Source organism: Cimex lectularius, unplaced genomic scaffold (genome assembly GCF_000648675.2).
Source record: "Cimex lectularius strain Harlan isolate CLEC.00 unplaced genomic scaffold, Clec_2.1 scaffold109, whole genome shotgun sequence".
Taxonomy (NCBI): domain Eukaryota; kingdom Metazoa; phylum Arthropoda; class Insecta; order Hemiptera; family Cimicidae; genus Cimex; species Cimex lectularius.
In genome coordinates this window covers 66,595-138,683 of record NW_019392781.1, presented here as the reverse complement: position 1 = coordinate 138,683, position 72,089 = coordinate 66,595, and the positions used below count along the sequence as shown (strand labels likewise).

At 37.0% G+C, this 72,089-nt stretch overlaps 1 protein-coding gene across 1 annotated transcript; it reads right to left on the bottom strand.

Annotated features, from left to right (window-relative positions):
- Window positions 1-39,063: 39,063 nt before the first annotated feature.
- On the bottom strand, window positions 39,064-45,384 carry LOC106666044. The gene is made up of 5 exons (XM_014392921.1): window positions 44,869-45,384; window positions 43,421-43,524; window positions 43,234-43,362; window positions 39,260-39,371; window positions 39,064-39,194 (listed from the first exon to the last, which is right to left on the bottom strand). The coding sequence occupies exons 1-5, from the start codon at window positions 45,202-45,204 to the stop codon at window positions 39,189-39,191; spliced, it is 687 nt and encodes a 228-aa protein (XP_014248407.1). The 5' UTR covers window positions 45,205-45,384; the 3' UTR covers window positions 39,064-39,188.
- Window positions 45,385-72,089: the final 26,705 nt, after the last annotated feature.

Sequence of the window (72,089 nt, the reverse complement as noted above, 5' to 3'; positions counted from 1 at the left end):
GCCATCTCTCATTTGGCCTGTAATGACATTAAATAAGAATCTTGTAGGAAGGTTAGGACGGTATTTTTTTTCCGTAGGGCTAGACTTACTGGAGTTAAACAGCGAGACCATGCGGACACAGGTCTTATGAGAATTTAGAGAGCACGATTAGAAATTTTTCTACGCTTTGGCCATCTCTGATTTGGCCTGTAATGAAAATAAACGAGTTTTATATGGGTTTAGGAAGATATTTACTCGCAGGCCTAGACTTAATGCAATTAAACAGCGAGACCAAGCGGACCCATATATCATAAGAATTTAGATACACGATGAGAAATTTTATACTGATTGGCCACTAATCAGACTTGGACTTCGGGCATATATCGACTTAATAAACTGAAATAGCGAGAACATGCGGACCCCCGGATAATTTATTTGAAATAAATTTAATGTAATGTAACTGTTATCTCAATTTTGCTGATTAGTCCTGTTCTTACGATAAACAGGTTTTCTTTCTGGCATTTGTACCGGATTTTGCAGCAGGCGTAGACTTAATCGTTTTGAAAGGCGAAATCATGCGGACCCATTCGCCATTCGAATTTAGATAGGACGATTAGAAATTTTTCTGCTGTTTGGACATCGCTGATTCGCCTTTTATTCGCCTTTTAATTGCAATACATGAGAGTTTTGCGGGTTTTAGGCTGGGCTCCTTTCGTAGACATCGATTTAATGAAACTTCAACAGCGAGACCGTGCGGACCCATAAATCTTTCTAGTTTAGATAAGACGATTAGAAATTTTTCTGCAGTTTAGAAATTGCTGATTTGACAAGAATTCGCAATAAATGATAATTTTCAGGTGCAGTTAGGCCGAAATCTACCGGCAGACATCAAATTAATGAAACTTCAACAGCGAGACCTTGCGGACCCACATATCTTTCTCGATTTGGTAGAACGATTAAAAATTTGTCTGCACTTTGGACATCGCTGATTTGACTGATGATCAGTTTTGTGGGGTGTTAGGCTTTGTTCAGTGGCTGACATGTAATCATCTTCATCAGCGAGATCTTTCGGACCCCCCTGCGAAACCGGCCAAAATAATAAACAATTCGAAATATGTCTGCAGTTTCGGTTCTGCTAATTCGCCAGTTATCGCGGTAAAAAAGTTTTAAGGAGTTTTGTAAGCACTGTAATATCTTAATTATACTAAACAGCGAGACCACGATGTCCCAGATTTGATACGAATTAATTTTAGATAAAGAGAAGCTATGAAAATTTGTCTGTTATTTAAATGCTTAGTTTTAAATGAGAATTTTCATGGGATTTGAGTTTAAATCGATGTGATCATCCTGAATAGCGAAACTATGCGGACCCATAAACCAGATCATTCAGATACTTCAAAAGTGAGATAATGATCTCTGGCTTGGAGATGCCAGATCTCTGGCTTCCTAAAGTATAATTGATGGACCAACTTGTTTCAGATTTTTTAACCATCGGAAATTCGAGTGGTTGTACAAGGATAGAGCGAAACTTTGCGAGCCCACCAATTTCTTTACCCCTAGCCACCGAGGCGGTCCTGAGATTTTTTTAGCTCTAAAATTAGATCCGACCGAAAAGATCGACGGCACCAGTTGCTATTCCTGTCCCAATCGGGATCATTGTCTCTGCTGTGGCCGCCAGCCAAAGGTTACCAACGGCGAGATTTGACACAGCGGAACCTCGAGGCCCATTGATCGATTTTTATAATAAAACCTTTTTTTTCCACACCTTCTAAAACCGTCCCGAGTCAATGAAACTCGAACCGAGAACATCCACGGTTTATTTATTTACACCATCGCGTAAATTTTTAAGTTATGTTCATTCAGTGGAGTCAATATTGATGTCGGGTTTATTTAACACCTAGAATATACACCAACTCCTAAAAATTCTATAAACATATTCCCTATTCTCTCCACAGTTTCCCTGACATACCCTTGCCGTGCTCAGAACAAAGCTCATGTACAATTTTTTTGAAATTTTCCGACATCCGGTTCACAAACCCAGAATACCAACTCCCTACTTGTTTCTCAGCCTTGGTGAAGCGCACGAGAAAATTGCCCCGTTCAAACTGCAGACCCGCAATCCTTCACTAAAGTTCTACAATACACCAAGCTCTTGCAGACACTAGAACACCTAGCACTCGTTATACCAACGAATTGACATGACTAAAATAATAGTAGGACTGCTGACAGTAGAATCGTGAACATATATGGTCATGAAGAAGAAGAAACAGCTGCACATGACACCTATCGATTCGAAGGCATATGAGAAAGAAGACTTCTGGGCCTGATGAAATCACAAGGGCCTTTAAAAACTTTGGGATCTGATAAAAAAGCTTCAAACTTAATAGTCGAATATACGTCGTAGTGCATGAGGTATAAAACCATTCCATCTTTTACCTCTTCCTTAGATTTTCCTTATTCGATCGTCTCTTAAATGCCAAGATTCTTCTACATCTGCTGTCATAGTATCTACGAACGCGTTCCTCGAGGATTCGAACCCGGAACCTTTACGTTATAATGATGAGTTGCCGTGTCACCTCTGTTCACATGTCACAAGTCGAGGTGACGCGCGACAAATTGCCAGGCTGACGTCTAACCCGAGTGAGACCCGGTTCGCATGGGAGTCTAGAGGCGACGCGAGAAAAATCCAGGATGTTGCCTGAACCTTGTGACACCTTGTTCACTCAGGAGTCTAGGGGAGACAAGAAAAAATACCATGCTGTTGTCTCAACCGAGTGAGACCCTGTTCACTCGGGAGACTAGAGGCGACGCGACAAAAATCCAGGTTGTCGCCTCAACCCAGTGAGACCTTGTTCACTAGGGAGTCTAGAGGCGACGCGACAAAACTGCAGGTTGTCGGCTCAACCGAGTGAGACCCTGTTCACTCGGGAGTCTAGAGGCGACGCGACAAACTCCTGCTTATCGCCTGAAATGTGTAAGACCCTGTTCGCTCGGGAGTCTAGAGGCGACGGGACAAAACTCAAGGTTGTCGCCTGAGGTGTCTTGAGGCGACTTGTCATAACTCCACGTTGTCGTCTCAACCTGGTAAGACCCTGTTCACTCGGGAGTTTAGAAGCAGTGAGATATACTCGAGGCTGTCGCCTCATCCGTCAGTCTTGATACCGGCTGCCTGAGGGTGAGTCATATCATATTCACCATTTTCACTTTGGAGTTTTTCAATGTCAAAATTCTTAATTTTGTATATGTTATTTTTATTGTTCTCGCTTCTTATATTATAAATTATTTTATTTATTAATCGAGGTGTACGGTATACTGCGTCCTTCAACAACAAATAGACCTGCCAATTCAAAGTCCTCCGTTCAGTATGCTTTTTTAAATGCCCGGTCCCATACCTTCCATACCTAAAGATTCCAAATCTTGTCATTTCCCTGATACTAAAACCCATTCCAGATTATTTCCTCGCAATGCATTGATACATAATCCTATATTATTCTTCCTAAGAATCCTCAGAAGACTGAAACTCCAGTGGCCCCGTGATTAGTTAATAAATAGTAGTCTTTAGAAAGCGCGGTGTACTTATGACATTTGACTTGATACTTAATAAGCACGATGGTATCGGCCTTAGTCGCTAATAGGTGTTATCATCCACTACCCTCGATAAGGGCGAGTGTGAAAGAGTTCCTGAGGTCAATATATACGCTAATTTCTCCCGATAAGGGCACCGGATCCCGGAGGCTCGTAATTCCCGCCTGTATCGCTCCTTGCCCCCGGACCTTTCAAGGTCCCACCGTCTAAAACTATCGAGAGGAAGTTGATATTGCCAAATTATACAAAAGACTTGTCACCTGGATCATAGGTCGGCCGGAAATGGTATCAACTATTCTTCGAGTTACGCTCTCACGGCCTTAACCGACGGCTGCCAATTAGAGCTGTAGTTTCCACCCGGACGATGTCCCCTTATCAAAAAACAGCTGTAAATTCGACAACTGCGATCCCCTAACTAACAACCGCTATCTAAAAAGCCTTTTAATGTTCCTATTCGAAAACATATAAAGAAATAAAAAAAGAAAACAATGGCTAAAGACCCAGGAAGAGGGAATTTCAAATTAGCCCTTTTAATTTCATATTAACCCATCATTCTAAAGCATAAAAAACTTAAGAGGTGGTATCAAATATGTAATGCAAATTTCCTCTGCATTTAAGTTTTTTAAAAATATAAAATAATTAGACTATAAAAAAATAAAATTTGATCATCGATCTTTATCCCGTTTTAAACCTAATTTATTTTACTTCTCCAGCCACGTTATGGAGTTTTTTGATATAACGGTGACGTCCTCTCTGTTTTCTTTATCCTATTCCCAGCCACCCCCTCAGGGGCTAGTCATTTTTTGGATAACATAACACAAATCCACAGAAACAAGACTTGATAGTCTGGTTGGCATTCATACTACCCCAGGTTTCTCGGTATTCCCTGGGGGTTGTTGGTGATATGCCTCTCCATTCTCGCTAATAAATTACATTCGCACATTCATTCACCGCTACCCCAGAGTACGCGATATACCTCGGAGTTATTGGTGATACGCCCCTCCATTCTCGCTAAGAAATTACCTTCACTACTACCCCAGAGTACTCGATATTCCTCGGGGTTATTGGTGTTATGCCCCTCCATTTTCGCTAATAAATTACATTCCCACATTCATTCAACATTACCACAGAGTACTCGATATTCCTCCGGGTAATTGGGTATAAACCCTGCCTTTCACGCTTGTCAATTACATTAACACGCTTTTTTTAACGCTTTAAGAAAGGGTTGAAATAAAAAAAGTTAATGAGAAGTTAAACAGGGTCAACCTGATGAAAAAAAAGCTAAAGATCAAACGTCTTTTGATGAAGTTCGAAAAGTCGAATTTGCTCCTATTATCAGATACGATTCTCCTGCTGATCTAGGAGATGTGAAGGAATGTAATTCCTTCATATACGCGGGATTAACTTCCACGGACGAGGAATCCCTTTAAAATATATTTTTAATACAATTATCAATTATTAAAATTCCATGGGATGTGCCGACATTTGAACCCCGAACATCAGGCACATACGAGTCGGATATCCTAACCTCCGCGGTCTCTCCTGGATGATGTTATTGGAGGAATTAATTTAAGAACCGAGATTAATAAATTCGTAGATACTTCTTGATCGGGTTTCTAGATTATGATTAGAATATATAGGAGCCGGCCTCTTTACGAACTGCGCACCGCGACCAGTCTATTGTGCATATCCATTTTTTTAAACAAGAGCTCCTCGCTAGGCTTACAGCTTTTTACCAGATCCCAAAGATTTTTCAAGGGCTCCCCCATGTATCCTTCAGGCCCTGGAGTCATCTTTCTCACAGGCCTTAGAACCGATAGATGCGGCTTTTTTTTCTTCCTCTTTAGACTTGTTCAGGATTCTGCAGTATGCTGTCAGCAGTCCTCTCCCAGGATTAGCCAGGGTTACATAGCCCTTCGCACCAACAGAGGACGTGTACTGCCGCTTCTTCTTCCTGGCAATATCTGCACAGGCTTGTTTCTTCCTACAGACGGAGTCTGCAGTGACCATTTAGTATGACAACTATTATTCTAGTCCTAGTACGTCCTAGATTTGGTAGATGTACAGTTGAATTCCTTTGATAAACTTTTTCGCATCCTCTGGTACTCCCATTGAATGGAGGATTTATTATTAATCCAGTATCTAATGTATCCGCGTTTTTGGCAATTTGGTAAACCACAAAAGGGTTCAGTGCCAGTAGTTCCTCATTGAACTTTCCTTGGCCAATTTATCGGCCTCTTCGTTACCCCTCTGCCCTGTGAGCCCTGGTACTCAGAGAAGGGTAATTGTGTTATTTCCCCCGATGTATGACAAGGCTCTAATGCTGTTCTAAACGAATCTGGACTTTACCCCCGATGCGGCAATTGCTTTCAGTGCCACCTAGCTGATCTGGCTATCTAACAATCTGTTTAGCTAAACAGAGACTATTTATATATTGTCTACCTTTCTAGCTGTAGGGTACTGGAGTAATTTTTCATGAATGGGGTTTCTGGAAGAGGTCATCCTGGCCTTTTGTTTGGGTTGTCACGTTTCAACATTTCACCATCTTCAGTTTGTGCCGGTGTTTGCTATATTATTCGTACAGACTGATATTTCCATTTGAGCCTTCTAAACCTGAATGGTAAAGCTATTGACAAAGAGTACAGTGGTGTTGGGTGTTTCTTAGCATTATAAAAGAAATTGGCTGAAATCAACAACAAACAGTTTTGAGAAAGTTGTTTCCTCTCGTACCATCCTGGGCATGAATGGTCTGAAACGAGTCGCCATTGACAAACGGCCTCTTTATTTAATTTACAACATTAGATATGCAGATCGTTACAAAAGAAGGTGTAAGCCTTTTTTGCATGTCGAACTGGGTTAATAACAGGTTATCCGACTAACTATACGCTTCCCCCGTGTCTCCGTGTACAATGTAATTCAAGCCGTGAGGGCGTGCGTATGTTTAATTCTGTTAATCATACGGCAAAACGTGTTGATACGGATGCAATCGGAGACCCGTCGTGCTCAAAGGCGTAATTTCCCTGAGGGCCGTCTTCCGCTCCCCTTTTCCCTTCTTTGTGCCCTCTTTGACAAGTCCGAGGCCCTTTTGTTGCCCCGGGAAGAGCAAGAAGGGCAGACAGATGTCTCACCGCGGCAATAGAGCACACCTGCCCTAGACCAGCTCACAACAAAAAACTGGAAATTCTAACGCCACTACTATTACCTTGAACTCTTCCAAAAACACTCTCAACAACATGGACACAGAATAAAAACACATCACACACTTTAACTTACATTTTCTTGCACTCCACTCAAAAAATAAGAAGCAATGTTTTTAACTTGTCCACCTATCTACATATGCTATTTTTATCTATTCCTTTTCCGTGAGAAACTATTTGTTCTATCTCTACGTCTATTTAACGTTTAAAAAATTAACTTAAACACTCACAACCAAACACAATAAACCATACCACAATTTAACTTAAAATTCTATCTTTATATTTTATAACTGTATTATTTTTGCTCTCTTTCTTCTCTATCTCTTTCTCTACCTCTCATTTTTCTTTCTCTCTCCCTCTCTCTCTCTCACTCCCTTTCTCTTTCTATTACTCTCTTCATTTATTTCTCTCTCCCTCTTTCTATCTCTCTCTCTCTCTTCCCCTATCTCTCTCTCTCCCTCTCTACCTCTCCCTCACTACCTTTCTCTTTATATTACTCTCTTAATTTCTTTCTCTCTCCCTCTCTCTCTCTCACTCCCTTTCTCTTTCTATTACTCTCTTCATTTATTTCTCTCTCCCTCTTTCTATCTCTCTCTCTCTCTTCCCCTATCTCTCTCTCTCCCTCTCTACCTCTCCCTCACTACCTTTCTCTTTATATTACTCTCTTAATTTCTTTCTCTCTCCCTCTCTGTATCTTTCTCCCTTTCTCTTTCTCTCTCTCCACTGTCTCACTTAATTTCTATTCCTCTTCTCTCTTTTCCTCTTTTTCTTTGTCTTTGTTTATTGATTTCTGTTTTATAATTACTTATTCAGAAAAGTATTCTTAATGATTATAGCAATAAGTTTTTGCATTTTAGTAATATAGTCCAAATTGTAATTGGTTTCGAGGTCCGATTGACCAAATAATATCTTTCAATTAATTAATCTTTATGTAAGGTATTGCTTGAGATAAAAAAGTCTGTTTCACGAGCGGGATTCGAACCCACGATCTTCGGCTAGATACGCCGCTACTCTACCGCTTGAACTATCGTAACCTCGATCCACTCGGACACCAACTTCCCATCTCAACCAACCTTTTGAATTTTCCCTCCTTTTTGCAATTTTTCAAATGTCGTTTAATCAGGATTCGATTCTCGGGGACAAATGAAATGGCCACAGAGAGCATTAGTGAAGTATACTTCATTTTGCTTACTAAATCCATTAGGTTTCGTCACGATAGCTCAACTGGTACAGCAGCGGCGCATTGAGCCGAAGGTCGTCGGTTCGAATACCGCTCGTGACACTGACCTTTTTATCTCAACCAAGACCTTATATAAAAAGAATAATTAATTGAAAGAAGTAACTTGGTCAATTGACCTGAATAAATAATGCATTGTAGTGCATTTCTACCATACTTTTGATAAGTATAATTTAATATTTGAAATCGTCTGTAGATCGTGAGAAATGAGAGAAGAAAATAAAGCCACTACGTGTACGCTTCTATGTACTATATTATAGTAATTTGTTTCTAATTAAATATTGTAGAATTTTAGGTCATTTCTTTTTGTGTTAAATCCTTTCGGAAAGCAATATCGTCGTTGGACAATTGTTTTCGTCGTTTCTACCGAGTTGAACCAAGATGGTAAAATGTCCAGTTATTTTGCGGGTCATCTCTTCAGGATCGGGCGCCCGGCGGATTGGGCCGTCAGTATTTCGCTCATCTTCAAAGGGTTTTTAGGGCTTTTCGAAAAGGGGGCGAGTCATTTACGGTACAGGTAAAAATAGCGGCTCTCCGGGTTGACTACCCCTATTATATTACTGGACCGGGGGCTTTCTTAGTGATTTAATGCTGACCGGCTTTGACAAAAAGTATTCCTTCATATATAAAAATAATAATAATAAAAATCTAACAGGCTTTTTTGTAATTGAATGTACTACTCGCTGATTTGTTGTTTACAACGATACGGATTTTGAGCGATTTCGAGCATTAAACGCTCATCATCAGTTTGAAGTTACTTTTTCTCTGTAGCCTTAATATCCCGGATTCTTCCAACTTCAAAAAAGGACTTTTTTCTTTAAAAAAAAACGCACTAGCACAGTTAACACATTTTTGATTTTCGCTTGTACACGTTTTAGTGGAGTGTTCCCAAGCACATTTAGCACATGTTTCTTTATCTGCTGGACATAGGCGTGATGTGTCCCCATATCGTTTTCTTTCCATCTTCAGGACTTTGCAGCTTTATAGCTACACCACCATTACGTGTGGCTCTAACGCCTTCTATTTTTATTCCTGTGTTTTTAGGTCTTATTATATCTTTGACTGTATGAAGTAGGGGTTCGCCCGAAAGGGTAGGAGTCGGGCCAATTAGAACCAACCTACCTCTCATGTCACTAACATTCCGTTCATCCTTTGTATGCTTCTTCTTTCATACAATTTTCCACTGTTCCTTGCGGTGATTTACTTGTTCTGTCTGTTGTTTAGCTGGTTGGGCAGTGGTTTTTGGGGTGTCTTAGCATTCTGTTCCATTGTTCTTTTTTTTATGCAATTCTTTTGGCTTGAAGTAGTTTTATTGGAAGGTAAATTTTTCTTGTTCGATTTCTTTTTAACTACAACATTCCAGGCAAGAGGATTGCACCTGGTTAGTGTCATTCTTCTGTTCCGTGGTAGGTTGAACTTGCAGCCTGTTGCAGTTGCGTAGTTCGGCATTTGCGACCTCAAGTTAAGCTGCTTCACCGATTGTTCAGCATTCTCTTGATGGTTCTTCGTCTTTGCTTGCTCAATCCGCCCCCATAGGAAGGCATTTTCTTGAGCAATTTTTGAAGGATGAAAAGAAAATGCTTGATATTGATGATGATACTAGGTCATGATTGAGGATATTTCTTCCCCAAGCATTGTAGCTTTATTGCACTTTCCTAGTTGCACTTAATTCAGTCAACAGACTTGATTTTTTCTCTTAAGAAGAAACGGTCATTGACTGCCGTTGCTATCATTTGCTTTGCGTTGCTTCACCTTCGAAGAAATTTTTTTAAACATTTTTTGCAAAGGTAAAATTTTTGTTTCAGTATCTATGAGATCAATTACCAGGTTTGCTTGGCGAATGCCATATCAGGGATTGAAGGCACTGACGCGTATACAACTTTGACGAGGGGACTCACCAAAGTTGATCTCGCCAGAGGACTGGCCAGTAAAAACTTTGAAGTTCAGTAATTTATTCCAGAATATACAAGACATCCTAGACTTAAATGGGTATTCAACATAGGGTAATCTAGGCTATGTGTCATCCTAGAGAAGGGTACATAGACTAACGGTGCATTCTAGAATAGTCATAGTCTAGATATATGGCTTCCTAGAATAAGTAGGTCATATTAGGTAACATTGAGTATTCTTGAGCATATAGCATATTCGAAACAATACAGGGCATTAAAGCTATTGTCGAGTATAGTATGCAGAACGTCAGTTATGATGGATTATCCTGTACCCTCGTGAATCCCATGGCAAGTCTATGGTGTCATGTGTGTGCCCAGTACCGACTAGGATGTTCTGCATGCGATAGATTATCCTATGCGAGAAACCCTTGGAAACCCATATATGCCTCCTATAGGATATTCTGCGTACCAGCGTTGACTATGATCGAGAGCCTTCTCAGAAGTATTAGGTCATTGACTGTCGCTGCTACTCTTTCATTCCCTAGGTTTTTTCGGTATGCTTAGCTTAAGTCTCTATTGAGCCGTAGCTTCGAAGATGATATGGGTGGCTGTTTCTTCCTCCTTACATAGTCTACAACTGGGTTCATATTCAATATGTCCATGTTGTGTAGATGTTTTCTCAGATGCCAATGACCGGTTAATAGTCTTATCATTCGTCTGAGCCCTCTGTAATTGTAGCAGTGAGTTGGTCAATCCTGATGAGGATTTAGCGTAAGTTTACTGTGACTAGTGCCCTTAGAGTTTATCCATTTTTTATTTTGTCTTTTTTGGATCTATTCTGTGATGGAGAATTTTGTGTACGTTTTGTCATCCTAATAGGTTCAGGGCATGTGATCTTGCAGATCCTGGCCGGTTTTCGTTGCCCAATATTCCTTTGTGTTCTGATAGCCAATATATCATCATGTTATTGTTTCCCCCCAGGTTTTTAAGACTTTGGTTGTATTCACCGACTAGTTTTGATGCTTTAATCTTGGATCGGATAGCTTGGTTATCCGATCATATGAGGATTTTTTTGCCAGTTCTCTTTGAAAATTTTCTAGGGCACATGCATTGATGGCAAAGACCGAAGTGTACTTGGGTACTTCCCTGAGTTCGATGGTTCATGTTTTGTACTTGTACAAAAAACGCTGAACCGGTTCCTTTATGTGTTTTGGACCCATCTGTATACCATATCATTGTATCTTCTTTTCTCCTGAATTCATTTTCTCGTTTATAACCTGTTGAGAGTTTGTAGGACGTTGTGAATATGAAGTTTCGGGATCATATAGGCAGTCGCTATTTCTAACGTTGGGTGGATGGTTTCGTCCCATCCCTAAACAGTAGGTGTCTGTTTTTATTTATTATTGTTGTGTGCCCGAATTATCCCATTCTGTTTGTTTCTGAAGCCTAAAGCTTTTTCTAGCTTCCCCTTGTATAAATATTTCTAATGAAGGTAGGTTTAGCAGAGTTTCTAGTGCAATTGAGGGGGCTGTTTTCATTTCCCCTGTGATTCGTAAGTTTGTCAATCTTGGCTGCCTAATCTTTGGGTTGTTTTGGTTAAGCTTTGGTCCACCATATTAACCGGATATAGCCAATGGGCCGTTTTCGGTTTTAGTCCTCAAGATTTGCCTAGGGTTCTTCTTGTGGTCATTAGCGATATTTTACTTTTTGCTATGCTTTGCTGCAGGTGAGGGTTCCAGGTTAACTTCTTATCAAAGAGCAAATTATGGTAGTTTTTGAGGTGTTTGCTTTAGGCCCCCGTTTTTAACACCACTGTTCCAACATGTTTAGTGCTTTTTGGGTGATCTCTTTTAATGTTGAGCCGAATTTTCTCCTGACCAGGGTAATAATGACATCTGCATAGCTTGAGGTATAGATTCCGTTTTGATTTAGTTTGCTTATGAGGTCGTCCACTACCACATTCCACAGCAGTGTAGAGAGTATTCCTCCTTACGGACCTCTCGCCACCACTGCTTCTTCTTTTTCGTGGAAACTTGTACTTTTCTGCTTTTTTGCATTCCTTCCATATACAGCAGGATTTTTGCTTGATATTAGAAATTTCTGACTTGGAAGGAACATCTCAGATGTGTTATCAATAGTCGTCACAGTTAATTTTTTTATTTTTCATAATAATTCTTAATTTTTGTTATATTTTTGCGAATTCAAATATTTACTATTGTTTACCGTTATGAAACGAAACTCTCACACAAATTTTAACTCAAATGTGAATCGTGGTGACCTGTTGAAGGCTGGTGGGAAGTGAAAACGTTTTCATAGAAAATTTGCAAACTCGCAGGTGGATTTAAGCATCTGCTTTTCAGAAAATCATCACGCGTGACGGACACGGATAGGAAGAGCTGTTTTCAGTCGCTTTCTGGACCAGGAGGATAGGGTTCTCACGGCCGTCCGCAGTCTACCTGCCCAGTCCTCCGCAAACAACTGCAGTCAACGTTTGCAGATCCACGCTTCCGCTCTGTTTTGACACCCTCCAGGCACAAAAAAACCCCTGAGACGGTCGTTTCTGGCCCGACCTCAATTACGGAATATCTAGTTATTATTACGCCGGAAAAACGTCAAAACCCGCCTAAGAAAGGCAATTACGCCGAAAATAATCAGGGGCGGATTGCTGTGCCGAAGGTGGTTTCCATTTCCACCTCGGCAAACCACGCAAGGTATGTGAACGCGTCAAAAACTTGACGTTGCATAACAATCTCGTGTGTCAACTGGCAGAGGGGCGTTTGAATAGAGTCTTGATTTAGTTTGAGCCAAAGGGTTAAAACAGTGGTAGCACCCCCTTTTCAAAGCCTTGTCGGCGGCTCCGCCTTTTGTTTCGACGCGCAGATCTGGTTCCTATCGTAATGATAACAATTTCACTCTAATTCAATAATATCACCCTTGCATCGCATTGAAAACCTTTGTCGAGGGGTTCGTAGCAAAATATAACACCGATTTGTACCGATTTAAACACGATACGCTGGGTAATCTGTTGACAGTAGCGACCGAAGTCTACCTCCATCATAAAGGTCAGGTTGACTCGTCCGATTTTCCGAATTGCTGTAAACCTATACAAAAGCGCTCAATTAAGCTAAATTATTTACCTGAAAATGCAAAATTATTTATATGGTCACAGACAGTTATAATTTTCCTCTGACTGATCATCTGTTTAGTTCTATTGTTTATCTATGTAAGTTATTAAAAGCATCTTACTCTGCCTACTTATTTATTATTACCTTTTGAACCTAGGATCTTTACATTATAAAAGTATTTGAAACATCAGTATTTTTCTCTTGATAACGTTTTCTCTCTCTCTCTCTCTTGTCTCTTCCTTCCTTTTTCTATATTTTTCCTTTCTATCTCTTTCTCATCCTTTTTTCGGTGAATTCGTCACCCTAAGTGTGTATATTGTCAATTCGTGTTTTTTTTCTCGTACAATCTCTCATCCCTCTCTTTTCTTTCTTTTTTTTCTCTCTCTATCTCATTCTCCTTTTTTCTCGATAAATTCGTGTCCGTAAGAGTGTGTATTATGTATTCGTTGTTTTTTGTCTCTTTCTTTCCTATAATCTCTCTTTTGGTTTTCCTTTTTTGTACTCTCTATCTCTCCCTATCTTTTTCCTTCTTATAATATCTCTCTTTTCTTTTCCTTTATTTATACTAGTACTTTCTTATAAACTCTCTCGTTCTCTCTCTCTCTCTCTCTCTCTCTGTTTTCCTTTATTATCTTCTCTTTTTCTTTCTTTTCCTTTTTTATACATACTCTCTGTTTTTCTCTCACTTTTTCCTTCTCCTTCTCTCTCTCACTCTCTCTCTCTCTCTCTCTCTCCCCCTCTCACCTTCTCCTTTTTCTCAAAAAATTCATGCCTGCAACAGTGTATATTATCTATTCGTTGTTTTTTCTCATTCTCTCTTTCCAAGTTTCTCTCATATATACTCTCTGTTTTCTTTCACTTTTTCCTTCTCCTACTCTCCCTCTCTCTCTCTGTCTAACTATTCATCTCTCTTCCTCTCTTTTCTTCTTTCTCCTATCTTTTCCTTTTTTATACAGACTCCGTATTTCTCTCTCACTTTTTCCTTCTTGTAGTCACTACTTTCCTTTCCACTTTTTATACATAATCTTTATTTCTTCCCCTCTTTTACCTTTTTACAATCTCTATTCTTTCTTTTCCTTTTTATAAATACTTTCTTCCTCACTCTCACTCTCTTTTTTCTTGTTATAGTCTCTCTCCTTTATTTTCCTCTTTTTATACGTACTCTCTATTTATACTCGTTCTCTCTCATAATCTCTTTTTCTCTGTCTCTGCATCACTCTCTCTCTGTCTATCTATCTATCTCTCTTCTTATTTTCTCTCTCTCTATTCTTCTTTCTCCTATATTTTCCTTTTTTTTAAGGAAATACTCCGTATTTCTCTCTCACTTTTTCCTTCGTGTAGTCTCTACTTTCCTTCCCACTTTTTATACATAATCTTTATTTCTCACCCCCTTTTCCCTTTTTACAATCTATATTCTTTCTTTTCCTTTTTTATAAATACCCTCTTCCTCTCTCTCACTTTCTTTTTTCTTGTTAGTCTCTCTCCTTTATTTTCCTCTTTTTATACGTACTCTCTATTTATACTCGTTCTCTCTCATAATCTCTCTTTCTCTTTCTCTCTCTCTCTCTCTCTCTCTCTCTCTCTCCCTGTCTATCTATCTATCTATGTCTCTTTGTCCTTTTTCTCTCTCTATTTTTCTTTCTCCTATCTTTTCCTTTTTTATACATACTCCGTATTTCTCTCTCACTTTTTCCTTCTTGTAGTCTCTACTTTCTTTTCCACTTTTTATACATAATCTTTATTTCTCCCCCTCTTTTTCCTTCTTACAATCTCTCGTCTTTCTTTTTCTTTTTTTATAAATACTACCTTTCTCTCTCTCGTGGTGTATATTTCCTATTCGCTGTTGCTTCTAGTACTCTTTCTTTCTCCTTCTCTTTCCTCTTATGTTCTCTCTATCTCTCTCCCTCTCTTTTCTTCTTATAGTAGTATAATCGCCAACTAAAGGCGTTCTATTTTCTTTAATCATTGATTTATCAAACTGCATGGTCTGTCAGAGTCCTGCCGTATGGATTAACCTTACAGAATATATGCATCTTATAAGCATGGCATGACTATAATTTTTTTTTAAATTATTGGCTGATCCAACTCCTGACGTACTTAGCTGGGTCTTCAGTCTACGAGTTCATAAAATGGAGGCTTTAATTTAATTGTGAAGGTCGTGTTTAGTAAAATTATGACCATGCAAATCTCCCTATATTTCCTTTTATTATTGTTGTTCTCATTTACTTGTCGCTCGATTCATTTTATTTTTTACACTTTCTATTTCTCATTTCTCTCTCTATTTTTCTTTCTTATAGTCTCTTTCTTTTTCCTTTTTTATACTTATTCTTTTGCTTGCTCCTGTTGCTTTGTGAGGCATGGAATTACATTAATGGCTTATAATAAGCATTCATGAATCATCATGTATGAAATTTTTGATAAGCTTGTATTATTGAATACGTAGGAATTTAAGAAGTGGTAATTTTTTTAAAATTCTTTCTTGAGTTAGGTGTCCGTCTTGATTGTTCATACCCTTCACTCCAACTAGCAACATTTCTGTGTATAAACAACGTATATTGTCCCAAAGCGAGCAATATCGCCCCACATTTATCTCTCAGACGTATAATAATCTTCATTAAAGGCGATTTGTCAAGGCAGGGCTTTGGGAAAACACTGTCCTTCCGTAGCTCCCCGCCGTGGACATATGTGCCTCTTTGTATATATATTGTATATCGAGGAAACTTTGTTAATTTACGGTGAAGACGGGGGTGGCTTCGCCCTCCCCGGCAGTTATAAAGGTCGTTCGGGTGCTTATGTCGTATAAAAGTGTAATTGAGCGATTTCGGTCTGCGACTTGAAAAAAAAAAGGCCCCGGTGGTAGGCAGTAATATATGGTTTAAAGTCTGTTGACTTTTACGGCCAAAATACCTAAACCTCTAAACCCTTTTAATAATTTAACCGTTAATCTTAACATTTCATTCCCTTGGGAGGTTGCTTAAGAAATAAATGCTGGATTTTAAAAGTTAATAATTTATTGTCGGACGAGGCTGCTAAGGCCGTCGTTCCAACCTCCGGACCACCGCGATCCGTCACTTTGACGCTAAAAAGGCAATGAAAACACGATTTAAAAAAGTGGCAGCTTAGGTGGGCCGGATCGGCAGAGAAGACCACTTTCGATAGGTCGAGAACCTGACTCGTAGATCATCATCCGATTAAGTATAGGCCATGCGAGGATGTCACAAGGACACTTACTTTAGGGCCAAAAACCCCGTGGTCTCAGGCATGCAGAGAAAGATTGCTGGAAGTGTCCCACCCAATTGAAGGGTGCAATTCGTTGGCTGTGTCCCTAGAGCGCATTGAGAGTGACTGTATTTATTAGCGTGAATGCTACAGGGGTAGATGCCGGAATGTTGAGTGCCCATTGACCCCCATGTTAGTTATGTAAAAGTGCAACGGGTGATGGAACAATATGGAGTACTCCACGACCTTAGCTGAGTGAATATTATGTAAAAAGATGTATTTAAGAGTGGGTTCTGTGAAAGGCTTTGAATTTAGTAACTTTAGTAGTAAGCTAAAAAATAAATACATAATTTTCCAAAGAAGGCTAAAGAGAATGTTTCCATCTACTGCGCTGAATTACAGATTAAATTAATAAAACGCTGGAAATGCTTCGAATTTTGAAGAAGTTTATTTCTTTTACCAACCTTTTTTTTTGAAAACTAAGTTTATATGATTTTAAATATTAAAAAGAATTTTTCTTTCCAAAACCAAGGTTAAGGACTACTTTTTAATCTATTATTTAAACGTTAATCTTAACGGTTCATCCCCTTGGGAGGTTCCTTAAGAAATAAATGCTGGAAAAATAGATATATGAGAATTTCTCTCTTTTTGTCTCTGTCTATCTCTCTCGCCCTCTTTTTCCTCCTTATAGTCTTTCTTTTTGGTCGCCCTTTTTTAAACTTTCTTTCTCTCTCCCTCTCGTTTCTATTTATTATCTTTTTCCGTTCTTTTCCTCTTGTTATTCTCTCTCTTTCTTTCTTTCTGTATATCTTCTTTTTTGTCCTTTCTATACTCTTTATCTCCCTTCTTTTTTTCTTTTTATCGTCTCTCTCCTTTATCTCACATTTTTATTGCATACTCTCTATTTTTCTCTCTCTTTTTCCTTCTTACAGTCTCTCTTCTACCCTAACCTATTTTTTACTCTCTATCTCTCTTGTTTTCTTTTTGTAGTCTCTCTCTTTATATCAATTTTTTAATTCATACACTCTATATCTACCTCTTTTTTTCCTTCGTATAGTCTACCTCTTTTTCCGTTCTTACTCATAAGCTTTCTCTCTCTGTATATGTATGTCTTCTTGTCTCCTCCTCTTATTTCTTGTCCTTTTTTATACTCTCTATGTTCTTCACTTTTCTTCTTATAGTTTCTCTCGTTTACTTATTACATACTCTCTATTTCTCCCTCTCTTTTTCCTTCTTATATTTTCGTTCTTTTTCATAGTTTTCTCTCTATCTTTCTCTCTGTTTGTCTGTCTCTCTCTCTGTCTGCCTGCCTGCCTTTCTCTTTTTTCTTCTTACAGTCTCTCTTCTTTCCTGACTTTTTTATAATCTCTTCCTCTCTTTTCTTTTTATAATTTCTCTCTATCTCACTTTTTATTACATACTCTCTATTTCTCCCTCTCTTTTTCCTCCTGATAGTTTCCCTCCTTAGTCGCCCTTTTTCATAATTTTCTCCCTATCTTTCTCTCTGTTTGTCTGTCAGTCTCTCTCTCTCTCTCTCTCTCTCTCTCTCTCTCTCTCTCTGACTATCTCTCAGTCTCTTTCTCACTCTTTCTCTCTCTCTTCCTCCCTTCCTTCCTACATTTCTCTCTCCCCTCTCAATCTCTCCTCTATCTTCGTATTAGTGCCTTCGTCTAATATAGTGCTTCCATCTTGTGCGGAATTAATCTCAACCGTGGGTCTCAAACCAAATCGAAATCTTAAGAAAAAAAACCGCTACAGGCAAATCGTCATGTTAGAAGGATTAAGTTTGTTTTTATAGGACAGGATGTGGGCCGAAAAAAAATTACTTGACACGTTTTTCCCTCGGCGCCGATTCATCATTCGGCTACGTAGTTCTTTCAATGATTTTTTTATCCATCCCTCCTGCAGTTCCCAGGGAGGACCGGAAGGTGTCTAGGACATGTGTCGGCTAGGTTTACCGATTCCGCAAGTATTATCGTGTTACAGAAAGGGGGCAGGTGAGTCTGTTAAAAAGTGAATCTTTTGTGAAACTCCGTGGGAAGAGATTTGTGCAGGTAATTTGCCTTTTGTCTAATTTGAGAAAAAGGCCGACGCACTCATCTATGGGATACTTCGGGATCCGGTTTAAAATATCGTATGCGATTCCGTTTGAACGAGCAATCCTCGAATGGGCGTGGATTTTTTTAACATTTGAATGAAATATGTTTCCTTTTAACCTTTTAATCTCAAGTATCGTGTATTCACCCAATACAGACAACATATTGCTTTTCAACGGTGGATTTTAACCGAAAGCAGACTGTAAACCGTCTGGGAAAAGGTTTATTTAATCTATTAGTCTATATAACTCGAAAAAATCACTAAATACAAACTAATCCATGGATAAATTACGTTTTTTGAGCCGTTTAAGTAATTTTTCTCCAACACCTTCCCAAAATGGCCATCATACTCATTACATACCTATTTAATTATGTTCTTCGTACAACCTACTTCCCTATAGCTTGGAAGCACCCTAAGCCAAAAAAGCTTCTTCTAAGCACTTCATACAGGCCAAAAAGTCTACTACCCACTTTGGGTAAAATTTTAGAAAAACTCCTATTGAAAAGAATTCTTCCGATTCTAAATTCTCAAAACATAATCCCAGACCATCAATTTGGTTTTCGCAACCGACATTCAACTGTCCAGCTGTGTCACCGCGTGGTAGTTTTCCTCCTTCCTTGTGATGGGACTGTTCTTGGGTCTTTCTTGACGTAAGCAAAGCTTTTGGTAGAGTTTGGCAACCGGGCCTACTGTTCATGCTCAATGGCATCCTTCCATCCACGAGCTATCTCATACTGCACAGTTACTTCACTGACTGATTCTTCCAAATCATCGAAGGTCATTCCCTCTCCTCATATTTTCCCATCCATGCTGGTGTTCCTCAGGGTAGCGTTCTGGCCCCTACACTATACCAGGTGTTCCCAGCTGACTCATCCCGAAACCATCACAATTGCAGACGATACAGCAATTCTCTCTAGCAACTAGTCATTTCCAGTCGAAACCAACAACACCTCATATTACTAGAGTCTTGGTGTACAAAGAAAAGGTTAAAATTTAACACAGACAAATCCACCCACATTTCACAAAAACATCTCCCTGTTTTCTTAAATAATATTCCCCTCCCAACTGCGGATAAGGTCCCAACTCGTCAGGAGGTTATGACACGATAGAGAGGTCTTGCACGACTTCTTCACAAACGTTCAACTTTACCTCTCAAAAATAAAAGGCTGCTTTACAACACCATATGGGCTTACGGAATGGAAGTGCGGGGTTCAGCCAAACATTCCAACATCCACCGCATTCGAACTGGCCAGTCTTTAATACTACGAAAAATACTAGATTCTCCATTTTATGCATCGAACCTAACTACACATACAGACTTACATATCCCTCCCCCCGTAACCTTAAATTTCATAAAAACCTCCTAATTACCGTAAATCAGCACATCAGAAACCTCGCATCCCGACGAATCCCCCAAACCCTCCTCACCGACTGAAGAGACAATGGAGGTCTCTTAGAAAGTGATGGTGATGATAGTGAAAGTGATAATGACACCCGTATCAATTAAAAAAATATAGTAACATTGGAGTATTACCAATGGGCGTTTTCTCCCCTCTTGGTTTTAATTTTGTATATATTGCCTTGCTCTCTGTTACATGTTACCTACTTGAAGGTAGTTTGCTCAGTTTTACGTTTGTTGCCAAACTGACACGATTCCTCTTTAATCCTTATTGAAATTATTCCACTTTCCCTCCTCCCCTGATCCTAGGTAAATAAATTCAAATTCGATTCGGGTAGACAAGGTCATTCAAGGCACCACGGCACGACCCTGCGCAACCGCTCGAAACAGTCATTGTTCCGGGCAAACATAACGGTTGTAGACTAAGTTAAGATCCCCCAAATCCCCCCAACTCTATTCCCCTCGGAATACGATTATTTCTCTTTTTTTTCTCTCTCTCTCTCTCTCGCTCTTTTCTTTTTTACTTTCCCGCTCCCGTACACAATGTTCACCTCCTCTTGTTCTTTCCTCCGGTCTAGGGCGTAGGGACTCGGATGTCGACTCGGTAGCAGGTGGACGGTCGTCCTGTTGAAACGGGTTTCGCGGATGCCAGTCAAAAACTCTCTACTCTGAGGTGAACGGCTAAAAAAATGTATAATTGTAACGAATTTTAGCCGAAGGACCTAACGGACCCCCAACAAAGGTAAATATTGCCTGATAAACTGGACAATTTAAACTTTTAAATAACTGATTTACTTTGTACCAACGAAGATCTATCGAAAAACCTCATATTAATTTACATAACTGCATACTCAATTCAGCATTCCACTCGTATGAAATCCTTTATAATATCCTCAAATTCTACATAGTGTAATATGGAGTTTGCTCTTCCAGATGTCATATAATATATACGAGATTAGTAGTTATTAACAAGGTAACAGCAACATAATTAGTCATTCTTACACCATATGAATACGACAATAAGTCGTTATAATTGTGCTGAACAGCACAATGATACTTATAATGGGGTATGAGAGCCATAATGAGTCGTTATCATTTGTTTTGAGCACCAAAATTATTAATTTATCGTGGAGTTTTAGTACTGCATATTATGCTCACTATTATGCAGCACTTTAGTAATGTCATTATGGGAATTTTTAAAATAAGTCATTATTATGGGATATGAGTAATTATGGAATAAGAGCACAATAAGGGATCATATCGTCATACATAAGCACCGAAATAAGTCATCATTATTGGGTGTAAGCACCAAAATTATTCATTATTATGGAGTTTGAGACAATAATAAGTCATTATTATGGGATATGAGCACCAAATACCATAATTATGGAATATTATCACCATAAGGAATCATATCATCATTCATAAGCACCATAAGGAATCATATCATCATTCACAAGCACCAAAATAAGTCATTATTGTGAGATATGATCACCAAATAACATCATTATGGAATAAGAGCACCATAAGGAATCATATCGTCATTCATAAGCACCAAAATAAGTCATTATTATTTGGTTTCTGCACCAAATTATTCATTATTGTGGGGTTTGATTACTAAAAAATCATTATTATGGGATATGATCACCAAATAACATTATTATGTAATAATAGCACGATAAGGAATCATATCATCATTCATAAGCAATAAGTCATTATTATTGGGTTTGAGCACCAAAATTATTCATTATTATGGAATTTGAGTACTATAATAAGTCATTACTATGGGATATAAGCAGCAAATATCATCATTATCGAATAAGAGCATCCTAATGAGTCATATTATTATACACGAATACCGTAATGGGTTTGCATGCAATATGAGTACGACATTAAGTGATTATTATGAAGTTTGAGCCCCCTTATGTCATTTTTATGGAATAAGAGCTTAATGAGTAGCACCATAATAGAAACTTATATGAAATTTGAACACCATATGGTGTTATTATTACGATATATGAGAATATTAGCACCATTATCAGCCATTATTTTGGGATGAGAGCATTCTAATTATTATGAAATATGATCACTAAACTTATCCGTCATTATAGGGTGTGAGCGCAATAATGTCATTAATATGGGATACGATAAGTAATATAATAGGTCAATATTATGTTGGTGGGGGGGTTCGAACACCATAATTAGTCATTAATACGGAATAAGAGGACCGAAATGTCATTATTGTGGAATAAGAGCACTGAGTAATATTATTGTATAGGAGTAATATAACTAGCCATTTTTATGAAATATGAGCACCCGTAATAAGTCATCATTAAGGGATAAAGACAACCATGTTAAGGCATTATTGTGAAGTACGGATTTGGAGTATTATGTTATGTTGTTATTACAATTATGACAGTTGGTCATGTTGTGGGATATAAACATCCTAATTATTCGTTATTATGGAATATGATTTCCATAGTTACCATACCAAATGACACTGTACATAATTTTTGGGAACATTTTCACTTTCGTTAGTTGTAAGGATTAATAGGGGGTGCGACACCATACTGGGTGGCGTCAAGCAAATCATACAAGCATGAACACCTTAATGAGTAAATATTATGGGATATTTGATCCAATATGACATGGATTTTTGTAATTTAATTTAATACTACCATTGTATATAATTATTACGATTAAGTCCCATTAACAACAGACACTTCAAACATCAGCTCCGCTATGATTCCAGTCAGGGTTTGATTTTTTTTTTTTTTTACTGGACAGAATGTTTGTATTTTACTTTAATTAATCCTAATTTTATTTCGTCTGGCCTTCACGGTTATGCGTATTTCGTTTTTTAATTGAAGCCTATAAACGCGTGCTGTACTGCCAAACCTCGGCAGAGTTCATTGACTTTATGGCGTGCAATCTTTGATTTATAGTAAGTAATAAAGCCAGTTTAATGGATTATTATGGCAATTAACACTTCCTTTAAGTATCCTAGAAAATATTTCTTCCTAATTGTTTTCTACCATTAAATTATACATACTATGAGTTAAGTTATTTGCGTAAAACCTTGTCAGCACTCCTATGATAATAATCGATATAAGGTAAAAGAATTTTAAATATCTGATTTAAAAAAACAAAAACATGTTTTGTTCACATTATAAAAAACCGGACAGTAGGTGGATGAAGGCAATTAACCTGTCCAATAAGAAATACAAATGTAGAGGGTTTGATAGCCAGAAAGTAATGATTTTTATTGAGTTGTGCTTAAAGTTGATCATAGTCTTCTGAAAAATTCAACAAACCGGAGTTAATGTGTTAATGATGGCCTACGGAGATAGGACAATTTGAACTGGTACATTAACTGCTTCGACTTGGCATGAGGAAAAAACAAACATTTCAACATAGAAGACCAAAATTTTTTAAGTGTACATAAATTAATATATCTATACCTAAGTTCTGTCTACTTAAATATCATTTATGCATTTTTCTATCAATCGTTTTGGTACACATCCGTTTGTAGAATGAAAATTATTTTGTAAATAATGCAAATATGAATGAATTATTGGAATTTCTTATTAGAAAAATTAAGCAATGTCAACACTACCTGAAAACCCAAGCAAGAGCTAGAGCTAGAACGAAAGGAAGAAGGATATTTATTTTCGTTTGGTCTTTTCCGATCATTTTAATTTAATTTAATTTAAATATAATAAATTAGTTTAAATCTATATGTGTGTAACCAACTATTTCTAAGCAACTCTATTCTCAAACATCCATAGTCATCCCTAACCATTACTAATCAATCCCTTCCTAACAAACTCTAATAACAACTAATCATTCTATCATCTCTAATCATCCCACCACATCCTTCATCGTCGCTAACCATTCCCAACCATCTCTCGTCATCCCAACGAATCCTTCATCATAGCTAACCAATCCCAACTATCTCTCGTGATCCAAACGAATCCTTCCTCATAGCTAACCATTCCCAACCATTTCTCGTTATCCCAACGAATCTTTCCTCATCAGTAACCATTCCCAACCATCTCTTGTCATCCTAATGCCTCCTTCATCAACGCCAACCAATTCCAACTATCTCGAATAATCCCAATGCATCCTTCATTATCGCTAACCAATTCCAACCATCTTTTGTCATCCCAACGCATCATCCATCATCGCTAGCTATTCTAAACTATATCTAACCGCCCTTATGGGTCTCTAGCAGTAACTTATCAAGTCCTTCGTAACAATAGTTAATCATCTGTAACCATTCCCAACCATGTCTTTTCATCCCAACGCATCCTTTATAATCGCTAACCATTCACAATCAACTCTTGCAATCCCAACAATGATGCACCATCGGTAACCATTCCTAACTATATCTAACCACTCCTAATGGTCTTTAGCAATCATTAATCAGCTCATTCGTAGTAATAGCTAATCATCTAACCATTCCCAACCATCTCCAACCATCCCTAATGGTCTCTAACCATCACAAGCCAGCTAATTCGTAACAGCATCTAATCATCTCTAACTATCCATCTTACTATCCATATCCATTCTTATTTATCTCTTTAGAACAAACCCTGCACTGAAAATGGCGAGAAGCCGAGACACGTCTAATAGACCAAACCAGCGAGTGTAGTATGACCAAAAAGATCGATCTGTAATGAGCATAATGTCATTTAATTTAGTTAATAATTGAAAGAAATTGTGCGAAGATTACGCAAAAATTTTGAACTACCAGGACATGGTGACAGGTTATAACGATCAAGTCCAAAATAACTGAACAGTCTATCCTTAACTATCATTGATTCCTGACCATAATTAAGGATTCTTAAACATCCTTATCCAACAGAATTCCAGGCCCAGCACAGAATATGGCAAATGTACAAACGCGTCCGACAACCAAACCATTAAGGCAGGCCAAATAATCTGAAAGACCAAACTAGAGAATCATCAATTCGGATATCACATGGAGAAATATCACACTACCCATTTTAGTTATGAAGGCCCATATTTCAGTTGATTACTTTATTGGAATCAACTCCTTAAAAGGCGACTTTCAGTTTTAACAGGGATTCGTCATTTATCCTGGTACGCCCTCGCATTAGATATTACATTCAAGAGTCACCTGCGCGTCTCTGTGCATCGTCAAGAGGCTGTTTTCCAGAGCCGCCGGCGAAATTTATAGTTAATTAAACACCGCCCCTAGGGTGGAGTAGAGTCGTCCGGCCGTTTTAAATTTATGTACACACTGGTACCGTCCCGACGCAAGGACTTAACGTCCCGGAACGTAAGATCCCCGGTGGGCTTAGCCGGCGAAAAAGGAGAAACAGCACGTGCTGCCGATTAGCCATTACGTCCTCCTTTCATCCTCCCTTTCTTACTTAGGACCCTCCGCCGGCAATAAACCGATCCCTCGACGGCACCGGCGGAAGACTTGCGGGACAATGGCTGGTTCATCAAACCCCCTGCACCTGATACCGTAGTCGTAAAATCGTCGAACCGGCCGTTAACGTCACACGGCCTACCTGGTGAAATCACCTGTCACCGAAAGGGAGAAAAAGGCCCTGTCCGTTATTAATTCATTCTCTGACGAATCAATTGAATAAAGAAGTGATTTAAATAATCTTTATCTAATTAAAACTGTTAAAACATAACGTCAAATGGCCTTCATCCCATCATTTATGACTGATATTGTCCTATTAGAGTGTCATTGATTTTGTGTGTCACGGTTGAATTTATTAGTATGACTTTTAAGAAGTTATGAAGGACCAAAGGACAAAATAATCCCAACTATACTGTCCTGATAGTAGTAGTTCTTTTAGAAACAAAATTCACTCTACCAAATCTAAACATTGTTTTATAGATAATTAAACGACAAACGAATGACTCTCACTCTCTCTCGTTCACTCTCTCACTCTCACTCCCTATCTCACACACACATACACACTTTCCCTTTATCTATATTGGTTTCCCGCTTCTTTAACGGTATCTTTCTTTATTACATTCCCTTTCTTATACTCTTTATTGTTCTGGCGTTTTTCTTTTTTTACCCCCCCCTCTGTCTCTCTCTCTCTCATACTCTCTTTCTTTTATTCTTTCTCTCTCCCTCTCTTATACTAACTTTCTTTTGCTCTATCTCTCCCTCACTCTCTCTCTCTCTCTCTCTCTCTCTCTCTCTCTCACACACATACTCTTTCTCTTTCTTCTATTGTTATTTTGTATTTCCTCTCTCTATTTTTCTCTCTATCTTTCTTTTTTTTCTTTTTTTACTCTCTCCCTCTTTTACTCTCTATCTCGGTTTTTTGTACAAATATTCTTTTTCTCTCATACTCTCTTTCTTTCACATGTTCTTTCTCTCTTTTACTTTCACTGTCTTTCTGTTTTTTGTTCAAATTCTTTTTCTCTATCATAATCCCTTTCTTTTACTCGTTGTTTCTCTTAATCTCACTCTCTTTTACTTTCTCTATTTGTCTGTTTTTGTTCAAATCCTCTGTCATACTGCCTTTCTTTTACTCGTTCTTTCTTTTTCTCACTCTCTTTTACTTTCTCTACCACTCTGTTTTTTGTTTAACTTATCTTTCTCTCTCGTACTTTCTTTTTCTTAATCTCTCTCTCTTTTTCTCTCTCTCTCTCTCTCTCTCTATTTCTCAATCACTTTCACTTCCTGCTCTGATAGCTTCATTCTCTGTCATACTGTCTTTCTTTTACTTGTTCTTTCTCTTGATATTTCTCTTTCTCACTCTCTATTTTACTTTCTCGACCTCTCTATTTTTGTTTAACTTATCTTTCTTTTTCATACTTTCTTCCTTTTACTCGTTATTTTTCGTAATATCTCACTCTCTATCTCGTTCACACTATAACATCTCCAGTTTTTCAAGCTCTCTTCTCCCGTTCTTTCTAATATCTCTCTCTCACATACACACACACACACACTCTCTCACTCTCTATCAATCTATCTATCTATCTTTGTCTTGAGAAGTTCTGTCTCTGTCACTCTTTCTCGCTTTTCCTTTTAAACTTGTTTATTACATTACAATTAATTAAGGTTTTTAGTTAAGATAAAAAAGTCAGTGGCACGAGCGGGATTCGAACCCACGATCTTCGGCTTGATACGCCGCTGCTCTACCACTTGAGCTATCGTGACCTCAAACCACTCGGACCCCAACTTCCCATCTCAACCCCACCTTTTGAATTTTCCCTCCTTTTTGCCATTTTTCAAATGTCGTGTAATCGGATTGGATTCTCGACGACAAATGAAATGGCCACGGAGAGCTTTAGTGAAGTATACTTCATTTTAAATCATTAAATTCACTAATTTCGTGGTCCGCTTGACCAATTAATATATTACAATTAATTAAGGTTTTTAGTTGAGATAAAAAAGTCAATGGCACGAGCGGGATTCGAACCCACGATCTTCGGCTTGATACGCCGCTGCTCTACCACTTGAGCTATCGTGACCTCGATCCACTCGGACACCAACTTCCCATCTCAACCGCACCTTTTGAATTTTCCCTCCACTTGTTTATTATTTTAAGCTCTCTCTTTTTCACTCTTACATAGTATTTATTCTTACTTCTCACTCTATCTTAGGATCATGAACAATATACCACCAGAATTAAAAAATCTAAAAAAAACGAAAATTTTTTCAATAATGAATTAAAAGAAATACTAGAATTACTAATTTCAGAAAATGTATGATCATCTCCTGTGCCTATCAATCTACATATAAGGTGTTTACTATATGCATATATAAATTTTGCAATTTATTTAGAAAAATCTATGTGTTGTTTTTGTTTTTTTAATTTAAATTTAATTCCCTAATTTCGTGGTCCACTTGACCAATTAGTATATTACAATTATCTCAACTAAAAACCTTAATTAATTTAAATTTAATATTTTTTTCTTTACCAAATACTCCTTGACTACATTCACTAAATCACTTGTTGAATAGTTATTGTATAATTATATTTTTCATTTTTTTTAAATTTTTTCTTTATGTATCTACTTCAAGATTTTATATGTATTCACAATTTTTGATTGTTTTTTAATTGTAATTATTATAAGTTGAAATCTTGCATTGTTTATAAAATAATTAAGTTAGGTCGGATATATTTTGTATTAAATTGTAAAACTGATTAAAGCTAAAAATATGTATTTTCCATAATAATTATTTGGAGGTCGTGAGATGCGGTCTGCGATTTGGTGTGACGTAGGCTTTAGAAAACATTTTCTTTATCGTGGCAACGTTTCGATCTTTATTGAGATCATCTTCAGGGACTGGGATTTATAAACATTGTTTTAATTTTACAAATACATGTAGGATATAAAAAAAAAGAATTTATACAATCTCGAAAAATTTTAGATAAAAAAAAGGAAAAAAAAGAATTCATACATTGCTAAAAAAAATTAGATAAAAAAGAATGAATTTATACAATGCAAGAAAATTTTAGATAAAAAAAGAATGTATACAGTGCTAGAAAATTCGTGTTTTTTTTAATATAAAATTTTCTTGCATTGTATAAATTCTTTCTTTTTTTCAATCTAAAATTTTCTAGCATTGTATAAATTCATTTTTTTAATATAAAATTTTCTTGCATTGTATAAATTCATTCTTTTTTTAAATCTAAAATTTTCTAGCATTGTATAAATTCGTGTTTTTGCATTGTATCTTTTTCCGCATCTTACTTGTATTTGTAAAATTTAAACAATGTTTATAAATCCCAGGCCCTGAAGGTGATCTCAATAAAGGTTGAAACGTTGGCACGATAAAGAAAATGTTTTTCTAAAACCTACGTCTCACCAGACAGCATCTCACGACCTCCAAATAATCATCAAGTAACGGTCACTAAACACCACTCATTTCTGTAATAATTATGTTTATTTTGTATTTATTTTTGTCGATTTTTTCTTCACGCACTATCATCTCAGTATCCAGTTTTCTCGAAAAAATTTGATAGGTTCATTGTACTTGGTCTTTCGTTTGAAGTTGGAACAACCTATCTCCTTGTACACCTAGTTGTTTTTAGACCATTGGAGGGACGATATTGCTTGAATTTTTTCGATTTCCGTACCGGTACTTCAACACACGCACTGTACGCTCGGTTGAAGTGTTTTATTTATTATTCATCAGACCGCACGGCCCTTTCATATTCCCGACGTTGAGAACGTCCCCTCGTTCAAAAGAAGACAATCGGAGCCCTGTCCGGTATAAATTATAATCAAATAGCACTTAAATTTTCCGCGCCTTGAATCCTTCTATTCAGTATTTCGCACGGCGTCCTAGTCCTTTTCACAACGAGCTTATTGCTCATGCCACGTTAGCCGAGGCTTCCCTTCTCGGTTAGGGTTGTTAGCCGAGGGGAGAGCCCACCTTAACGTTTTCTAATTCTTTTATGCTCTTTTCAACTACTGCCTTTTACTTTTTACTACCAAAAAAAAAAAAGAAAAAAAAATTGGGCCACCTTAAACAAAAATCAAAAAGACCCTTGCAAAATCCAAGGGATATATTGCCTATATTGTCAACTATTCCTCGTGTCTTCAGGAATAAAGTTACCAGGAATGCAATTTCTCCAATTTATTCCAGAGCTTACAATTAAAATAAATATATCAGATTTCAATAGTTGATAAAATCCGATCAACGCAGGTTTGATTTTACCAGTTTGAAAATATTCTATTTCTGTAACCTCAGAAAATTTTCTATTAGTCAGCATGCATAAGGGTTGTTCTCTTCATATGGAAGTCCCGGTAAATTAACAATAAATACATTATGTTAAAAATCCAAGCCAAGAGAGAGACTGTAGGACAAACAGACAGAAAGAAAGATTTGATTGGATTTCCGTTTTATTTATACATTACACAATATTTGATCTTCAGCAACCCTATTATATCTACAGTGAAATACACTGGTAGATTTCAATAACTACTCTACTTAACCCAGCCAAACAATTTGTACAGACAGAAAGAAAGAAAGAGAGGGAGTGTACGAGAAAAAACGAATAGACATGCTACGTTCTTAGAGAGACGATTTTTAGGAGAAAAAAGGAAAGGAAAAAAGCGAGGGAGGGAAGGAGGGAGAGAGAAAGAATGAGAGAGAGAAGGAAGGAGAGAAAGATTATAGGAAAGATAGTATGATAAGACAAAACTGTCAGAGCAGGGAAAGAGAAAGAGAAAGAGGAAGAGAGAGAGAGAGAGAGAGAGAGAGAGAGAGAGAGAGAGAGAGAGAGAGACAGACAGACAGAACGTATTACAATATTAATTGTGTCTANGAGAGAGAGAGAGAGAGAGAGAGAGAGAGAGAGAGAGAGAGAAAGAGTACGTATGTTCTCTCACACACTTTTTCCAACTAAAGTGATTTATTTTCACTAATTTTCTTTTTAGGACATAGTTTTCTAAATAGTTAGTCCATGAATATGTTTTCTACGAAGCCACTAGATTTGAGTCACTGCCAGTTACTCAAACAGAATTTTGTTAGGAAACAGAAGTTGTTCGCCTTTGGATTATTTACACCATTATTCGGGCTTCCCCTCCAATATCGACGAACATATTAACTCTGAGATCTATCCTCCTAGGACCTTAGGGGTTCCCCTGGATCGAGAGTTGATGCTCTACCAGATTAAACGCGGCCGGACCATATGGCGATGTCAGATCTTCGGAACCGAAACGAGCCACTAATAAAATTTACATCATTCTTCTCCCAGAAACACGGAGATTGTCTGGAGTTTCTACATGACTGGGAAATAAAATATTTTATGGCGGTCGGGGGGCGACATACTCGTGGGGGGTGGCTACGGCGTTAGAAGCCCATCAGCCGGATACGTGAGCCGAATTTTCTGGCAGCAATCTTCTCCCTTTTTTATCTTTTTTTACCCTCTTCTTTTTTTTACTTGAACATCGGATCCTTGCGATCGATCCGTAATTAGATCGTTTTCACTTGGAGCCTGATGTCGTACCGGAGTAACGGCCTATTAAAACCCTGTCTGCACATGTTTGAGCATTAGTGGGATTGCTCTGGGGCCTAACTGGTCCGTCGGGTCTCGCGATCATTCCGTCAAAGTCATTTGAATCTGAATCTCTACATTTGGACCAATGTAGTCGATTACAATAAAAAAAAAAAAGAATTTGGGAAGATTAATCAATGTAAAAGGTCAAACTTTGGCAATTTTAACTATAGATTTTACACCAGAGCTTTTAATGATTAAGACATGTTCTACAGGAGAGAGTTGAGAGAAAGAAAAGAGGAAGAAACTTAAAGTTTGAGTGATATTGAGAAAGAAATAGCGAGAGCCAGAGAAAGAGAGAGAAGAAAGAAAGAGATTATAGTAAAAATAGTATGGTTATGAAAAAAAATTCCACAGCAAGGAAAGAGAAAGAGAAAGAAAGGAGAGAGGGATGTACAAAAGAAAGAAATACAGAAAAGGGAGTTACTGGGTAAATGAGAGGGAGAGAAAGAGTAAAAGCAAGTGATTATGACAGAGAGATGAACAGAACAAAAACAGAAAGATAGAGAGATTACAAAAAAGAGAACGAGATTAAGAAAAAGAAACCGCCACAGCAGGAAGAGATTGATTGATTGATTAAACATTTTATTTCATCATGATCCATCTCTTAACGTGAGTTGTAAATTTTACATGTTACACATAGATTTATGCAGAATGCAGACTGACCCCTTTGGTCTTTACAATGAAGTGTGTGTGTGTGTGTGTGTGTGTGTGTGTGTGTGTGTGTGTGTGTGTGAGAGAGAGTGTGAGAGAGAGAGAGAGACAGAGAGACAGAGAGAGACAGACAGACAGACAGACAGACAGAGAGAGAGAGACAGAGAGAGAGAGAGAGAGACAGACAGACAGACAGAGGGAGAGAGAATGTTTTATGATTAAGACGTGTTACGTTAACATAGTGAAATTTCTTTCAGAGGACGTCTGGTCCGCTGGGTCCCGCTGATATTAATGAATGACTTTTTAAATTCATCAGAAAACATTCATAATGCTTCGTCATTCTATCGCTTTGTATTCAGGTATCGTATTAGTAGCATTAGTGCGATATGTGATAGCTGATCTGGTATAGTTAACTGCATTGTTTCCAGCTAATTTTCCAGCTGATCAGACCCAAAACCCGTCTATGAAAAAATAGATAAAAAATCCCAGTTCGCAGTTTCTCCTGTTTTATTTACAATAAATGAGATGTGTAAAGAATGATAAAATATGGGCTATAGCCTGGATTTTTTTTTTTTTTTTGTGTGTGTGTACCGACAGGCTAGAAAATTTCCATGGGTCTCGACCCTTGTATAGATTTCTAGGAAACCTAGCAGTCCAAATAGGGCCCCCGAGATAGCACTGGAAAAGGGTCCGGCCCAGGTAGGAACCCCCAAGTCTTCGGGAGGGCCGATCTAATTGCCGGCTAAACTCTAAAGTATTTCCACACACTCGCGAAGAGGACGCAGGCCAACTTTTTCAACCTACGAACACCTTTCCATTCATAACAACCGGCCAATTTGGCCTTCATTACTACGGCTTTACCATTGCCAGTCTGATCACTACTGATCATCGATAAGTCAAAAATTCTATAAATCCTATCGTCAATCAAAACCTCTCTCAAAATATTGCCACTGAAAAACTATCCATAAGAAAAATAAGTAAATATATAAAGTTACATGTTTATCATGAGAATTTGTTACTTTATTGCAATATTGAATTAAAAAAAGGAGTAGTCAAAATTAAAGATTAAATTAACGTTAAATTTAGGCGTGTATGGATATGATGTATACAGATCCTTCATGGTCTATCTTGAAGGAGAGTAGTAAAGAAGATATGGATAGTAGAGGCAGTATGGAAATGAAAATGAAGAGACCTTATGCATTCTTAAAAAGAGGAATTTTTTCGAGAAAAAAAAGGATAGAGAAAAAGTGTGTGAGAATAAAAGAAAGAAGGGGAAAAAAGAGAGAGAGAGAGTGAGAGAGAGAAAGGCAGGAAAAGAGTGAGAGTTAGGGAAATTATGAGAAAGAACCGAGAGGGTTTAAAAAATAGAGAAGTGACAGTGGGAAGGAAGAAGAAGGAAGGATTGAGTGAGATAGAGATAGAGTTAGATAGATGGATATATATATATATAGAGAGAGAGTGAGAGAGAGAGAGATAGAGAGAGAGAGAGAGAGAGAGAGAGAGACAGACAGAGACAGAGGGAGAGAGAATGTTTTATGATTAAGACGTGTTACGTTAACATAGTGAAATTTCTTTCAGAGGACGTCTGGTCCGCTGGGTCCCGCTGAAATTAATGAATGACTTTTTAAATTCATCAGAAAACATTCATAATGCTTCGTCATTCTATCGCTTTGTATTCAGGTATCGTATTAGTAGCATTAGTGCGATATGTGATAGCTGATCTGGTATAGTTAACTGCATTGTTTCCAGCTAATTTTCCAGCTGATCAGACCCAAAACCCGTCTATGAAAAAATAGATAAAAAATCCCAGTTCGCAGTTTCTCCTGTTTTATTTACAATAAATGAGATGTGTAAAGAATGATAAAATATGGGCTATAGCCTGGATTTTTTTTTTTTTTNAGAGAGAGAGAGAGAGAGAGAGAGAGAGTATAAGAAAAAAGAATAAGATAGAAAAAGAAGAAAATATAGGGACTGAAGAAAAAGGAAAATTAAGACAATGGATATAAGAAGGAAAGAGGGGAATGAATGAGAGAGATGACGAGAGAAAAACAAAAGATATAACAACTTGAAAAAAAATAATAGAAAACTTATCTCTTCATTAGAGATAAATTGAGAGAAAGAGAAGAGAGAGAGAAAGAGCGAGGGAGACAGGCAGACAGAGAGAAAGATAGGGAGAAAATGATGAAAAAGGAAAAAAAGAGGGAGACTATAAGAAGGAAAAAGAGAGGGAGAAGTAGAGAGTATATAACAAAGAGTAAGATAAAGGAGAGAAACTGTAAGAAAAAAAGAGAAGAAGATAGAGAGTATAAAATTGGACAAGAAATAAGAGGAGGAGACAGGAAGACATACATATACAGAGAGAAAGATTATGAGAAAGAACTAAAAAAGAGGTATACTATAAGAAGGAAAAGGAGAGGAAGAAATAGAGTGTAGGTAATAAAAAATTGAGATAAAGGAGAGAGACTACAAAAAGAAAACAAGAGAGATAGAGAGTAAAAAAGGTCTACTTCTACTATAAGAAGAAAAAAGAGAATGACAGGCAGGCAGACAGAGAGAAAATTATGAAAAAGAACGAAAAAAGAGAAAAGCTATAAGAAAGAAAAAGAGGGAGAGAAATAGAGAGTATGTAATAAAAAAGTATAGTAATAAGTAGTAATAGAAAAGAGCGGATGAGAGACAGAGAGTATAAAAAAGGACAAGACAGAAAAGATACTATTAAAAGGAAAAAGAGAGAAAGAGTGATTATGAAATAGAACGAGTATAAATTAAAAAAAAAGGATAGAGAGTATAAAAAGGAAAAAGAAAGAGAGAAGTAGAAAGTATGAATAAAAAGAGGAAAAGAACGGAAAAAGACAATAAATGGAAGCGAGAGGGAGAGAGATAGAAAATTTAAAAAGGGGCAAGAAAAAAGAAAGATTATAATAAGGAAAAAGAATGCGAGAGAGAGAGAGAGAGAGAGAGAGAGAGAGAGAAAGACAGTAAGATAGACAGGAATGGAATAAAAAGTAGTCCTTAAACCTTGGATTTGATAAGAAAAATTCATTTTAATATTTAAAAGCATATAGTTTTCAAAATTGTTCAAAATTCAACATATTTTCAGCGTTTTATTAATATAATAGTAAACCGGCACTGGAGAAGGAAACAACTTCTTTTGCCTTCTTTGCAAAATTGTTTATTTATTTTTTGGCTTAGGATGCTAGGTCATTTCAGCACCCAATCCAATCAGTCACTAAATTCAAAACCGTTCACATTCTGACTCACTCTTAAATACATTCTTTATCGAGATTATTATAATAATACATTATCAGAGACGAATTTATCGAGAGAGAGAGAGAGAAAGAGAGAGAGAGAGAGAGAGCCAGAGAGAGAGAAAGAGAGAGAGAAAGGGAGAAAGAGAGAGAGAGGGANGAGTGAGAGAGAGAGAGAAAGAGAGAAAGTGCGAATGGAAGGTTAGAGGGGAGAATATAAATAATAAAAGAAATAATATGTGAAGTTCACATCCATATTTATACATAGTTCAAGTGTTTGAAAGGAAAACACACGATCGACTATATACGCCGTTTTTTGCACTATCCCATCAGATATTGTAAATATTTGCTTTTGCAGTATTGGTAAATAAAACGAAATGATTTCCAGTCATTGATTAATCCGCCATCCTTTACTATTTACCTGGATCTAAAACGTTAATACAATCGATTGACAAATGCACAGCTGCTAAATTATAATCGAACTCGAACAAAATGAACAAATTTAGCCTATTTGACCACGCATCGTGTGCATCACGGTGTACCCAAGCATGATTTACCACGTTAGATAAGTTTTAATCCGGTATGTAGACCACGGAGTGTGGAGTGACAGGTGCATCCCGGGGTGCATCAACAGGTGTACACGGTGAATGCACTGGCGTCCTCGGTGCGTCTACGGCAGATGGCCATGCATCCCGAATGTAAATTAACCGGTAAGAGATCCCAGGAAAACGGGCCCCTCTCACGTCATAATCCTATCAAATTAATCTATCCTAAATTCTCACTTTGTCCAGCTGGAGCCGGTTTAAAATGATGTCCGGAGGAATGAGGAAGACGGTACTGTACAAATTACGTGAAAATGGTACAACTGATAGTGTGTTTCTCATCTGCCATGATCGAAACATACACCGGACTTGACAAATTTTCTGGATTTTGTCGAGGTCGATTACGCGTCCTGCAAAAACGGTTTCCCACGGTGCGCGTCCTCGAAGATGGGGGCTCATTGTTTGCCCTCGGTCCTTTTTTTGGCCCTTTTATTCCGCCCTTTTCTCCCCAGAATCCACGGACACTAAATCTGCCCGGCGAGGACGACGATGGGGGCTCACTGACGTTCTCAATGGGGGGCAAATTGACCCCATCGCGAAACGTCGCATTGATTTATCATTAATGACAGACGGAAATACTGTTCGGTTTCCCGACTAACCTTCACATCTACACAGTTCTTGAAATTTTATCTACGAGGTGAAGTCTAATTTTTTCAGTCAATTTTCTATAAATAAAGATAATAATAAAGTCTGTCAAGCACTAAAAATCATTTTATCGATGATATTCGCATATCATATCTATTTTTTACATAATATAATTTACATAGTTTAAAGGCTTGACAATTCTGAGACAAGATTAGATTCAATTTATAAAATTAATTGGCTGCTGGTTCGCCAATTAACGCTCTTTTGAGTCAAATATTCAGCGAAACTAAACGGACCCATCTGAAAAACGCAATCCTAAGAACGTTCAATGAAATAACAAATACGAACTTTTTCTGTAGTATGTTTGATCCTATGTGGACTACACTTTTTCAGATATTCTGTTGTCCAAAATTATTAATGAAATAATTTTTCGCAAGTAGGTTTTGAGCCTGCCTGGTCTACCATTTTATGAGTAGATATTCTTTCCAGCGAAACTATACAGACCCATCTGAACAACGCAGACCAGAGAACGTTTTGTCAAAAATAACTAACGAAATAATTTTTCGCAAGCAGGTTTGAGCCTGCCTGGACTACACATTTTTGTATCGTCATTTTTTCGAGACGGTCCAGCGAAACAATACGGACCCAGCTGAACGATGCAGGGCAAAGAACGTTTTGTCAATAATTACTAATGCAAGCATTTTTTGCAAGTAGGTGTGTCGTGTCAGTCACATACATACATTTTTTGGGTATGCCCAAGCGGTCCAGCGAAATTATACGGACCCATCTGAACAACGGAGACCATAGAACTTTTTGTCAAAAATTACTAATGAAGTCTTTTTTTGCAAGTAGGTTGGTGCCAGCCTGGACTACGTTTTTTGAGTAGATATTCTTTCCAAGCTGTCCAGCGAAACTGTACGGACCCATCTGAACAACGGAGACCAACGAACTTTTTGTCCAAAAATTACTAATGCAATTTTTTTTGCAAGTAGGTTGGAGCCTGCTTTTTTGAATAGATATTCTTTCCAAGCTGTCCAGCGAAACTATACGGACCCATCTGAACAACGCAGATCAATGAACGTTTTGTCTAAATTTACTAATGCAAGCAGGTTTGAGCCTGCCTGGATTCCTCCTTTTTTGAGTCCATATCTGTAGTGGTTCAGCGAAAATGAACGGGCCCATCATTTTTTTTAAATCGACCTGGTATTTCATTGAATCAAAGAACTATGGCTGAGTGATTTATTGGAATAAATTATCATAAAAAGGTAATGCATGCAACGTCCACATAGTTATTGATAATTCATTTTTTTTCTGTGAGGCCTCGGTTGAGATGAAAAAGTTAGTGTCACGAGCGGGATTCGAACCCACGACTTTCGGCAAGAAGTTCGATTCCCGCTCGTAACACTAACGTTATCATCTCAACTGACATCTTACATAAAAATAATAATTAATTGAAAGAAGCAATTTGGTGAATTAGACCACTAAAATATAATGGAGTTATTGATAATGTGTGATGGCCATGAGAAATGATAGGTATAGCATCTTGTAATCTGTAATTGACCTGTGTTTTTGTTTGTTTATTTGTTTGTGTCTGCGTGTCGGAGATGTTTGAGGGTAGCTGGCCTAGTTCAGACTTTGGAAAGGATTGCGATTTTTTTATGATAATAGAAAGACTGTTCCGGCATCACAGCTACTCTTGAAATTCCTTGAAATTGGTCTCATCCTGTCGTTATAATCAGCGTTGTCGTCGTACGCTCGACCCCCGCACGCGTAAAAGGAGCGATTTTGATCCGAGGATGGTTTGTACGACAAAAAAAAGGGATAGAACGAAACTCCTAGACGTGATAATAGGCGGCCGTTTCCCATCTGTTATTCCTCAAATGAAAATTGCCGAAATCGCAATTTGGGCGGGTTCTTACTTTTTTCTTCCCACTTCGACGATAGTCCGCGAGGACCTGTTGACCTGTAAAGAGCTATTTACACGATCACTATCAAGTCCTGGGAAGGACGAAAGGACAAGGTAATACCCATTATTTCCCATATGCCCATTATACAACCCACTATAAACATTCTTAATGCTTTTGCAGTAACATAAACGACAAACATTGCTCTAACGACTTCACTTTACTCGCCTTGAGCTTTCGAATTATTAATTTGGTCAATATGAAATCGTATAAAGACATTTATAAGAATGATCAATTTAGCGAAACTAAGCGGATCCAAGGGCAAACTGTCAACAGAATTCAGGAAAATCGTAAAAGCTGGGAATTTTTCTCTCTTGCAATTTGTTTTTATTTAGAACATTTGTCAAACATTACCAATTTAGCGAAACAAAGCGGACCCAAGAGCTAATGTCAGGTCTCAGGCCGTATTTTTTGTCTAACGATCATGACTGGTGATTTGTCAAATAAATATGATGTATTTAGCGAGGCTAAGCGGACCACAAAACATTACCCAGCCCTGACCATTCACAACTTACTTTCATACATCTCTCTAACAAACAATTCTATTGTAAAAATATATTATTATAATATTTATTGCTGTGTTTATTGAGACCATTTACTAAATCTTTATTTAATATTTAAATTTATTTAGCGAAACTAGGCAGACCCAAGGGCAAAAATGTTCAAAAATCCCAAACTCAAATGACTTTTTTATCTTTAAAGAACAAGACTGATAAAAGAATGCTCTTGTGATATATATTTAGTCATAATTGTTTAACTATTTACAAAATACAATCTATTTGGTAAACTAAGCAAGATACCCAAGATACCAGATCAATCTTTGCAACCTAGGTGATTTGTCTAATTGATCTAGTTATGAGGTCATTGATGAAACAAATTGAAAACCAGGGGATAAAGTTCACTTTTTTTTAAATGAAACTGTGATGGGCCCGCTTTCTTTTGTCGAATTTGGACAGAAGGCAAATAAACTTATATTTGAAAATATATCCCCCCACCACCCTAAACTAAAAATTTTGCCTATTGGACCAAAAGGATTATCCGTTTCGGTCAATTTCCCAATAGATTTACAAACGTATTTTATAATCGTTTTGCCCATTCAGTCAGTTTTTCTCCTCTTTTTTTGTTTGTTTCGCCCGATAAACTAATTTCGGCGAGCTGTCCTTGTCTCTGCATCTTATCATCGTTATCAGCTTCCTTTTGCTGAGACTTTGCCCGAGTAACGAATTTCGTTGACGCGTTTCATTACAATTAATAGTTACATAACGGAATAAACCTCTTTGAATTAGAATTTTAATCTCAACCTTGCAGGGAGGATAAGCCGACTGGAGAACCGTACGGTTTTACAATTGACTTCTTGGTGGTGGTAACTTCTCCGGTGCCGTGTGTATCAACCTCAGTCCTGGGCAAAACGTTTAAAAAGTTAATTTATACAAAGATTTATTGATTTTTTGACAAGGCTTTTACCTTCTTCTTGGAGCTGACTGACTTCCTCTTCTTCGTCTTCGACGTCTTGTGTTTTTCGTCTTTTATCGCAACACCTACGTACTGTATACCGTGAATCTCATCGTTTTTATACCTAATAGTACAAAAGTGAAAACAAAATAGTCAAATTGGCCAAAAAAGTTAAAATTAAAAAACAACAACATGGAAGTTTTGTCTAGTGCCTATCTTAGAACTTCCACCCCAATTAATTCAGTTGTTCCTGTAAAAAACGAAATAATAATACTCGAATTACTTCTTTCCGGGAATTTTCTGCCGATATCGTTTTAAAAGGCACCACAGACTCAAGTCAGATATTAAGGTCGATGTACAGTAGGCCTTGAGGCCGCCTCTCTTATCCTATCCCCCATGTGTCTTACCTGTCATAATATAGAAGAACCTAGATAATCTACAGTATCCAAAGGTACCATGTATGATCTACATGCCCTATATAGATTAGGTACACAAGAGCACTATGAAGACTTCGGTCTTTTATAACTGGCCAGCCTGTTAGCGCAGATTATGATAAACTAGAAATCCCCATTTATTCCCACCGTAGTACAGAAGGATCTGAACAATCTTGAGTATCCAAAGTTGAGAAGTAATGGGGTTCCAATCTTCGTAGAGGTCATTAGATAGGTGAAAAAAGGAGACTATAAAAGCGTTCTGGGTTTAAGGTATGGAGCACATGGCCAGCATACTACATTTTTGACGGTGAAAACAGACATCTCGCTAAACATCCATTTTTTGTTTGTTTTGTTCTGACCAGCATTTCTTACAGGTACATTTGTGATCACAGAGAATATATTTAAAACTAAAATTTCAGCTATATACAGAAACTATGTAAAAAGGATTAAAATTAATTAGAGAGAGAGAGAGAGAGAGAGAGAGAGAGAGAGAGAGAGAGAGAACAGAGAGAGAGAGAGAGAGAGAGGAAAGAAAGAGATTGATTATAGGAAAAATAGTATGGTTATAAAAAAAAATTCCACAGCAGGGAAAAAGAGAAAGAAAGGAGAGAGGGTTATACAAAAGAAAGAAATACAGAAAAGGGAGTTACTGGGTAAATGAGAGGGAGAGAAAGAGTGAAAGCAAGTGATTATGAGAGAGAGAGATGAACAGAACAAAAACAGAGAGATAGAGAGATTACAATAAAGAGTACGTGATTAAGAAAAAAACCGCCACAGCAGGAAGAGATTGATTGATTGATTAAACATTTTATTTCATCATGATCCATCCCTTAACGTGAGTTGTATATTTTACATGTTACACATAGATTTATGCAGAATGCAGACTGACCCCTTTGGTCTTTACAATGAAGTGAGAAATACTTTTTAAAAGGATAGTTCCTACTCACAGTAAGTTTTTTTGCAACGATCCGGATTTCGAGCCTTTTAGCTCATCATCAGNGAGAGTGACGAGCTCCGTCGCTTCTGGTTGGATTGCTATGCTTAGTCAGAAAAAAAAATAGTCGGACCTCTAGTCATATGGATTTTTAGGGAGATGTCTGTTTTCACCGTCAAAAATGTAGTCTGCTGGCCATGTGCTCCATAATCTTAAACCCAAAACGCTTTTACAATAGTATTCCATGATTATTCGGAGATCGTGAGATGCAGTCTGGTGGAACCTAGGTTTTAGAAAAACATTTTCTCTATCGTGCCAACGTTTCTATCTTTATTGAGATCATCTTCAGGGCTCAAAGTGTTTGTTTTCTGCGTAATTGTACCATTCTTGTGTGTCGTGCTGAGACTGCCCTAATTACCAAACATAGTTTTCCTTGTTAATCGTTTTCTTCATTCTTGGTAAAGCCCTGATGATGGCGCTATAATGTGCCGATAGCTCGGTGAACCCAGCATTTAGACTTCTTTTTTTTCAGCTGTCTAATGACCTCTACGAAGGTTGGAACTCTACATGAATTAGTTCTCAACTTTGGATACCCTAGACTGTTTAGATCCTCTGTCCTACGGTGGGAATAAACGGGGATTTCTAATTTATTATAATCTCTTCTACACAGGATGGACTGGGGAGTTATCGACCGTAAAGGGCACCGTAGTCTTCATAGTGTTCTTGCGTACCTAGCCTATATAGGACATGTAGATCATACAAGGAACCTTCGGATACTCTAGATTATCTAGGTCTTTCTATATTATAGCACATGGAGATTTCTAGACTACGTGGCAATTTCCACTGAATACGCTGTCCTGAGTAATTATGATACAGGGCATCATAGTCGCGTCACAAACTTTGCCAGTAAATTTCACACCTTCAGAGTGACAAAAAATCCATATGACCCATGGTCTCTTTATCAACTTTTCGTAGAAGTTCAGTTCAGAATTCAGAAAAATTGGACAAAAGATTTACACTAAATACAGGAAAAAAAAGAAAATCATTACAGTAGTTTCTCAGTTAATTATACATAATTTTTTCGAAATGAAAAATTTGTGTCACGGTCGGGATTCGAACTCACGATTTTCGGCTAAATACGCCGCTGCTCTACTAATTGTGCTACCGTGAATTAGATCGCCCATCCCGCCTGCGACACAAATTTTTCAATTCGAAAAAATTGTGTGTAATTAGAGGAGTAATTATATAATTAAGCATAAGCTCATAAAATAATTAAAAAAAGTTAATATTACAGAAGTTGTAAAAGCCAGTAACCCCTAATAAAAAAAGTTTTAAAAAAATACAACGTAATTTGATTGTTCACTATGCTTATTGTATATATTTTTTTAATTTTGTTTGATTTTTACCTTGAATTTTTTTTGTGATTTTTATTGGATTAGGATTGGGTTTTACATATTCTACATTGTTTTTTTTTTGTCTGTGTGTAATTTTGTCCAATTTTCTGTTTTGTTCGCTATGTTTATTGTCTCCTTTTTTCCATTGTTCTTTCTTTTTGTGCTTTTTCATTACGTTAAAGTTTTGTTAAGTTGGGAAATGAATTGTGCACGGGACAAAAAGTTGGATTGCTAGGTTAACCCCAGTCCCCCTTTTCATACAATCACCATTTTCCCCCCATTTAGCGTAAAATTTCAGCATTTTGATTCCGTGTAATTAAAGAAAAGCGTATACTACTAGAAAGCTTATTAAACGAAAAAGTGGTTATGAAATTTTCCAGGCTTCACCGTGAATTTTCCAAATTTTTTTTTCCACCAATTTTAAATTTAGCAATTTTCGAAAGAATTAGTGTTTGGTTTTTACCAAAAATTAAATTGAAAGTGAAGGGTGCTTTTTTTAAACGGAAATTTAATGCTCTTTTCAATGACTTTTTTAAATTTCTCCAAAAATTATTTGTTCAGGAGATTAGAGTAGATTTATGACGAAAATCGTAGATATTTGTAAAACCGTAAAATGTTGATATATCTGCGAAAGGATTGAGAATCAGACCTTGGTTCATATGAACTTTTTTGTCACTCTGGAGGTGTAAAATTCACTGGCAAAGTTTATGACGCTAGTAGCCTGACACCCTATATAGAGAATGTATTTCTATGTAGAACACCTAGACAAAATTGTACTTCCTAGAGATATGTTTGGACTTTAGTATATCATCCTAGACAAAGTAAACCGGCTTGAGCTATAGTCGGTTTACTAGACTTCATAGGATAATTTATACTAGGACAAGAGGACTTATACGGGATATTATAGACAATATCATGGCATCCTAGAGGTTTTAGGGCATCCCAGATTTGTACAGGTCATGATTGATTTCCATATTACATAGAATATTCTACCTACATCGTATATGAGATCCTAGACTTCATTGGACAGTATTGGGTTTACTGGAGGGTGCAGGATTTTCTAGTTTATATAGGACATTGTAAATTTTAGGGTATTCTGTTTCGTCATATTTATTAATTCTGTTTTACCATTTTTGGCCCAATATGTCAATATATTGCAAAAGAACGACTATTAATCCCAGACTACAGACAGAACACGATGGAATAGTTAATTTATAAGGTTACTTTGGGTCGTTCCATGGGTCGTCGGGGTCTTCCTCCGTGGTCCAGACATTGCAGGATTTACACTTGACGTTGCCCGTCGTCATCATGAACAGGTCCGAAACGCTAGATGTCCTCCTGGTCAGTTTATACCTGAAAAATCGTGCGTTTAGCTTTTCCGTTTGAAATATAGGATAAATTGATTATTTACTTGAGCGGAGGAGGCTTGAAGGCCGGTACGGTGTCGAACACCTCCAAACTGGGTGGCTCTTCTTCCTCAACGTTTTCCGCCAATTCTTTGTTGCTCATGTCTTCCTGGAAATTGTAGGAAATTCTCGTTAATAAAATGTTTACTGAACTGCATGTAAACTTTGCAAAAAAGATACATGGAATCACGGATCTATACCACATAGGGCATCGTAGACCTTTGGACGCTCTAGATAATAGGTACTTTTATATTATAGCAAGTATATTCATGGAGATTATATCCAAGACTTTAGGAGGTATTCTCGAGTGTGTAGAATTCTAGATTATATAGGGTACTCCAGACAACATATGACAGTTGAAATTCTGAGTATTCTAGAGTATATATGCCATACTAGACTAAGAAGTAGAGGCTAAGGACGTGGGATGATCGATGTTAGTGATTTTTGGCTGATAATAGGGCGAAAAATTTTATGTTGGTGTCCGATCGTTCTTGTTGTGGATCTAGAAGACGAGAAAACTAAGGAATAATCCAAGGCGTCGTAGACTTTGCAAGGTGTTCTCAAGTTTATTGTATTTTCTACTATATACAGAACACCCTAAACTGTAGTGGTTATATACAGGGCATCTTTCTTTAATTACAAGGTATTCTAGAGTGTACAGGATGTTGTACCATATGCAAAAAATCCTAAACTGTAAAGGGGATATACAGGGCATCTTAGAATCTACAAGGAATTCTCGATTCTATAGAATATAGCATCATATGCAGAACTCCTAGAATGTAGTGAGCATATATCCTAGGCTTTACAAGGCATTTTGAAGTGTACAGGATGTAGTATCGTACGCAGAATTTCCTAAACCGTAGAGGGCATTTACAGACCAACCTAGACTTTACAAGGTATTCTGGAATGCATAGGATGTAGCATCATGCGCAGAACATCTTAGCCTGATGTGGGCATATACAGGTCATCCTAGACTTTACAAGGTATCCTGGAGGGTATAGGAATGCAGCACAGTCTACAAAGGCCATCTAAAGAGAATTCTAGGCTGTGTATGGACTCTATAGGACTGTATAGGATAGCTTCTATTAATGGGAATCCTCGACTAAGAAGGACATCAGAGACTATATAGGAATATATATACCTAGGCTATATCCCAGTGTATCCCAGCATATACAGGAAATTCTAAGTTGTATAGAACATTATAGATTACACATGACATCCTCAGCTACGTAGAAAATTCTAGACTGAACCGGTTCATAAAGCAAAATTTTTAGTAAATAGTTTCTTTTTCATGCATAAGTACAATTTTGCTCTGCTTGTTTTTAAAGATCAGAGAATTCAAATGGAATGTCGGAAATCTATCTCCACTCGTGATGACCTTAGAGTTCGTTTTTCTTTTAATAAATCAAATAGACTGTTAAGTAAAGTTAGGTTGTAAAGGTTTACTGCTTACTCTCCTCTTGAATCTCGCTCTCCCTTGACTCTGCTTCTGCTTCTTCTTCTTCTTCTTCTTCCTCCTCCTGGACGACCTGTGTATCAGCGTGTTCGTCTTCTTCCTCTGCTTCCGCCTCATCGCTTTGATGAAAGGGGCGGTCGAGACCTTCACCTTCGGCTTGGGAGGATAGACGTACCTTACGAGGCTGTAAGCCGGGGCGAGCTTTTTCGTGATGTCGTGGTTAATGAAGCCAAGGAGGTTTTTGATGCAGTATATGTTGGGCGGAGGTGCCCTCCATGGGAACTGGGAAGCCGGCTTCCCAGCCAACTGGGCCTTACCTTTCAACACGTTCATACCAGAAGGGCCAAACGGTCTATTCAAATTGAATGTCTCTAATTTTGACAAATTTTAAATATACATACAAACAATTCTGATTTTTGACAAGCAATTTGACCTTTTTCAGAAATCACATAACAAACTCGGATCAGTTGATTTCAAATTTCAACGCCATATGTGATAAATAACAAATGGAACTTTTTACAATGTTCAATTCACAGTTGGAAATAATTTTTATCAAAGCACAAAATTAACTCTATTATATAAAATTTCTATCAAAATTACACTTAAAAACTATAATTAATTTTTTATTTTTTAAAGAATAAATGAAAATTAAAAAATAAATGGAAATTAGTGTTTCAGTTCTGTTTAAGTTTAAGAACCATATGTTTTTTCTAATTATCCCTCCAGGGCTCTGTGGGGCGGTCTTTTTTACTGCACTGAACAGGGATAAATCCTTAATTTTGTGAACGCTGTTAGTATCCAATGAAGTCTCACATTACTGCGCCATGCATTCCGAAACAACTTTATAACCTCAAGAACGAGGCCACCTCCCAGTTTTCTACCTATACCTCCTGACATATCATTTTAAAGGATTTTTGATAATGTTAAGGCAAAAAGTAATTTGGTTCGCTATTTATTAATCACATTTCATGCCCGAACTGACCGTCTTGGGTAAAGATGCAAAGATTTACTCTTTTACCCACCCTTCATCGATGCTCATAGCGATGGAGTCAGGGGAGATGGATTCACAAGCAATTTGTATCCTTTGCCGCAGTTCGTCAACTGTGGTTGCTAGTTTATGATTGGCGTGGGCACTGTTTTTTCAATGGCCCCAGAGAAAATAGTCCAATGGAGTTAAATCGAGTGACCAAGGTGGCCAATAGATCTGGCCATGGGGTCCTATCCACTTATTCGGGAAGTGACGATTCAAATAAAGTCTCACCTGCAAAGAATCTTATGCGGGGCATCTATAAAGCTGGAGAATCATTGTTGGTAGTTGTTGCAGGGAAACATCATCTAACCACCACCAGTGCTCAGAGTGGTTGAGTCAGGGGTGGATTGGCAAGCAGTTTATATATCCTTTGCCACAGTTCGTCAACTATGGTTTCTAGGTTATGATTGGTGTAGACACTGTTTTGTAAATGGCCCAGAGAAAATAGCCAAATGTAGTTAAACCGAGTGACCAAGGTGGCCAACAGATTTGGTCATAAGGTCCTATCCACTTATCCGGAAAGTGGCTATTCAAATAAAATGTCACCTGCAAAGAATCATGTGCGGGGCATCCATCAAGCTGGAGAATCATTCTTGGTAGTTGTTGCAGAGGAACATCATCTAACCACCACCGGTGCTCAGAGTGATAGAGTCAAGGGAGATGGATTGACAAGCATTTTCTAACATTTGCCGCAGTTCTTCAACTGTGGTTCCTAGGTTATGATTGGGGTAGACATTGTTATTTAAATGGCCCCAGAGAAAATATTCAACTGGAGTTAAATCGAGTGACCAAGGAGCCCAATAGATCTGGCCATGGGGTCCTATCCACCTATCCGGGAAGTGGTGATTCAAATAAAGTCTCACCTGCAAAGAATCATGTGCGCGGCATCAATCAAGCTGGAGAATCATTTTTAGTCATTTTTCAGAGACGTCATCTAATAGTTTCGGTAAAACCTCCCTCAAAAAATTGAGGAACTTAGCACCTTCGTCAAAATAAGGTCCAATTTTTATTTACGAAAAGTGCTCACCAAAGTTGATACTGTGAAACACTTGATGATGACAAGAGTACGAAATTCAGGGGATTTTTATCTGCCCACGTTCGAAAATTCCGAAGGTTGTCTCAGTTTAGTCCTCAGCCTCCCAAAGCGACATTTGTGCAAGGAACGTCAGACGCCTGTCATAATCAAGAGTCCCGAAGTCCCTGGACAAGATTAGAGTGACACGGCTTAAAATTGCAAGTCCGTGGTATATATCTAATTTAATTTTTCTCTAAAACCTAAAACCCTTCTAACATTTCCGAGAGGGGATTTCGGATTTTCGCGAACATACCGTAAAATCCATTATATTTAGTGGTATGATAAAACAAATTACTTATTTCAATTAATTATTCTTTGTATGCAATGTCTTAGATGTAATGATAAAGCTAGTGCCACGAGCGGGATTCGAACCCTCGACTTTCGGCTCAATACGCCGCTGCTCTAACCACTTGAGCTATCGTGACTTCGACCCACTCGGACACCAACTTCCCATTTCAACCTATAACGATAAAGCTGAATCGAAGTATTGAGCCGAAGGTCGTGAGTTCGAATCCCGCTCGTGACACTAGCTTTATCATTTCAATTAAGACCTTACATTCAAAGAATAATTAATTGAATACCGTAAAATATTCAGCTCTTCGTCGAAATTACGCTGCCGAGTTCTTGGTGATGGAACAGCGACTGATCCTCATCTCCTCAAATTGCTATCAACATGAATAAACGTTTTGTGGTTTACTCTTGGGGCGATCAGGAAATTTCTGGTAGTGCAACTCGACTGCACCACTATCAATAAAGCAGTATGTAACCAATAGGTACTATTGTAAAATTTATTTACTTCCGGGAAGTAAATTTGCTCTCATAACGCGAGTTTGACAAATAATGAATGTAAACAATAAAGGCAATTAAAGTTTATTTTAATGAAGAAGCAAATTATTGAAATTAAAAACAAAATGCGTTTTTTTCATACTTTTTGCCATAATTTTGTCATTTTTTGACCAATTTAAAATCCGCTTGCGCCATTGTTTTCAGCGTAAACAATCCTTTAAAAGGATTTGGCAGGATGTATAGGGTCGTATTTGCCATTTTGAAGTTGCACTGGGCCTGAGGTACTCTGTATAATTTTTCTCCATTTTTTCCTCCATTTGCCAATAGAGATTCAGCCGGGCCACCCAAAAAGGGCACCCTGTACTTGTACAATTTATGCAATAATTTGTAAAAATGCATATCAACCATTTAACTTTTTTTTCTTTTCTCTTGATTATTTTTGTGACCCCTTGGCTTCCAAATTATTAAATGTCGACTGTAAAATATTGTAGCTCTAAAGATGGACCAGGTACATGGCCCGAAATGCATTCAATAAAAACAAATTGGTGTTTAAGTAAGGTATTGGTTGAGAGAAAAAAGTCATTTCCACGAGCGGGATTCGAACCAACGACCTTCAGCTAAATACGCCGTTGCCCTACCACTTGAGCTATCGTTTCAATGTCACAATAGCTAGGAAGGTCATCTGTTCGAATCCCGCTCGTGGCACTGACTTTTTTATCTCAACCAAAGCCTTAATTAATTGAAAAGAATTTATTTGGTGTCTGGTTCCAGAAAAGTTCCATGACGCTAAAAATTAAGATACAATCTAGAACTAAAAAAACGTAACAGAACATAACAGTGTTTGGACATGTTAATTGTTTGTATTTTTTGATGTGCAAGGAAAGAAATAACTATGAATTGTTCGCCGTTTCCCCGAATAATTAATTTCTTTAACAATTCCCACATAAAGATTTGAAGCGGCCTCGACATCCCTTTTAAACTTAAAACTTCGATTTAAAGATAGGTCGAAATCTTGTAGCAAGAGGTACCATACTTTATGGTTGGAAAATTCAATAAATCACCGTCAACTTTTTTTTGTGATTTTGTTTATCGAGTTTTGTGTTTCCCTAGCCAGAGTTAAGTCACTAGAATTTCAATAGAAGTCACAATGCAAATTGATTAATGTAACATGTCCTAAAATTGTATTTTTTCACCAAGGGTCAGGATGGTTTTTTCCGTTTTAGAAGGGGAGGCATTTTGCGACCCTACTTCTACGAGAGAATAAAACACAATTAGAGCCTCCATTTTTTAAAGAATTATTTTCGATAAGAAAATGAAATTGTTTACGCGACTTTGTTGCCACAGAGAATAAAGTCGGACTTCCGCAAATGTCAAAACTTTTCTCGTTTTTTCATACTTGAAATGTCAAAACCACGGCTGTTCAATGTATACACACACGGGTCTTTTAGACGACATTGGGGCGGTAAACCAGAAATGTACGACGCACGAAGAGACAGGAAGAGAAGGAAGGATCGACCACGGCGGGAGGTCCTTTCCCGCCAAAACCCCACTCCAGACGTGTCCTTGTTACAGGATAAGATTATTGACACGGCGGTGCAGGCAATGTTTTCGCTTAGGTCGAGGTCAGGGAGGCTGTTACACGTGTGGGTCCGTTCGGCACATCCGGACTCTCTCTCTTTCTCTTTCCTTTTATATTCTGGGCCCTTTAATGTCCAAAATGACCAACTTTGCCATTGATACTCCGTTGAGGTGGTTTTCCGAGCGTTTTCGACCCCACTGGACCCCTCACGTCGGAAAGGATGTTGAAATCGAAATTCTGGGCCATGATCTTTGATTTTCCCCTATAAATTAACTCTGAAGTCCCACGTCGGTGATGTGGCCGAAAAGGCTTGCAGGAAAAACAATTCGCACCCGCTTTCACACCCGCATCCGAACTTCGTTCTTCAGCTGTGTACAAGGACGAACCATAAATAAAAAAAGAAAAAGTTCAATTCTAGCCAATTTTTCAATTTTTAAAACTGGGCTCGTTTCATAAAACACTCGTAGGGAAACAATTCAACACCATAAACAGACAAATAAAATAAAATAAATAATAATTCCTTCTTGAAGGATTGAGGTTGGTTCGGACGTCCAATACATTTGCATAATAAATTTCCTTTTTATTTATTATTTCCAGTTTGAATGAGTGAGTCGATAGAAATCACTGGATCAAAAAATTCCGAGGATAAATGCGGGATTCGAACCCATGACTTCAGTACGACAATCTAATGCACTCTGACAATCTTTCGACCCAGTGTTGTTTTTCCCATGGCTTGTACTTTTATTCTTTAACTTTTGATTGTTTCTCTAAAGTTGTAATAATAAAAGCCTAACTCCATAAACGAGCAATAAAATAATCAATATCGCCTAGTTTCAACACACAGGGTCATTATGGTTGGAATTTTCAATAAACCATTTGTAAACTGTTCTAATTCTTTTTTTAAAAATTTTCGTTTAATTTTTTCGTGATTTTCTTGCCAGAATAAAGCTGTGAGTCAATAGAATTGAATATTGGGTAAGAAAATTCCAAGGACCAAACTAGTATTCGATCCCAGGACCTTGCTATTACAAAAAAAAAACTAAGACCACTCGATCCAGTGTAGTATTTCTCCTTGTTTTGCAATCTCTGAATCTCCTCTCTAACTTGGAAGTTAGAGACGTCTAAAGAAATAATAAAAAGCCTTAATCTATAAACGGACAAAAAATAAAATAAAATAATAATAAAATGGCCTCCTTGCAGCATTGGGTCATTCATTATGGTTGTAACTTCCAATAAATCATCTGATATTTGTAAATTTGTAAACTTCTAATTTTTTAAAAATCTTTTTGCTTAATTTGTACATGATTTCCTTGCCAGAATAAAGTAGTGAATAGAATTGAAAATTGGGTAAGAAAATTCTATGTACCAAACTAGTATTCGATCCCAGGGCCTCACTTTTACTCAAAAAAAGAGACCGTTCTTTGATCTAGTGTTGTTTTCTCCTTGTTTTTCAACCTCTGATTGTTTCTAAAGGAATAATAAAAGGCCTTAATCTATAGGCTGACAAAAATAAAATAATAATAATATGGCCTTCTTGTAGCATTGGGGGTCATGCATTATGGCTGGAACTTTCAATACTTCATCTGATATTTGTAAACTGTTCTATTTTTTAAATCTTTTTATTTAATTTTTACGTGATATCCTAGACAGAACAAAATTCTGAGTTAATAGAATTGAAAATTGGGTAAGAGAATATTCCAAGGACCAAACTAGTATTAAATCCCAGGACCTCATTATTACAAAAAAAAACTTAGACCATTCATCGACCCAGTGTTGTTTTTCTCCTTGTTTTGCAACCTCTGATTGTCTCTAAACAAATAAAAAAAGCCTGAATCTATAAACTGACGAAACAAAAAATAATAATATGGCATGTTGGGGGAGGGGCTTAATTTTTTCATGATTTCCTAGCCAGAATAAAGTTCTGAGCCAATAGAATTGAATTGTTGGGGGTCATAAAATTCCCAGGGCAGAGCTGGTTTCGAACTCGGAACCGCACGTGGCAAAAATAAATCACGATAATTCTTCAGCCCGCTGCTGTTTTTCAACCTCTGTATGTAATGGAATAATAAAGAGCCTTAATCCATTAACTGACCATTAAAAAAATTAATATGCCTTTCTTGTAGAATTGGGTGATATACATTACTGTTGGAATTTTCAATTTGTACATTTATTTTTGTGGGTTTTTGATCGAATTTTGTTCCTGCTAGCTAGAATAAAGGTTTGAGTCAATAGAAGTCCCAATGGGATTGGAAAATTGGCTAAGCTGGGATTCGAACCCAGGACCTAAATTTAACAAAAAAACCATGATAATTCCTCATTCCAGTGCTAATTTTTTTAAGAGTTTTGAGTTTACCTAGCCAGAATTAAGTCACTAGAATGTCAATAGAAGTCAAAATGGGGTCTGAAAATTGATTAATCTAGGATTCGAATTGTGGTTGGACCGTGCAATAAATCACCTGTTCCCTGCAGCTCATAATTTTTTTCTTGGTGGTTTTTGTTTTGTAAAGAGGTTTGAGCTTACCTAGCCAGAATTAAATTGGAGTCAATAGACGACAATAAGGGCAGAAATTTGATTAAGTTGGGATTCGAACCCAGGACCTATGTGTCAAAAAAAGAAGATAATTCTTCAACACAGTGCTCTTTCTCTCTTTGTTTTTCAACCTCTCATTGTTTTTAAACTGGCAATAAAAAGCCTTAAACAATAAACTGACCATAAAAAATTAATGTTACTTTTTGTATCATTAGGGTCATACATCATGGTTGGAACGACTATGAATCTCCTGTTGATTGCAGAATAAAATTGTTTTTCTAAGTGGCTTTTTAAAAAGATTTTTGTAGTTACCTAACCAGAACAATGTTGTGAGTCAATAGAAGCCGCGATGCGTTCAGAAATTCTAAGGACGGAGCTGGGATTCAAACCCAGGACCTCTATATGACAAAAATTATCATGATGATTCTTTGGCAGTAAATTTTTCTTCTTGATTTTAAACCTCAGCTTGCTTCGTAAGGGATAATAAAAAGCTTTAATCCATAAACTGCCCATAAAAGATTAATAGGGCTTCTTGTCTCTTTGGGAGTAGTCAATTTGGTAGGAACGTTCGATAAAATAACTGTTGTTTTTAAACTCATAATTTGTTTCACTTATTGGTTTTTTAAAAGAATATTTCCTAATCAAGATAATGTAGTGAATCAACATTAATTATCATGTAGTCCAAAAATTCTGAAGACAAAGCTGGGATTCGATACCTAAGACTTAAAAAGCCCCTGATAATTTGCGACGCAAAGAAATTTTGGATGTTTGATTTGTTCGTCTTTTCAAACTCTAGCTGTTTATAAAAAGCTCAGGAAAAATCATAAACTTGTAATGACAAATTAACACCATAACATTAACTTCTTGTAAAATCCATTAGATTTTGTAGTTCAATTAATTAATCTTTATATAAGGTATTGGTTGAAATAAAAGTGTCACGAGCGGGATTCGAACCCACGACCTTCGGCTCAATACGCCGCTCCTCTAACCACTTGAGTTATCGTGAAATCACGTATTGACCGTATTGAGCCGAAGGTCGTGGGTTCGAATCCCGCTCGTGACACTTGCTTTTTTATTTCAAACAATACCTGATATAAAGATTAATTTCTTGTAAAATGTTCTTTTGTAAATGTTTTATACTTTCTGCCAGAATAAAATTGAGGATCAGTAGAAGTCACGAGGAGTCGGAAAGTTCTGAGGTCGAACCTGGTGACCAAACGAGACCCTGACTACTTTATTATCAAGTTTAACTTGTTTCCCTTTCAAATCCTTTTCAACCCCCTGCTAATTATTGACAAGGGTGAATAAAAATTAATAAAATATTGCGACCATTGTAAATTGATAGTTCATTGTTATTTAACTATTCCGCTCAAACTTTATTCCAGCATTTTTACGATGTTATCTTGCGGTATCGCTTTTTAAAGGGGAAGAATGTTGCGTAGGCGGTCAAGTCTGAAGGGCAGCCTTTTTTTGCCGATACGGTCGAGGGCCGCGGAGCGTGGGCAATTAGTGCATCGTGAACCAATTTTGAAATTCAAATCAGCCTTTTTTCCCTTTCTTTTCTTACTTTTAAATTGCCCGGCTTTATAACATTTGAAGTTTCAAATGTGAATTAGATTGTGGGTTTCCTAGATGTTTTGGCCAGTCAGACGGGCACTTTCGACGCTTGAAAAAACTACTGAAGGTACACGACGACAGATCCAACATTAAGGATATGCCATGGTCACACGGAATGATCAATAACCTGTTCATGGCCCTGCAGACCTCAAGAAAAATCTGTCAAAAAGTGACTGTTGATTTTAATGAAACCATAAAAAATACAAAATTTACAAACAGTCTGTTTATTGAACGTCGCGACCATAATGCAGGACCACAAGTGTAAAAAAGTAGCCGTTATTAATTTTTTATTGCCTTTTCGCAAATTAATATTATTAATTATTATTTTGAAATCAATCAGACGTTGAAAAACTAAAATTAAACCCAAGGAAAAACAGTACTGTGTCGAAAGATTGTCAGTCTATTTTTGCCACGTTGGGGTGCTGGGTTTGATTCCCAGCGTCAAACTTTGAACTTTCTTGCCTGGGCTTCTATTGTCTCAAACCTCGTTCTTGGCGAGGGAAACAAAACTCGTTTAAAAAAAAGAACACACACACACACACACACACACACACAAAAAGTCACACATAGGCCCTGGTTCAAATCTCACATTAATCAATTTTCAGATCCCATCGTGACTTCTATTCACATTCCAGTATCTTAATACTGGCTTGGTAAATTCTAAACTCTTTAAAAAATTTTTTTTTAAATTATCCCTTACGGAGCAAGGAGAAGTTTAAAATCAAGAAGAAAAATTTACCGTCAAAGAATCATCGTTATAATTTTTGTCATATAGAGGTCCTGGGTTCAAATCCCAGTTCCGTCCTTTGAATTTCTGAACGCGACTTCTATGACTCACAACATTGTTCTGGTTAGGTAACTACAAAACTCTTTTTAAAAAAACCACTTAGAAAAACAATTTTATCCTGCAATCAACAGGTGATTTATACACGTTTCAACCATAATGTATGAATCTAATAATACAAAAAAAGTAATATTAATTTTTATGGTTAGTTTATTGTTTCAGGCTTGCCCGTTAAAAACAATGAGAGGTTGAAAAACAAAGAGAGAAAGAGCACTGGGTTAAAGAATTTTCGTATTTTTTGTCACACATAGGTCCTGGGTTCGAATCCCAACTTAAACAATTTTCTGACCTTATCGTCCATTCACCTCGAACTGAATTGTGGCTAGAAAAGCTCAAACCTCTTTGCAAAAAAACCACTAGGTTGAAAACTTAAAAAAAAAAACTGTAAGCTGTAAGCAATGAGTGATTTATTGAAAGTTCCAACCATAAAGTATGATCCCTCTTGCTACAATAAGCCCACGTTTATCGTTTTTACGGTCAGTTTACGGATTTGTATTAAGGCTTTTTATTAATTCTTTTTGAAAAAATCAGAAATAGAAAATCATTTAGAAAACGGCAATGGAACGAAGAATTGTAATGGTGTTTTGTCATATAGTGGTCCTGGGTTCGAATCCCAGTTTAGTACATGACTTCTATTGACTCAAACCTTTATTCTAGCTGGAAAATACAAAATTCTTTTAAAAAAAGCTTAAAGTTGATAGATGATTTGTTGAAAAATCCAACCGTAATGTATGACCCAAAATACTACAAGAAGGCAATATTATTTTTTATGGTCAGTTTATTAATTAAGGCGTTTTTTTACAATTTTAAAAACATTCAGAAGTAAAAAAACAAGTAGAAAACGCATTGGCACAATGTAGGTTCTAATCCCAGCTTAATCTATTTTCAGACCCCATTGACTGCAACTTTATTCTGGCTAGGTAAACAGAAAAAAAAAAACAAGGAGAGAAACAGCACTGGGTTGAAGAATTTCATGCCTTTTTTGTCACACATAGGCCCTGGATTCGAATCCCAGATTAGTCAATTGCCCAATCCCATTGGGACTTCTATTGACTCAAACCTTTATTCTAGCTAGAAAACACAAAATTCGATCAAAAAACCACAAAAATAAGTTTACTAACTAGTTCACAAGTTTAAAGCCCAATCATAATGAATGACCCCAATGCTACAAGAAAGCGGTATAAATTTTTTTTTAGTTTATTGTTTAAGGCTTTTTATTGTCACTTTGGGAACAATCAGAGATTGAAAAACAAGTAGAAAAACAGCACTGGGGCGAAGAATTATCATGGTTTTTTTGTCACACAGGTCCTGGGTTCGAATCCCAGATTTATCAATTTTCAGATCCCATCGGGACTTCTATTCCCATTCTACTCTCTTAATTCTGGCTAGGTAAATTCAAAACTCTTTTTATAAAAATCCAAGAAAAAACACTACGAACTGTTGGCAACTGGTGATTTATTGAACGTTCCAACCATAGTCTATGACCCCGCAATGCTACAAGAAGCCCAAGTTTGATTGTTTTTATGGTCAATTTATGGATTAAGGATTTTTGGTATTAAGTTTATAAAAAATCAGAGGTCGAAAAACAAGTAGAAAATAGTACTGGAATGAAGAATTATCATGGTTTTTGTCAAATGTAGGTCCTGGGTTCGAATCCCAGCTTAGTAATTAATTTCCTAACCCCATTGGGACTTTTATTGACTCAAACCTTTATTTTAGCTAGAAAAAACAAAATTTGATCAAAAAACCACAAAAATAAGTTTACAAACTAGTACACAAAGTTCAAAGTCTCAATCATAATGTATCATCTCCTCCCCCAAATGCTACAAGAAGGCCGTATTAATTTTTTTATCGCTAGTTTATTGTTTAAGGCTTTTTATTATCCATTTGGGAACAATCAGAGATTGAAAAACAAGTATAAAAACAGCACAGGGGCGAAGAATTATCTTGGTTTTTGGTTTTTGTCACGGAGGCCCTGGGTTCGAATCCCAGCTTCGTCGTCGAAATTTTCTGATCGCACAATGACCTCTATTGACCACGGCTTCATTGAGGCTAGGTAAAAACAAAACTCATTCAAAAAAAGACCAAGAAAAAAAACAATTATAAGTTACAAGCAACAGGTGATTTATTGCACGTTTCCAACCGTAATATATGACCCCAATGCTACACGAAAGCAATATTAATTTGTTTTATGGTCAATTTAAAGATTAAGGCTTTTTATTAGCCCTTTAAGAACAATCAGAGGTTGAAAAACATCACTGAGTTGATGAATTGCCGTGGTGTTTTTTTTGTCACATGTGGTCCCAAGTTCGAATCCCAGTTGCAGCCTCGGAATTTTATGACCCCAACGTGGCTTCTATTGTCTCAACTTTATTCTATCTAGACAAACAAAAAACTATTGAGAGACAAATTGTAAGTTTACAAACACCAGCTGATACATTAAACGATCCATCCATAATTCAAGACCTCTCATTGCGAGTGTATTATTCAATTTTTAATTATCCCTTTTATTAAAAACCAGGTGTTTAAAATGAAGTGAAAAAAGAGATAAACCGCACTGCGTCGCAAATCGTTTTTGCGCTTTTTTTTTTTTTTTTTTTTTTAAACCGCGCTGCCTGTTATTTAGATGTTCGTCCGACTTGTTTTCCACCCGTCTAAACAGGGGAAAAAAAAGAATTCTTATGTTCCGATCCCACATATCAGCGGGATTATAAAACGGGCCAAAGCCCGCGAGTCCTCGAGACGGTCGAAAGAGGCGTTTTTCGCTTATTGTTTTATTTTATATTATTGTTTTCACGGCCGGTATTTTTTTTATGAAATTCACCCCACGACACGTTTGTTTGCTCCTCGTAATTAAATTCAACGGTGAGACATATTGGGTTATCTGTTTGGCCAGACCTGGCAGTACTTTTTTCTTATTCGGTACGCTGATGAAGATTAGACACGCGCAGATGGGGGTCAAACAGGCTTGTTTACTTAAGAGGACATAAGTGCTTCGTGTTCAAGTCGATTTTTTTTTTTTCAAAACCTAAATCGTCGATGATAGAATGATAGATAGCATGGTATAAGTTTAAAGACCTCAGGGTCGAAGATTTATCGAAGAGGTCGAAATGTAATGAAGACACGCTGATCGATTTCAACTTGTCTTTCACTACCTAAAAGTTAGAAAGATCATCCGATGAAAACAGTCTGGCGTTATTAGGAAAAATTATCCCACGATAATTTACGAGTCGAATACTCGGCAGACCAATATCACATTTGACAAAAGATTTTTTCAAATCGGTCCACTACGTCTCGCTTGTGCATAGACGACCTCATAAATACCTTCTACAACAAAAAAATCGTAGTTAAACTAATCTTGTTCAAGTATGACAAGCAATTTGCCAATTGTTCACTCTCATGTGGCTAATTTTCATCCATTTCAAGTCAAAGATGGTTGGGAGGGCTTAAACGATAAGACAAATACATATCATAAGCCTATGCATTGACGTGAGAAATTATTGACTCGGAGGCGGTAAAGGTTCCGCTTTATAATTTTACAAGTTTAGTTAGTGCCTAGGAGGATCTTACTCAATCGGTTAGAGCGCCTGGGATCAATTTAAATTATTCAAGGTGTTTCACGAATATAGTACAAGGCAGATGTGACAAGCAATAGGTCAATTATTGACTCACACGGCTAAGTTTCATTAAGGAGTTTCACGATTAAACAACAAGCCAAATGTGACAAGAAAGAGGTCAATTGTTGACTCGCCGGGGTACTGGGTTTCATTAAGGAGTTTCACGATTAAACTACAAGGCAAATATGATAACAATAGTTCAATTATTGAACGCAGGGGTGTTAAATTTCATCTTTATAATTGTAATATTATTTAAGGAGTTTCACGATTAAACTACAAGGCAAATGTGACAAGGAATAGGTCAATTATTGGCTCGCCAGGATGCTAGGTTGTTACGTTCGTAAAACGTAACATAATATGAGTGTATTGTTGTTGTTTGGCCAGGGATGCCTCCTGAATTGTAATGCCACCTAAACTAAAATTGGCGGTGGGTTAATCAAAATTAAGACGGTCTAGGATAGTCTTATGAGAGAGTAGAGGAGTGAATAAAAGAGAGGACAGGGGTGCGTCGAGACGGATATCCTTACGGCCTGGCCGGAGCAAAGAAAATCATCAATTCCTTGATCAACGAAGGCGATCGCGGACCAACTCAACTTCAGAGAAGGTGCTCCACATTCCTAGAACAGGGGATTTTCTATCGCCTGGAAAAGAAGTATATCTGGACACTGGTTCCCAGGAAAGTTTAGTTTTTAAGGAATGTTTAGTTAGCTTTTATGATAATTTAGGCTCATTTAGTGTGTAAGTTTGTTAAAATGTTACCCGTAGAGAATTAAGATTAATCTATGTTTAATATTTTAGTTTGTATTGGAATAAATGTGTTTTTTTTTGTTTCCTTATGTAAATATTGTGTTCTTTTTTGTTTGTTTGTTAATTTTACTGTTAATGAATTTTCTGTTTTATTTTTTTTTTTTTTTGTCTTTACGGTTCGCTGTTTCCGCGTATATAAACAGCGTGGCGTCCATTTTTTTAAAATTTAATATTAAGTTCATCATTCTTAATTCATTAAGTAACCCCGCCCGTCTCCACGGAGCGAAGCCGGCAAATTCTCGGCGTAAGAAGGTTTTATCTTTATAATTGTAAGATTATTCAAGGAGGTTCACGATTAAACTACAAAGCAAATGTGACAAGAAATAGGTCAATTATTCACTCACCGGGGTATTGGGTTTCATTAAGGCGTTTCAGGATTAAACTACAAGGCGAATATATTAACAATAGTTCTATTATTGATCGCAGAGGTGCTAAGTTTCATGAAGGAGTTTCACGATTAAACTGCAAGGCAAATGTGACAAGGAATAGGACAATTATTGACTCGCCAGGGTGCTAGGTTTCATCCTTATAATTGTAAGATTATTCAAAGAGTTTCACTATTAAACTACAAGGTAAATATGACAAGCAATAGGTCAATTATTGACTCGCAGGGGTGCTAAGTTTCATATTTATAATTGTAAGATTATTTAAGGAGTTTCACGATTAAACTACAAGGCAAATGTGAAACGCAATATGTCAATTATTGACTGGGAGGAGGGCTAACTTTCATCTTTATAATTGTAAGATTATTTAAGGAGTTTCACGATTAAACTACAAGGCAAATATGACAAACAATATGTCAATTATTGGCTCACAGGGCTGCTAAGTTTCATTAAGGAGTTTCACGATTAAACTGTATGGCAATAGGTCAATTGTTGACTCGAACGGCTATGTTTCATCTTTTATAATTGAAAGATTACTCAAAGAGATTCACAATTAAAATTGGAGGCACATGTGACATGCAATATGTCAATTATTGACTCGCAGAGGGGTATGTTTCATCTTTTGTAATTGAAATATTATTAAGTTTCACAATTAAACTACAAAGCAAATATGGTAAGCAATATGTTAATTATTGACTCGCAGAACGGCTAAGTTTCAAATTTGTAATTGTAAGATTATTCAAGGAGTTTCACGATTAAACTACACGGCAAATGTGACATGGAAGAGGTCCATTATTGACTCGCAGTTGGTTATGTTTCATCTTTTATAATTGCAATAATATTAAGTTTCACAATTAAACTACAAAGCAAATATGGTAAGCAATATGTCATTATTGACTCGCAGGGGGGATAAGTTTCATCTTTTATAATTATAAGATTATTCAAGGAGTTTCATGATGAAACTACAAGGCAAATATGAAAAGAAATTATTGACTCGCATGGCATTTCATGCTTTATATGAAAAACATTGGCGGGAGAGCTTATAAATTAAAGGGCAAAACGAACTACCAGCGTTGGACAAGTTTCATCCCAAGCTTGTCTGGTAGGCAAAAATAAAAGTATATTAAACAGTCAACTATGACTCTAGACTGTCATCTAAAAGCGAGTAAAATTGTTTAATAACTAGTGCTATTCAAATTGGCCAGGCTGCGTAATTTGTTATTATCAACACAATAGAGATTTCAGTTTTAGCTTGGTAATCAACCTAGTAACAAAGTTCAAGCGGTCTCTAGTCATCAATCAGAGTAGATATTAATCCATTCAATGCCATAGAATAAATTTGCCTAATGATTAGTTAATTCAAAGTGGCAAGGTCTGGTCCGTCAAGTCTCATTGTTAACAGCTTCACAGAACTTCTCGAAAACTTTGAACTTCGACTATTAGCCTAAAAATTACTACTTATTAATCACTGTTTGGTCCGCCTATTTTTCCAGTTTCTGTTAGGTGGGACGACTGTAGGACTGTACTCGGGTTTATTTTACAATAGGGCAAGTTTTGTCTATAAAGTGTGAACGGAAATGAGCAAACTTATGCGTAAAGCTTAGTAGGGTGTTGTACCCTAGGAGCTGATTTATGGTGTTAAGTATAAGCTAAACAACCCTCCCTTATAGCCTGAAACGGAGATAGTTTTGTGCTTCCTGTTGTTCCTCCTCATGCTTTAGAAAATGGGCGAATTCGGCGGAATTATTCATTTATCTTTTTCCTTTCTTCCTCAGGAAGGCGGGGGGACGTCCAAGGCCTTGGCCTATTAATTCGAATTAGAGGGTTGTTGAAGTGTTTCTTGAAATTAACCCCCTCCTCGACGAGACGGCATCTGGGTAGATCGGGCCGCCCGTGACCCAGATACTCTCCTTGGTGGACAGCTGCCCCCGTGATATCTCTATGGAAAATCGGCTTTCGATTTTCTTCGGCCCATCTGCCGGCCACGACAAGTCCTCGGACCGTAATCGCTCTCGTCCAACTGTGATCCACCTGTTATTCCGCCGACTTACTGCGACTCTATGCCTTCACACGTGCGGTTACTCGTTGGCGTGTTCAACTATCCGGAAGTGCTCGTTTCTTTCTAAAGAAATACGAACGTTTAGAAATATGTTCACCCAAGTCTACATACGGTTGTTATAAATAATGACTATCACAAGAAGCAGCTGCACCTTTTCATTTCTTTCTAGCAAATGTCTACATATTACTCGGTTAGTGTCTGTATCTTGTCCCTCCTCCGATATCTTTAGTCAATATCCATGTTCAGATTGAGCAATCTATATAAATATTACCTCCTAAAACTAGCTCCTTTGAGTTTCCCTTTGGTTCAAAATAAACAAAAAACAATTGGACTGTAGACAATTATTCTCTAGATACAAAATTAAAGACTAAATATTGGAACATTAAAAAAAGAAAAAAAAGTGAAAACAATGTCCTGTGTTTAAGGAATTCAAAACATAAAGCATAAAATTGTCATAACACTCATGTAATTTTATTTGTAAACTCATCTATTTTTGAGGACAATTAGGACCAAACATCGAAATTTTACTATTTAAGCAGATAAAAAAAGCATCCTTGAGAAGTCGGACCAAAAGAAAAAAATAGCAAAGTAGCTTTGGGGTCTAAGAGTTAATAATGGACACATTTATTATGTTATAGTTAAGTCCCTTTGTAACACCTCCATCTATCGTTAATTAGACCGCCAACTAGTCAATAATTGACGGCGTTACGCTGAAAGTACAATTTATCCTCATCACTGGGCAAAATATTACAATTCAACATGGTAAAACGCCTGGCTGTCTGCGAGTAATAATTTTGTGCCTTATCAATTTATTTTTAAGCACTTCCGACTAAATTGTAATTTACAATGGCGGAAATGCGAGCTACTTGCAAGTCATTAATGACACATTGCTAGTTATATTTATCTTGTAATTTTTTTGTGAAACAAAAAATTCAATTATGTTTTAAATGTAAAAAATGAAACTTAGCTTGCTGCGTGTCAATAATTGACTTATTGATTGTCATGTTTATCTCGTAGTTTAATCGTGAAACGCTCTCAATTGTCTTTTTTAATTATAAAAGATGAAAATTAGACCCCATCCGAGTCAATAATTGACAGATTGCTTGTCATGTTTGTCTTGTAGTTTAATCGTGAAACCCTCTCAATTGTCTTTTTTAATTATAAAAGATGAAAATTAGACCCCATCCGAGTCAATAATTGACAGATTGCTTGTCATGTTTGTCTTGTAGTTTAATCGTGAAACTCTCTCAGTTATCTTTATTGAGTATAAAAGATTAAACTTATACCTCTCCGGGTCAAAACTTGACATATTACTTGTTTCATTTGTCTTGTAGTTTAATCCTGAAACCCTCTCAATTGTCTTTTTTAATTATAAAAGATGAAAATTAGACTCCATCCGAGTCAATAATTGACAGATTGCTTGTCATGTTTGTCTTGTAGTTTAATCGTGAAACTCTTTCAATCATCTTTTGAATATAAAAGATAAAACTTACACTTTTCCGAGTCAATAAATGACATATTGCTTGTCATATTTGCCCCGTAGTTTAATCGTGAAACTCTCTCAATTATCTTTTTTAATTATAAAAGATGAAACTTAGATTCCTACGACCTACATCCGATGTATCCGCGCAGTTTCGCTGTTATCGGTCGGGAACGGCGGGCCACTTCGTGTGACATGTTCCCTCTTTATTACGCATTACGCTGTTATAAAAGCGCAGACAGTTTTTACGACGCGTTTTACAGGCCGGGTCAAATTTCGAAAATAACATAACTCGATCTGTTTGAGGTGAGTCAATTGGACATCCCGTTGTTCTTTTTGTTCAGCTACCCCCTTCTAAACCTGTTTCTGAGTATCATACAAGACCGCCCGATGCATTGTGTCAGTTTTCTTTTGTGACCACTATCAGGTTTTCTTTGAATAATAATCTATAAAAAAATATTCTAAACGTATGCTCTAATTGATCATCGTAACATTTTCATATATAAAATAACGAAGAAAGAAGGCTCTTAGTTAATCCAAGGGTTTTAATCGCTTCGTAGATCCATTCTACGACTACCCCAGTAAAATTCGTTTAATTAAGGAGAGAAAAATCATATCCGTGTCAATTTAAAAGCTCTAATGAGACAAAGAAACGTATATGTACATCGTCCGGGTCGACTTTCTTTTCAACTTTTACATTGGAGTTGCCAATTACAGGTCGGCTGGGATTTTACAGTGAAATTTTCATGCCTTCTTAAGCCAGACCTGTTGAACCTAAGCGATGACCTGTTGCTCTCAATTATGGGCCGTATGTCTTTATTTTCACAGCGAGACCGTGTGGGCCCAAGATTCGGATCAGATACACAAGGAAAACCGAGACATTATTAAAGCCCGCGATTATGTCGTAGATAGTTAAAATTGATTAGCATGTTTAACGAGAAAATAACGATAGTCTCAATCAATTAACGGTCCCGGGTGAAGATCGATTGTCAATAAGTCGATAACGGGAGATGGATAAGGATTCGGGGATATTGGACAGCGATTGATCGATTAACTCAAAATACTACAGTTTATCCTCTGGCCGAACCCGATAGTCTTATCATTTATAAAATAAAAACAAATAAAATAAAAAGAAAAGAAAGGAAAGTGAACTATTTGAATAAAGGATCCACGAGAATAGGGCGAAATCATTACAATAAACCAAGGGAAAAAAATAGTTTTTGGAGGTCTAAAAAATATGTTTTAAAAATAAAATTTTTGGCGTTTCTTTCTTTGATCGAATCCATTCAATTTTTCTAACTGTAAGGGTCTCGGATGAAAAATGAGAAATCACTTAACTCGTTAAGTTTCGACCTGCACAACTCGAGAGAGCGAAAGTTGGCGGACCCCCGGATGATCAATGGGCATTAATCGACTAGAACACGATTTTAATACGTCGAAGCCCTCAGGCATTTTTTAATGAATCCTGTCGGAAATTATTGATTCCAATCGTATGACGAATCGTGAAATGAGTTTCCCTCTACTTTTTTTAATTCTAAGCCTATTCGGTTATTATTTTTGTTTTTGCTATAATTTTACTCTTTAATCCAATTAGAAATAATCAATTATTCAAAATGTCTATCAGTCTCAATAGTATCGATATCTCTCGACCCGACAATCTGTCGGACTTTATGACAGCTCTGTCACTCCCACGCACTGTCTCTCACTCTAACTCTTTTTTCATCTCTTTCTGCCTGCCTCTCTTTCTCTCTGACTCACCATATTGTAAGTCTCTCGATAGCTCTTTCACTCTCTATTCTCTTTTACTCTATCTCACTTTTTCTGTCTCTTTCTCACTTTCGCTTCGGCTCTCTCTCTCTCTCTCTCTCTCTCTCTCTCTCTCTATCTATCTATCTATCTATCTATCTCTATCTTTTCTATCTTTTCTATCTTTTTTACTGCCTCTCGTTCTCTCTGACTCTCCATATTGTACGTCTCTCGATCGCTCGTTCTGTTCTCTCTTCCTCTCTTTCACTCTCGCTTCGTCTGCTTCTCTCTATCTCTCTCTCTCTCTGCCTACCTCTCCTTCTCCTTGTCTCTTTCTCTTTCTCTCTCTCTCTCTCTCTCTCTTCGATTTTTCGAATCAAATCACTCCGTCTTTCTGTTTCTCCATCTCGCTTTGTCTGCCTGTCTTTCCCTCCCTCTAACTATTGGGTTGTCCGGAAAATAATGCAGGATTTTAAGTTTTCATTAAAAAAAATCTATATAAAATATTCTGTNCTCTCTTGCTCCTTTTCTATCTTGTTCTGTATGTTAGTCTTTCTCTCTCTATTCTTCTTTGTCCCGCTTTGTCTGCCTCTCTCCTCTCTCTTTCGCTCTCTCTCTCTCTCTCTCTCTCTCTCTCTCTGTTGTAAGTTCTCCTCTCTCTTGCTCCTTTTCTATCTTGTTCTGTATGTTAGTCTTTCTCTCTCTATTCTTCTTTGTCCCGCTTTGTCTGCCTCTCTCCTCTCTCTTTCGCTCATTCTCTCTCTCTCTCTCTCTCTCTCTCTCGCTCTCTCTCTCACTCTTGTTTATATTTTAAACAACCTAAATATACCCATACTACTGGGAAAATTTAATTTTATATGTACGTAATCTATAGCATTGTTAGTAAATTTTATAATTATATAATTTTCTTTATTTAATGATATGTTACAGTTAAATGAATGTAAATTTTTATTTGTTATTATTATGAAGATATGATCATCTAGAAGAAATGCAAGTTCAAATTGTAAAATGTTCGTTTCTCGTTGAGTGTAAGAAGGGTCAAATTGGTCTCTGCGAGATTTGTAAAAAATCATTTTTCGAATCAAATCACTCCGTCTTTCTGTTTCTCCATCTCGCTTTGTCTGCCTGTCTTTCCCTCCCTCTAACTATATATCTAACTTTCTATCAAACGACATATCTATATTCTATTTATCTCTCCGATTACATACAAGACAAAAATTGCAGACGCCGGGTGCATACGGATTGTCTCGAGGCAGCAGAATCAAGTCCGCGAACAGGCCAAATTATCCAGGAAATAGACGAAACAGAGGAACATCTCTTACGTTGGTTCAGGCCTGGAGGGAACAAACGGAAGCTCTAAAGCTGTAAAAATGACTTAAGCTCTAGTCAGTGATGACTGTACTGCTTTAACCTAATCCAACCTCCGTCTATATCTCTCTGACATTTACAGTATTGTGGTTCATTTTAAATTTCCTATACACATTTATTATAATTTTTAGAAAATTTGTTATTCTGAAATTGGGCAGATGGCATGTGCCTAACGGATTATTTACGCAAGTACGACGTTTTATACAATAAATGCAAATAAAAATCCTACTTTGTACTGTTTTATCAACTGTGAGAGTCGGTTTTGGCAGAAGTGCTAGCTGATACGGCCAGACCGCATCCGCGATGACTTACTTCCTACTTATTTCCCTCCTCGGCTGTCGGTTATCAATGGTGACCGTTCTTCCCCTTTCCTTTGTGAATTGTGGAAATTTTTCTTTCGTTCAGTATCCCGACGTCCTTGGGCATTTAAGTATTTCAGATTGTTTAATCAATGCCATAGTTCAAATATCAATTTGCAAAAAAATTTAAATTTATTTAGGGCTTTATACGAATAATATAACTAATATTTTTGAAATGTTTCTAAGTTCTTAGGCTGTTTTTGTCCGACTGAGCTCTAATTTCATAATTTGAATTAATTTAGTCCCCAGTTAATAATAATTACGTTGATTTTAAACTGATTTGTGCCCTCCTTCGAATTTAATCACCATTAGGAAAATTTAAGCCTGAGAAGTTTAATTAATTTGCCTTACATTGGATTAACAATTAAATAAACAATGGAGGTTCATTCGAATTTCTCAAACGTCGACGATGTAGACTCGTGTGTATTGGATTGGTCTTAATGAGCTCATCGCGATAATTAATAATTATATTTTAACTGAAATAACTATCCTGAGTAAGTCAAAAATAAAAACATGCAGTCAGGTCTCGCTTATTTAGGCCGAAATTTTAGAGGAAATTCCTGACAAGGTGGTTGGCTAATATGACTGCGGAAACTAGGCTTGACTTTTTTACTTTTTTAAGCCAGTAGGGTGTTTATTTACTATTTCAATTAAACTACATACATCGACTAAAGTCATACAATTCGTGATTTGTGACCGCCAAGTCTCCCTAATTTTGGCCCCATGGAAAGTTGTTTCGCAGTCATTAACTTGCATGTCCTAACTGCTGATTTTATTTCAACCAAAATTAAAGCCCAGCCTATTTTTTCAAATAAAAACGGAAGGTTTTTTTGGATTGAAAATCATCCTAAGTTCAAAGTTTTTGACAAGATAGTTCCTGAGTATAATGGTTGCTGCGGTGACTACTCGTAACTTGTTGACTTTTAACTTGGTTTTATTTTATTATTTAAGCTAAACTACATCGACTAAAATAAGATAATTGATGGTTGGGACCGTCGTTTTGTAATTTACTTTTGTAGTGTGATTTAAGGTCAAGTACTTGCCATGTTTTATCTTTTATAATTTAATTATAGCTGAAATTGTTTAAGTCAATTAAGAGAGGAAATCTGATACATTTATGTCCGACGAGGCACCTGAGTGATTTACAGTGAAACAACGTCAATTATTGACTTCTCAAATTCTATTTTTTGTAATTTAAAGAATTTTTGAGACGAAATGATGATAGGATTAAAATAGGAAATTAGATAATTTTGAGTGTGACCTGGCTCTGGTTGATTTATAGTAAAACAACGTCAATTATTGACTCCTCAAGTTTTATCTTTTATAATTTAAACATTTTTAGAGAAGGAACGACGATACAATGAAAAGGGGAAATTAAATAATTTTGAGTGTGACATAAAACTTGGTTGATTTACAATGAAACAACGTCAATTATTGACTCCTGAAGTTTTATCTTTTATAATTTAAACATTTTTAGAGAAGGAACGATGAAACAATGAAAAGGGGAAATTAAGTAATTTTGAGTTTGACATGACTCTTGGTTGATTCAATATGATATAACGTCAATTATTGACTCCTCAAGTTCAATCTTTTATAATTTAAAGAATTTTAGAGACGAAATAATGATACAATGAAAAGGGGAAATTAGATAATTTTGAGTTTGACATGACTCTTGGTTGATTTATAGCGATATAACGTCAATTATTGACTCCTCAAGTTCTATCTTTTGTAATTTAAAGAATTTTAGAGACGAAGTGATGATAGAACTAAAAGAGGAAATTACATAATTTTGAGTGTGACATGGCTCTGGTTGATTTATAGTGAAACAACGTCAATTATTGACTCCTCAAATACTATCTTCGGTAATTTAAAGAATTTTTGAGACGAAATGATGATACGATTAAAAGAGGAAATTAGATAATTTTGAGTGTGACATGGCTCTGGTTGATTCGTAGTGAAACAACGTCAATTATTGACTCCTCAAATTCTATCTTCGGTAATTTAAAGAATTTTTGAGACGAAATGATGATACGATTAAAAGAGGAAATTAGATAATTTTGAATGTGACATGGCTCTGGTTGATTTACAGTGAAACTGTCAATTATTGACCCCAGTTCAATTTTCCATTTTTTTAATCTCAACTTTTTTTTCAGACGCGTTTCGCCATCCAGTGCTTACAAAACATCTCGGCTTATCTGTTTATTGCATCATAATTCGCCTTGTCGCCAAATTTTGCCAGCTGGAGTAGAGGTGAGATTTGAAAGTAACAAAGCAGCATTCATTTGTTCGTATTTTAATACTAAAACTGTGCTGTTGTTTATGTGCATTTCAGGAATAAAAATTTGGGTAACAATAAATTCTCGGGTGGAGCCAAAATTGGCGTTCCAACTTGTACAAAGTACCCGGTGCCAGTCAGTCTTGTTAACATTCAATACCGGATCGGATTGGTTCGTAGGTGGAAATCTGATTGGGGAAAGTGGCAAATTGGGTTAAGAATCCAATTTTCTATTTGGTAAGGGGCTGGGAAACAGACTTATTCCGTCCCCGGAGGCCGAGTATATTTTTAGTCCCTTTTTTTCCAGTCTCTTCCCGGTTTTGTATCATCACAAGGGCGCCCCTGAACACCTGAACCAATTCCCTGGATTAGCCGGGTAAACCAACTGAACAAACCTAGCACCGTTCGGCGGAAGAGTCAAAGAACCCACGACCCATTTTTGGCCGATCAGCTGGAAAACGTATATTTTTAGATATTGGAGACCGAGTCAGCGCATTGTTGACGGCGGGAAATATTTTTAGAAGTTTACATGCGCGGAGTCCGACACAAAAGCGCGTAATGGGTAAAACGGCGAGCGGCCCCGACGCTAATTTACGACGAAGACGCACAGAGAGCTTTCCATGTAAATTTACCAACAAACCGTGACAGATTGATCAACATTTCCTTTGTTTAATTAATTAATTGCCACGAACAACTATAACATTACCCCAGCGACAGTTATTCATGGTATAATTGGATTAATAATAAGATCGATGTGAAATATAAAGAACGGTTAGGGGTTAATCGTTAAATATTACTTAAAGAAGTTGAAAAGTTACGACTAGTCACCGCAATCATCCACGTACCATCTTGTCAGAAATATTCTTTCTGCTGGTTTCGGACCCAAATAAGCGAGACTTGACGGTCCCACTAATGAACTATCTGTTTTTAGTCAATCCAGTCTGACACAAGAAGTAAAGAATCATTGGCCTATAAAAGACAAAAATTTACTAGTCAACGCAGACATTTTATCAGGGACCAGTTTGTCAGATATTTTTTTGCTGGAATTTGTGACCGAATAAGCGATACTTCACGGTCCCAATTATGAACTATCTGTTTTTCGTCAATCCAGTTTGACGTGAATTAGTAAAGAAACACCCTATTGGCTTAAAACAGTTAACATGTTAGTACTAGTAACTGCAACCATTTTACCCAGACCGACTTGACAGAAATTTTCTTTTTGTTAGATTTTGTGCAAGAATAAGCGAGACTTGTCGGTCCCAATCATGAACTGCCTATTTTTAGTCAATCCAGTTTGACGCAAAAATTAAAAAAACACTATTGGCCTAAAAAAGTTAAAAATGTACGACCAATGTGGAAGATCAGTCACAACAGCCATTTTATCAGGAACCAGTTTGTCAGATATTTTCTTTCTGTCAATAATTGACATACTTCTTGTTTTATTTGTCTCAGGTTCAGATGATCTACCAGAAGGACTGGCAATTAGTAAAATATGATCAAATATTAAGCCACAGCTTGTCAATTACTGGCACATTTTTTGCGTTTTTTATCTTGTGATTTTATTTCTAAACGTTTTGCCACTACAAAATATCAAAACTTGATTTAAAAAAAAATTCTATCGAGAAGTAAGCTAGATTTGTTTGATAGGAAAGGCGGTCTGGTCTCGCTGTCAGCTTAGTGTAGACTGCAAGTCAATAAATGATTTATTAGCCTTATTCAATTTCCAAAACTCTTCCAGCTAAATTGTTTTTCTCTGAGTCAATTATGTCGGTGTTACATTGAAAACGGTCCGCCTGGCCTCGTTTTTAGTTAGTATTTTGAGACAGTAGAAGCAATTTTCTTTTCTTCAAATTTTATTTGTTGTTTTCGTACAGACTGTACAAAATTGGATTTGTTTGATCGGGAAGGTGGTCCGTCACGTCTCGCTCTATCATGGTAGATTTAATTTTCTTCAAAATATTTCTAATTTTATATAATTTTTATATTTTAAACCATTCTAATCGACAATTTTGTTCTGAAAATGCTCCTACAGTGCTGATGATTTTACAAAAATTTCAAGGGCTATAAAGTTAATTGGATTACTTATTTTTTAACTTTCACTTATTTGCGAATGGTTTTTTGATGTTTTAATTGATTTTTATTACCTGCTCCTTCAAGCTGTAGATAGATTAGGTGATAAAAACCATTATGTTCTTTTTTCCCTCAGTTTATATATATTTCTGTCGTAAAGAGTCTCCTGCCTGCTTCGGGTCAATATTTGTCTCGGGATCATGTCCTTAATTTATTTCTTTTTATATTGTATATTTAAATGTATCCCGAGGTTTTTTTTCTTAAAAATTTTCAGTCTGTTTTTGCCAGTTTTTCTTGAAGTTTTGAATAGTATATATCCCACGGTTAGAAGGATCCCGGTGGTTAACAGCTTAAAATTTACACGGGCCAGAGAAATTTTGAGAATGTTCTTATTTCTAACAACCCAAATTTGCCAATGAAATGCGATTTCGTCAAATTTGGCCGGTGCGAATATGGAATGTAAGAACGCTCTTCGGCAGTTTAGCGTGGTTTAGGAAATATATTGTTCATTATTTACTATATCATTTCATCTTAAGTGCAGAGGTAGAAAAGTGAAATTTTCCTGTTTTAACAAACGGATAGGGCTTCAAGGTAATTCCTCCGGCTGTTTATACGCGGGACGGGCAAAAGCGGATTTGCATTTATAAATTCTAGGTAAGGGACGGCTTGTTAGACGTTTGTGGGTTTTTGCACCGCTTGAAAAAGCCAGGAATTAGGGCGGCTGTATATCTCGGACTGTGAGCTTTATGACGGGGGAGGACGCCTCCGCCGGGGCACAAAGAAGCCGAAGTACCTGTAAACGGCACTTTTGGGCATCCATTCTTCCGAAAACTGAAGATGACGGCCTTTTTTGATAAGATCTTCACTTTTTTCTCAACAGTTGAATTAACAATTTGATCGTTGTTTTGGGACAAAATTTCCCAGAATGAATAGACACTAAACAAGCAGAATGTTTTAATTTAACGATTGGCATTTTCAAATTTGAATCCTCTCGTTTTTCCGTATTTCTAGGATTATAGTCCGGTGTTATTCTTTTGGGATAATCAGTCCTGTGATTTAGTTTGCAATTTTTGGGGGAAAAACGTTATTCGTTCTCTAGAATCCGGATTGTATGCTCACCTGGAATAAACTTTATTTATCTTTATACCTTTACCAACAACGTTTTTCTTTTATCAGTGAAAAATTACAGTCTATGTCACTATTCTTTGTTGGCTGGTTTAAGTTCCTAGTTCAAGTTTCGCCTTCTTTTTCTCCCTGAAGATTCCGAAGTTCAACAAGTGTTCATTCACAGATATAAACTTCATATAAAAAAATTCAAAGCATTACTCTAACAGGGAAGTAAAGAATATCTAACGTTCTGTCGATTTCGCTCCATTTTAATTATAACGTACAACATTTCCTGTTGGATCAGTTTGATGAGACGTTTCATTTTGCATATCCAGGTCGGTTATCAGATTTTTTTCGTCCGGTTTTTTTATTCCTTGTCACTCACTCCTCCTTATCAACTCTCCAACAAAGGAATGCGTTTATTGAAACCTTTCTCAACCCCTGGGAGTGTTTTTTTGCGAGTCCGCACCCCATTTCGGGGTGAGC

What these genes read in the sequence shown, in the direction of transcription:
- LOC106666044 (XM_014392921.1), bottom strand. Translation starts at nt 45,204, where the DNA reads ATGAACGTGTTGAAAGGTAAGGCCCAGTTGGCTGGGAAGCCGGCTTCC. An exon ending in TTCAAGCCTCCTCCGCTCAA is followed by an intron (nt 43,363 to 43,420) that starts GTAAATAATCAA and finishes ACGATTTTTCAG; the next exon opens with GTATAAACTGACCAGGAGGA. An exon ending in GACCCATGGAACGACCCAAA is followed by an intron (nt 39,372 to 43,233) that starts GTAACCTTATAA and finishes TTGTACTATTAG; the next exon opens with GTATAAAAACGATGAGATTC.